The sequence below is a fragment of the Emys orbicularis genome, chromosome 24 (assembly GCF_028017835.1).
Source record: "Emys orbicularis isolate rEmyOrb1 chromosome 24, rEmyOrb1.hap1, whole genome shotgun sequence".
In the NCBI taxonomy this organism is placed as follows: Eukaryota; Metazoa; Chordata; order Testudines; family Emydidae; genus Emys; species Emys orbicularis.
The window spans coordinates 16917338-16989426 of record NC_088706.1 but is presented as its reverse complement, the minus strand read 5'-3'; the positions used below and the strand labels follow the sequence as shown (position 1 = coordinate 16989426).

At 41.7% G+C, this 72089-nt stretch overlaps 2 protein-coding genes and 1 long non-coding RNA gene across 6 annotated transcripts; 2 read left to right on the top strand and 1 right to left on the bottom strand.

The window, feature by feature from the left end:
• Positions 1-12976: 12976 nt before the first annotated feature.
• LOC135894352 (uncharacterized) lies at positions 12977-53218 on the bottom strand. Of its 2 annotated transcripts, none has more exons than XR_010562366.1 (4): positions 53145-53218; positions 51503-51550; positions 14508-14606; positions 12977-13187 (listed from the first exon to the last, which is right to left on the bottom strand). It is a non-coding gene; the product is annotated as an uncharacterized LOC135894352 (long non-coding RNA). The 2 variants fall into 2 exon arrangements; XR_010562365.1 differs by lacking the exon at positions 12977-13187 and adding an exon at positions 13234-14180.
• Positions 17386-43569, top strand: TPM4 (tropomyosin 4). Of its 3 annotated transcripts, none has more exons than XM_065422414.1 (9): positions 17386-17499; positions 27614-27664; positions 32628-32710; positions 35708-35825; positions 36314-36384; positions 38465-38540; positions 40104-40166; positions 40253-40322; positions 43487-43569. In XM_065422414.1, exons 1-9 carry the CDS (start codon positions 17386-17388, stop codon positions 43567-43569), a joined length of 729 nt encoding a protein of 242 aa, XP_065278486.1. The 3 variants fall into 3 exon arrangements, with proteins under 3 accessions (XP_065278486.1, XP_065278485.1, XP_065278484.1); XM_065422413.1 differs by having other exon boundaries at positions 27614-27739; positions 32682-32710; XM_065422412.1 differs by having other exon boundaries at positions 27614-27739; positions 32577-32710.
• A 203-nt stretch (positions 53219-53421) lies between the features above and the next one.
• RAB8A (RAB8A, member RAS oncogene family) lies at positions 53422-68420 on the top strand. The gene is made up of 8 exons (XM_065422417.1): positions 53422-53581; positions 55037-55097; positions 58004-58064; positions 58692-58769; positions 60272-60361; positions 63612-63677; positions 64384-64434; positions 65728-68420. The coding sequence occupies exons 1-8, from the start codon at positions 53422-53424 to the stop codon at positions 65818-65820; spliced, it is 660 nt and encodes a 219-aa protein (XP_065278489.1). The 3' UTR covers positions 65821-68420.
• The last annotated feature ends 3669 nt before the right edge of the window (positions 68421-72089 follow it).

The following is a 72089-nucleotide window of genomic DNA, read 5'->3' as shown; positions in this document are numbered from 1 at the left end:
ATGCTTACCCAGGACCAGAAAAAAGAGGCGAGGAGGAGGAGGCGGCGACTGCAGCACAGCGACAAGCGTGATGAGGACATGGACATGGACCGTGAATTCTCTCAGACCGCGGGCCCCGGTGCTTTGGAGATTATGATGTTAATGGGCCAGGTTATAGGCTTGGAATGCCGATTCTGGGCCCGGGAAACAAGCACAGACTGGTGGGACCGCATAGTGTTGTAGGTGTGGGACGATTCCCAGTGGCTGAGAAACTTTCGCATGCGTAAGGGCACTTTCATGGAACTTTGTGACTTGCTTTCCCCTGCCCTGAAGCGCCAGAATACCAAGATGAGAGCAGCCCTCACAGTTGAGAAGCGAGTGGCGATAGCCCTGTGGAAGCTTGCAACGCCAGACAGCTACCGGTCAGTCGGTAATCAATTTGGAGTGGGCAAATCTACTGTGGGGGCTGCTGTGATGCAAGTAGCCAAAGCAATCACGGAGGTGCTGCTACGAAAGGTAGTGACTCTGGGAAATGTGCAGGTCATAGTGGATGGCTTTGCTGCAATGGGATTCCCTAACTGTGGTGGGGCGATAGATGGAACCCATATTCCTATCTTGGCACCGGAGCACCAGGGTACCCACTACATAAACCGCAAGGGGTACTTTTCAATGGTGCTGCAAGCACTTGTGGATCACAAGGGACGTTTCACCAACATCCATGTGGGCTGGCCGGGAAGGGTTCATGACGCTCGCGTCTTCAGGAACACCAATCTGTTTAAACGGCTGCAGCAAGGGACTTACTTTCCGGACCAGAAAATAACCGTTGGGGATGTTGAAATGCCAATTGTTATTCTTGGGGACCCAGCCTACCCCTTAATGCCATGGCTCATGAAGCCATACACAGGCAGCCTGGACAGGAGTCAGGAGTTGTTCAACTACAGGCTGAGCAAGTGCAGAATGGTGGTAGAATGTGCATTTGGCCGTTTAAAAGGTCGCTGGCGATCCTTACTGACTCGCTCAGACCTCAGCCAAACCAATATCCCCATTGTTATTACTGCTTGCTGTGTGCTTCACAATCTCTGTGAGAGCAAGGGGGAGACCTTTATGGCAGGGTGGGAGGCTGAGGCAAATCGCCTGGCTGCTGATTACGCGCAGCCAGACACCAGGGCGATTAGAAGAGCACACCAGGAAGCGCTGCGCATTAGGGAAGCTTTGAAAACCAGTTTCATGACTGGCCAGGCTACAGTGTGAAATTTCTGTTTGTTTATCCTTCATGAAAACCCGCCCCCTTTATTGACTCATTCTCTGTAAGGAACCCACCCTCCCCCTTCCCCCAGCTTGCTTTCAAAGGAAATAAAGTCACTATTGTTTAAAAATCATTTATTCTTTATTAATTGATTATAAAAAGAGGGAGAGAACCTGAGTGGGGTTTGGGAGGAGGATCAGCGGGAAGGAAAAGCCCACTAAAAAAAGGTTTAAAAAATGGCAGCCTTTTGCTTGGGCTGTCCACTGGGGTGGAATGGGAGGGTGTACGGAGCCTCCCCCCCCGTGTTCTTACACGTCTGGGTGAGGAGGCTATGGAACATGGTGAGGAGGTAGGGGGGTTATACAGGGGATGTAGCGGCACTCTGTTCTCCAGCAGCCGTTCCTGAAGCTCCACCAGACGCCGGAGCATGTCTGTTTGCTCACGCAGCAGCCCCAGCGTTGCATCCTGCCTCCTCTGATCTTCCTGACGCCACCTCTCATCTCGAGCGTCTCTCCTCTCCTCATGTTGGTCCCTTCTGTCCTCACGTTGGTCCCTCATGTCCTCACGTTGGTCCCTCCTGTCCTCACGTTCACTGGCTTCTTTCCTATACTTGCAAACCGTGTCCTTCCACTCATTCAGATGAGCTCTTTCACTCCTGGTGGATTGCATGATTTCTGCAAACATCTCGTCTCGCGTCTTCTTTTTCCGACGCCTTATCTGGGATAGCCTTCGGGAAGGAGGAGGGAGGCTTGAAACATTTGCAGCTGCTGGAGGGAGTGAAAAAAGGAGAGATTTTTTTTAAAAGATACATTTTTCAGAACAATGCTTATACTCTTTCACGGTGACAAATACTATTCATATTACATAGCACATGTGATTTCTGTGCAAGGTCGCATTTTGCCTCTTAATATTGAGTGCCTGTGGCTTTGCTGCTAGAGATCACAGACGCAGGTCCGGGCAACAGAATTCAGCTTGCATGCTGCCATGGTAAGCCACTGTCTTTAGGCTTCTGCGCCCTGCTTTCCCACATACCAAGCAAAGCCCGTTGTGCTGCAGTTTTCCTGTTAACCTTCAGCAGCAGAAAACAAGCTAACACCCCCCCACCATCCAATTGTCTGGGATGAGTGCTTTATCCCTCCCCCCACCGCGTGGCTGGTATCAGGGAAGATCCCTGCAGGAACCAAACTAACACCCCCCCCAACCCGCCATGAATTCTCTGGGATGAGTGCTTTATCCCTCTCCCCACCGCGTGGCTGGTATCAGGGAAGATCCCTGCAGGAACCAAACTAACACCCCCCCCAACCCACCATGAATTCTCTGGGATGAGTGCTTTATCCCTCCCCCCACCGCGTGGCTGGTATCAGGGAAGATCCCTGCTAGCAAAACGCGAAAAGCTCTGGGCCAATCCTTCCCCCCCCCCTTTGCACTTGGCTAAATGCAGGGAAGGATTTCTTTTCAGCCACAGGCAAACAGCCCAGTAGGAACGGCCACCTCTGTCCCCTTAATTAAATTCCCGTATTTCAACCAGGTTACCCTAAGCGATATCACTCTCCTGATGATTACACAGCAAGATAAAGAACGGATGTTGCTTGAATGCCAGCAAACACCGGGACCATACGCTGCCAGGCTTTGTCATGCAATGATACCAGATTACTTGCTACTAGCATGGCGTGGTCAAGTGTCCTACCATGGAGGACGGAATAAGGCTGCACTGCCCAGAAACCTTGTGGCAAGGCTTTTGGAGTACCTCCAGGAGAGCTTCATGGAGATGTCCCTGGAGGATTTCCGCTCCATCCCCAGACATGTTAACAGACTTTTCCAGTAGCTGTACTGGCTGCGAATGCATCCCAAGTGCTCAGGGCAAATTAATCATTAAAAATGCTTGCTTTTAAACCATGTTTTATATTTTAAAGGGTAAACTCACCTGAGGTCCCTTCCATGGGGTCATGGTCTTGGGTACTGGCTTGGGAGGCTTGGGAGGGTACTTCAGTCAGGGTGAGAAACAGATCCTGGCTGTTGGGGAGAACGGAGAGCTGGGTGCTTTCTGCCAGCTCGTCCTCCTGCTCCTCCTCTTCCCCTTCCGCGGAATCATCAGGTATACCTGATGAGATTATCCCCATCTCGGAATCCACGGTCAGAGGTGGGGTAGTGGTGGCGGCCCCCCCTAGAAATGCATTGAGCTCGGCGTAGAAGCGGCATGTCCGCGGCTCTGACCCGGAGCGACCGTTTGCCTCCTTTGTTTTTTGATAGGCTTGTCTGAGCTCCTTGACTTTCACGCGGCACTGATCTGAGTCCCTATTGTGGCCTCTCTCCATCATGCCCTTGGAAATTTTTTCAAAAGTTTTGGCATTTCGTCTTTTCGAACGAAGTTCTGCTAGCACTGAATCCTCTCCCCATATAGCGATCAAATCCAGTACCTCCTGTACGGTCCATGCTGGTACTCTTTTTCGATTATCAGCCTGCATGGTTACCTGTGCTGATGAGCTCTCTGTGGTCACCTGTGCTCTCCACGCTGTGCAAACAGGAAATGAAATTCAAATGTTCCCGGGGCTTTTCCTGTCCACCTGGCCAGCGCATCCGAGTTCAGATTGCTGTCCAGAGCGGTCACAATGGTGCACTGTGGGATAGCTCCTGGAGGCCAATAACATCGAATTGCGGCCACACTAACCTTAATTCGGATTGACAATACCGATTTTGACGCTACTCCTCTCGTCAAGGAGGAGTACAGAAATCGAATTAAAGGGCTCTTTAATTCGAATTAAATGGCTTCGTTGTGTGGACGGGTCCAGCGTTAATTCGATTTAAAGCAGCTAAATCCGAATTAAAGTCGTAGTGTAGACCAGGCCTAAGCCGTGGCACTTGCAGCAGCGATCTCCGCTCCCAGGCAGTGACAGCCCATTGGCTGCCAGCTCGGTCAGAAAACGTCACCTAGCGAAAGCCCATTGGCTGCCAAAAACACCAGCGCGTGCAAGCGGGCGCGACCTGTGAACACCCCCCTGCGGCTTTTCACCAGGCAGGACGGCAGTGCCTGCTGCTGGGGGTCTCCGTTCCTCCGCCCAAGCAGCCGGAATCGGCGCCGCTCGTCCTTGACCTGCTTCTCGCGGGCGTTCTCTGAGCTCTGACTGCACAAGGCCCTGACGGCTCCGCCCAGCATTGCTTTCAGAAAGCGTCACCTGACAGCCCAATAGGAGATTAGCTCTGTCAGAAAACGTCGCTTAGTGAGGGCTCTATTGGAGATCAGCTTTCACAAAAACCTCACCTCACTAGGCCCAATGGGAGATCAGCTCTTTTAGAAAGCGGCACTTCACTAGGCCCAATGGGAGATCAGGTGTCAGAAAACGCCAGGCAGGTCGGCACCGCAGCTCTTCTCAAGTCACCAGACAGCGAGCGCCCCACCCCCGCCATGTAGCCGCTCTTCTCACACTCACCAGCGGGCACTAAGCGGCCCCACGCTGCCTTCCAATCCAGGCACTGCCACGCACCTCAACCGCTCTCCCACACTCTTCCGTCCTGCGATCAGTCACCCAGAGCCGCCGTCACGATAACGCACCTAAGACACGGGCAATAACACCCCTCAACAGCTCATTTAAGACACAGAAGATCAGCACTCTACTATCAAAACCTTCTAGAGACACAATTTTAAATTAGCCCCAGTCTTGCAAAAGCTCTCCCATCCTGTGGAATTGAAGTGCTCAGTGCTCCTTCTCCATGTCGGGCAACAGCTTCCAGGTCAGGGTGACCAGACACCCAGTCAGGGGCAGGCTCTGCCTAGGCAGGCTCCCAATAAGCTATACTAAAAGTATGGGTCCCAACCCCAAAACTTACTCAAATTTTACCCCAATGTCCCCAAATTGCCGACTTTTAATATTCATATAAGATACTGCCGCGCTCAGTCAACTCCCTTTGCTTTCCAGCAGAAGCCTGCCGCCAGAGAACAATGTTGATATTTAAATTAGTTAGTACATCGCTCAGTCAAGACTCTCTGCTCTCCAGCAGGTGACGTCAGAGAGCTCCGAGCTTTCTCACTTACCTTTCTTGCGTCAGCTTAGGCCCCAGGGTTCACAAATGCATAAATCATGTGGGATTCTAGCAGAATATCACTTACTCACTTGGGTTAGCAGTTGAGGAATGTGGTGCTGCTCTGAGGGGACGTACTTGCATACTTGGGATATTATTGCAAAGATACAATTAGAATTTCTGTTAGACAATTTTAAGGGCAATTTATATTTGGTAAAAACCTTATTTAGTGAAAGAAATGCTGTAGTGACAGCATGGTTACTGCGGCTACAAAACACTTTCCCTCCTGGGTGAAACAAGAAGTTAGAATTAGAAAATTACATAGTTTGTTCCAAAGCTGGTACAGGTTTAATTTCGCTTATGTGCAGGTTTGTTTAAGATTGACTGTTTTGGTTTTTTGTTTTGGTTTTTAGTTGAAGTGGAACTTTTAATTGACGTTTGCGGGATTGGAATGTCTGACATGCAATACTGGTTTTGACATAGTTCTGCATATTTTTATACAGATTTGGCCAGTATTCAACTATTCAATTGCTTTATAGGTGGTTTTAATAGTAGGGCTTGTTTATGTTGTTATTTTATCATCCTGCTGTAGCACTCTTTTTTGATACTTTATGGCATTTGTTATTTTTTGTTTTTTAAAAACAAAATCAGCTTTTCTTAATGTTTGGGTTTTAAATTAAGCATTGTTTACAGTTTCAAATTTTGCTTTAGATTTTTGGTTTCTGATGGGCTATTTAAGAGGATTTTGGATTTAATACTAAAATTTGGACAGATTTAGATTATTTAGATGGACTTGGAGTAAATCCTGTTTACTATTTTATTTTAATAAAGGTTATATTGCTGTAAACCCTGGCCGGCGGGAGAGGAGATGAGCTGGCCTTTAACAAGGAGCAGAGGCATGGCCACCATGAGGGGTGGAGCCAGGTCATGAAGAGCTCCCCAAATTTTTTTCTCTAGCCCACCTAACCCCCAACCCACCAAACGGCAAGAGACTGATGCCACACCTGCTGGCCACTCTGCATTACCCTGATTGGCCACTGGGTGCCACGGCTGATGCTCCAAGGGAGACATACTCTCTGCATTACCCTGACTGGCCACCGGGTGCCACTGCTGCTCCAAGGGAGACATACTCTCTGCATTACCCTGACTGGCCACTGGGTGCCACTGCTGCTCCAAGGGAGACATACTCTCTGCATTACCCTAACTGGCCACCGGGTGTCACTGCTGCTTCATGGGCGATACACTCTGTGCATTACCCTGACTGGTTACCAGGTGCCACTGCTGCTCCAAGGCAGACACACACTCTCTGTGTAACCCTGACTGGCCACTGGGTGTCACTGCTGCTCAAAGGAAAACACCTTCTGTGCATTACCCTGACTGGCCACCAGGTGTCACTGCTGTGCCATGGGAAACATGCTCTGTGCATTATCCCAATTGGCCACTAGGTGTCACTGCTCCTCCATGGGAGACACCCCCCGCATTGCCCCACTGAGTGTCACTGCTGTGCCAAGGGAGACACACTCTCTGTGTTACCCTGACTGGCCACCAGGTGTCACTGCTGCGCCATGGGAAACATGCTCTTTGCATTACCCCAATTGGTCACTAGGTGTCACTGCTCCTCCATTGGCACCCCCCCATGCATTACCCCGACTGGCCACTGGGTGTCACTGCTGCTCCAAGGGAGACATACTCTCTGCATTACCCGGACTGGCCACCGGGTGTCACTGCTGCTGCAAGGCAGACACACACTGTCTGTGTAACCCTGACTGGCCACTGGGTGTCACTGCTGCTCAAAGGAAAACACCTTCTGTACATTACCCTGACTGACCACCAGGTGTCACTGCTGCGCCATGGAAAACATGCTCCTTGCATTACTCCAATTGGTCACTAGGTGTCACTGCTCCTCCATTGGTACCCCCCCATGCATTACCCTGACTGGCCACCGGGTGTCACTGCTGCTTCATGGGAGACACCCCCCACATTGCCCCACTGGGTGTCACTGCTCCTCCATTGGCACCCCCCCCCCCCATGCATTACCCCAACTGGCCACTGGGTGTCACTGCTGCTCCAAGGGAGACATACTCTCTGCACTACCCTGACTGGCCGCCGGGTGTCACTGCTCCTCCATGGGAGAGAGACACTTTTCATTAGCCAACCTGGCTAGCTCTCTGGCCGCCCAGCTCTGATGACAGTGCCACCAGCAGCAGCAGCGCAGAAGTCCTCACTTAACTATGCGCTGCCCAGAGCAGGCAGAGGGTTCAGGGTGCCCCACAGCAACCCAACAGACCCACTCTGCCCCAGGCTCCTGGGACTGCCGCCCGTGGTTGATGCTCCCTGAGGGCTCTGCGAGAGCCAGGTTCCCCCACCCAGGTGGCTCTTGGGGGCTGCAAGCAGTTGAAGGGCGGCGGGAAGCTGAGGGGCAGCCGCATCCCCAGGGCCAGGAGCAGCAGCAGGAGAAGGAGACAGGGCCGGCGCAACCAATTAGGCGACCTAGGCGGTCGCCGCGATTTGGGGGGCGGCGACCATGGCAGTATTTCGGCGGCGGGACCTTCCGCCGCCTCTGTGGGGAGGGGCGGCATTTCGGGGCGGGACCTTCCGCCGCCTAGGGCATCAGAAAAGCTGGCGGCGCTCCTGGGCGGGGAAGGGGAATATGCTTTGAAACTTCAGGTCCCAGGATCCCCTTGGCCAGTGGGGATGGGGGAGGTGTGCAGAGGCTCATGAGAGGGAAAGAATCTACATCTCTTTTGATTTGGGGCAGGGGGTGGTGGAAGAAGTGAGGCAGGTCTTGCAACTAAGCTCCTGTGATTCCCTTGGGGTTTTCAAACTACAACTCTCAGATTCTCATCTCTGTCAACTAAGTCAGGGCCCCACCTTCCACATGCTCTGGAGTTTTAAAGCTAGAGTTATGGGCATATAGCCTTGATAAACTACCCTCTGCCTGGGGCTGCTGTAATGTATCTCCACCAGCACAAGAGGCTCTGTTCACATGATCCCAGCCCCCTCCAGAGCCTACTCCATGCAGTATTTCAGGGACTTGTTGCAATGGGGTGGCCCCTTGCTCTGTTGCTGGGAGTAGCAGGGGATTTATTGATGGTCTTTTGCCTCCTTCAGGTGCTGATAGAGGATACCATGGTACACCTCGGTAAGTGCAGACAGGGCTGGTTAAGTGTTGCACATACACCATGTTGCACTAACAAAACCCTAGTTTCTGCATCCCTCAGTCACAGCTAGTGCAGAATGCGTAGCCTTCTTTACTGAAGACCCTTAGGGTATGTCTACACTACGAAATTAGGTCAAATTTATAGAAGCCGGTTTTATAGAAATCGGTTTTATACAGTCGATTGTGTGTGTCCCCACATAAAATGCTCTAAGTGCATTAAGTTGGCGAACCGCGTCCACAGTACCGATGCTAGCGTCGACTTCCGGAGCGTTGCACTGTGGGTAGCTATCCCACAGTTCCCGCAGTCTCCGCCGCCCATTGGAATTCTGGGTTGAGATCCCAATGCCTGATGATGCAAAAACAGTGTCGCGGGGGGTTCTGGGTACATGTCGTCAGGCCCCTCCCCCTCCGTCAGAGCAACGGCAGACAATCGATTCGCGCCTTTTTACCTGGGTTACCTGTGCAGACAACATACCACGGCAAGCATGGAGCCCGCTCAGCTCAGCTCACCGTCACCATATGTCATCTGGGTGCCGGCAGACGTGGTACTGCATTGCTACACAGCAGCAGCTAATTGCCTTTTGGCAGTAGACGGTGCAGTATGACTGGTAGCCGTCATCAGCTATCTGAGTGCTGGCAGACGTGGGACTGCATTGCTACACAGCAGCAGCTCCTTGCCTTTTGGCAGTGGATGGTGTATTATGACTGGGAACCATCGTCGTCATACTCCTCAGTGAGTTCGGTCAGAGGCACCTGGGCAGACATGTTTTGTCTCCTGGAGACTCAGTCCTGCCAGCAGTCCTATTGAACCGTCTTGACGATGATGGCTAGCAGTTGTAGTACAGTATCTTCTGCCAAGCACCCAGAAGATGCCGATGGCTATCAGTCATGCTGCACTGTCTGCTGCCAGCTTAAGATGTAAAAAATAGATGGACCAGATTTGTTCTGTATTCATTTGCTTCCCCCTCCCTCCGTGAAATCAACGGCCTGCTAAACCCAGGGTTTTGAGTTCAATCTTTGGGGGGGCCATTCTGTCTGACAGTTGTTTGTGTTTCTCCCTGATGCACAGCCACCTTTGTTGATTTTAATTCCCTGTACCTGTAAGCCATGTTGTCACTCGCCCCTCCCTCCCTCCGTCAGACAATAGTTTTGCACCTTTTTTCAGCACAGACGCCATAGCACTGGGATCATGGAGCCCGCTCAGATCACCGCGGCAATTATGAGCACTATGAACACCACGCGCATTGTCCTGGAGTATATGCAGAGCCAGAACATGCCAAAGCAAAACCAGGCGAGGAGGCGATTGCGGCGATTGCAGCGCGGCGACGAGAGTGATGAGGAAATTGACATGGACATAGACCTCTCACAAAGTACAGGCCCCAGCAATATGCAAATCATGGTGTTACTGGGGCAGGTTCATGCCGTGGAATGCCAATTCTGGGCCCGGGAAACAAGCACAGACTGGTGGGACCTCATCGTGTTGCAGGTGTGGGACGATTCCCAGTGGCTGCGAAACTTTCGCATGCATAAGGGCACTTTCATGGAACTTTGTGACTTGCTTTCCCCTGCCCTGAAGTGCCGGAATACCAGGATGAGAACAGCCCTCACAGTTGAGAAGCGAGTGGCGATAGCCCTGTGGAAGCTTGCAACGCCAGACAGCTACCGGTCAGTCGGGAATCAATTTGGAGTGGGCAAATCTACTGTGGGGGCTGCTGTGATCCAAGTAGCCAACGCAATCAAAGACCTGCTGATATCAAGGGTAGTGACTCTGGGAAACATGTAGGTCATAGTGGATGGCTTTGCTGCAATGGGATTCCCAAACTGTGGTGGGGCGATAGACGGAACTCATATCCCTATCTTGTCACTGGAGCACCAAGCCACCGAGTACATAAACTGCAAGGGGTACTTTTCAATGCTGCTGCAAGCCCTGGTGGATCACAAGGGACGTTTCACTAACATCAACGTGGGATGGCCAGGAAAGGTACATGATGCTCGCGTCTTCAGGAACTCTGGTCTGTTTCAAAAGCTAGAGGAAGGGACTTTCTTCCCGGACCAGAAAATAACCGTTGGGGATGTTGAAATGCCTATTGTTATCCTTGGGGAGCACTTGAGACTGCTGCCGTGGGGATCACTAACAGGCATAGGCCTCTTACAGTCTGCACATGGCTTGAATCCCAGAGACCGGGGCATGCCCCACCGGGTGCAAAGTCCCCGCTGGTACCCTAACTATTAACAACTAAACACTTAATGGGTACATAACACTAATTACTATAGAACAACTATATACAAGGCCTTAAGGTATGAAGTCCACGACAAAAATCCACTAGCCTTTGCCAAGCAAGGAAAGGCACTCCGACTAACCACCATGGCCGGTAAGAAGGAACTGGAAGGGCATAGGGCCAGCAGCACCTGATATACCGGCGCATGAGCACGGCACTCAAGAGGGCGCCACAGCCAGCCCTACGCATACTACTAAGGCAAAAATCTCCAATGACCTCGCACGTGGGTGTGCGCACACCTAGAATGGAATCGATATGACCAAGCACTCAAAGAAGAAACATATTTATTTTTTAGTGAAAGGAGAAATATTAGGGCTGTCAAGTGGTTAAAAAATTAATCATGATTAATTACACTGTTAATAATAGAATACCATTTATTTAAATATTTGTGGATGTTTTCTACATTTTCAAATATATAGATTTCAAATACAACACAGAATACAAAGTGTACAGTGCTCACTTTATATTTATTTTTGATTACAAGTGTTTGCACTGTAAAAAGACAAAAGAAATAGTATTTTTCAATTCACCTAATACAAGTACTGTAATGCAATCTCTTTATCATGAAAGTTGAACTTACACATATAGAATTATTTACAAAAATACTGCATTCAAAAATAAAACCATGTAAAATTTTAGAGCTTGCAAGTCCGCTCAGTCCTACTTCTTGTTCAGCCAATCGCTCAGACAAACAAGGTTGTTTACATTTGCAGGAGATAATGCTGCCTGCTTCTTGTTTACAATGTCACCTGAAAGTGAGAACAGGCGTTCTCATGGCACTGTTGTAGCCGGTGTTGCAAGATATTTACATGCCAGATGCGCATGCTTCAACTACCATTCCAGGGGACGTGCGTCCATGCTGATGACGTGTTCTGCTCAAAAACCATCCAAAGCAGTGCGGACCGATGCATGTTCATTTTCATCATCATGAGTCAAATGCCACCAGCAGCGGTTGATTTTCTTTTTTGGTGGTTTGGGTTCTGTAGTTTCCGCATTGGAGTGTTGCTCTTTTAAGACTTCTGAAAGCATGCTTTCTACCTCGTCCCTCTCAGATTTTGGAAGGCACTTCAGATTCTTAAATCTTGGGTTGAGTGCTGTAGCTATCTTTACAAATCTCACATTAGTACCTTCTTTGCGTTTTGTCAAATCTGCAGTGAAAGTGTTCTTAAAACAAACAACAACATGTGCTGGGTCATCATCCGAGACTGCCGTAACATGAAATATATGGCAGAAAGTGGGTAAAACAGAGCAGGCGATGTACAATTTTCCCCCAAGGAGTTCAGTCACAAATTTAATTAATGCATTATTTTTTTAACGAGTGTCATCAGCATGAAAGCATGTCCTCTGGAATGGTGGCTGAAGCATGAAGGGGCATACAAATGTTTAGCATATCTGGCACGTAAATACCTTGCAATGCTGGCTACAAAAGTGCCATACAAATGCCTGCTCTCACTTTCTGGTGACATTGTAAAGAAGAAGAGGGCAGCATTATCTCCTGTAAATGTAAACAAACTTGTTTGTCTGAGTGATTGGCTGAACAAGAAGTAGGTTGAGTGGACTTGTAGCCTCTGAAGTTTTACATTGTTTTGTTTTTGAGTGTAGTTACGTAACAACAACAAAAAATCTACATTTATAAGTTGCATTTTCAGGACAAAGATTGCACTACAGTACTTGTAAGAGGTGAATTGAAAAATACTATTTCTTCTATCATTTTTATAGTGAAAATATTTGTAATCAAAATATACACTTTGATTTCAATTACAACACAGAATACAAGATATATATGAAAATGTAGAAAAACATCCAAATTATTTAATAAATATTGGTTGGTAGTCTCGTTTAACAGTGCAATTAAAACTGTGATTAATTGCAATTAATGTTTTTAATCATGATTAATTTTTTTGAGTTAACCGCGTGAGTTAACTGCGATTAATCGACTGCCCTAAGAAATATATAATCTGTGAACAATTTTAGACTGGGTCTGAGTATTTCACTAGCTTCAAAAATACTTCAGACTCAAAACAATTTTGCATAATTTAAGATTATCATAACTTTGCTCATATATATTTTTCATGTCTATCTTGTCCATAGCATTAAGAGATGAAAATATCAAAAATAATTTAAACATTGAGAGATTCTACAGAGCAAAAAACACACTTCTGCAATCCATATTGTTCTTGTCGTACTCTCCAATTCAATGTAAGTGTAGTTAATAAGAGTTTTCATGTGGTAGCTTCCAGCTCCTGTGGTTATATTTTAGGTTCTCTGCTTTGGGATCCAGTTTTATCTGACATAATTCCCTTGATGTTAGTACTGCATCGGGCCAGTTTTTACTGTACAAGGCTTTGCATCAGGATATTGCCTTTTCCTGTGGGATAGATCCAATTTCCAATCTGAGAGAAGTGCTGACTCTGCTTCCCATGCTGCTTCTCTATGTCTGTTTCACGTCATCCAATTAGTCACTATCTCTTGCAATTATTAGAACTGTATAACAGCAGGACAGCATCTGGTACAGGGGACAGAATGTAATCAAATGTGCACAGAATGGAGAAATTTCTTTTAATTATAATAAAAAATTATAATTTAGTCACTGCAGAGATGTCAAAAATCTACAACAATCATTATTTGCAATAAGTTATGCAACCAGTTCTACATTTAATGATAACAAGAAGTGAAAGGTCTGAGGAACTCTTCAAGAACTATTTTGGAGCTTATTTTATAGTAATATCAGTTCATTTTTCTATCAGATGTATCTAAATGCTCCCCAATGAATATATTTACACCTCACTAGGACATACTGCTTACTTTGTGTTACCCCTTACTGTACCTTAGTTACTGTGTAGTGAATGAGGTAGATCTTGTTAATTTAGTTGTAATATATGGGCTAAAGGTTTTAATAAAACCCAGTTACTGTGCAACATTAAACAATGTTTAAAAGCTCCAGGGTTTGATCTATAGAGACCTCAGACTCCTTAATACCATGGCAAATATACTATAAAACTCAGACCAAAACTTAGAAATGTATTACTTGAAACACACAAAAGGAAAGAAGCAAAATGAGATAAAGAACAAATAATAAAAACCTATCAAAGTCTTTTCTAGGGACATGAATAATTAGTTAACATCTCTTATTTAGTCAAATAGCCCTTGGTGTTCTATTATTCAGTTTTGAATTTAGAATGATAGTCACTTTCCTGCATTAGACAAAACAGACACAGGAGAGAGAGAAAAACGAGGATAATAAAGATGGGGAAAATACAGCTTAGGATACAGGGTGGCTGGTCAGTCATGGGACAGATGCTTTGGTCTTGCAGGTCAGCCATGAAAGCTATTGTTCTGGACACTGGCTCTTCTCCCAGGACAGGGACATTATCTAGTTGGTCTGGTCAGGTCCCTCTCCTTCAGTCATCCTTCTCAGGGTGAGCAGAGCTGGATGGGCCATCTCATCTCATTGTACTGGTGCTATGCAATACAGCTGATTTCAGGATCCAGTGAAAAGCTGAGAGAGATAGGACAGGAGGAAGATGGAGGAGGCAGAAAGGAATGCACAAGGGAAGGGAAGACAAAGGAGGACCTTAGATGTATCAGGCTGGGGTCTTCCCTGGTGCAGCGATAATGACCAAGCTCCCCACTGTAGTACCATGGTCTGGTATCATGATAACAATCCTTCCACCACAGCTGCAGTGATGGTAAAAAGCACTGCACTGTGTTTTCACCAAGTCTCTTTTTAAGGACCGCAAAAGGGAGCAATAAGCTAAATAGCCCATCCTCCCATTATTTTGTCCGCCAATTAGGCCTAATTCCCAACACATAAATTTTTGGTTACCTGATTTCTGACTTTCTGCTCATCTTGTTCACCATTCATAATACATAGTCTTTGACTGATATCAGTAAACCCTTTTTATTTAGGGTGACCAGATAGCAACTGTGAAAAAATGGGACAGGGCATGAGGGGTAATAGGCACCTATATAAGAAAAAGTCCCCAAAAACAGGAAATTTGGTCACTCTATTTTTATTTATATTAATTCAGTCTTTGTCTCCTTTGATCCACATCTTTTCTTAAACAGTTTTATATAACAGATCATTGTAACAATTTGTGAACCTTTATCCACTTTTCAGCAGTTAAGCTTACAATTTAGATAAATGTATAGGCCCAGTTATTACAACATATCTCACTCACTGCATACATCCACTATACGCTTTACTCAGGTAAATCTGTCACACAGTCCTTACCCACAGCTTGCCATACCCTGGAGCACTGGTGGAGCACTGTTTAACATATTACTATTATTTTAAAATGTTATGTATATACAGTATGTGATTTTCTAAGCTCATGACTCAGTCAAATTAGAATAAATTTTTCTCCAGAGCACTGAAGTGTCTATTCAGTGAGGATTATTTCTCTACCAAATTACAATTTAATTCTGTTTAACAAAAGGAGAATTCCTTTAGTGAAACGTCTAAATTAACAGAAAATAAAATCTATTTTTTTTAGCTCCCTGTAGTGGGGACAAACTTGTGTGACTCAAATGGTTTAACAAGGATTCCCAAACTGGTTCACAAAGGGTTTACTTGTGATCTGCAGCGTGTTGGCTGGTCACATAATACTGGCTCCTTGTTTCTGGCTGCCACGTAACATTAAAGACCCATTAAATACTTTAATAATATTTTTTCTTGAATAGCAGGGGCCATATTCAATATTTTCATCAATGACTTGGATAATGAAGTGGAGAGTGCTGAATTCAACAAGATGAAATTTAAAAAAAACAAGTGCAAAATACTTCACTTAGGAAAAATCAAATGTACAGCTACAAAATGAGGAATAACTGGTTAGGCAGCAGTACCTCTGAAAAAGCTCTGGGGGTCATAATGGATTTCAAATTAAATATGAATCAATGTGATGCAGTGGCTAAAAAGGCTAATATTCCGGGGTATATTAACAGGAATGTTGTATGTAAGGCATGGGAGGTAATTGTCCCGATCTACTCGGCCTGGGAGGCCTCAGCTGGAGCACTGTTTCCAATTCTAGGTACTGCACTCTAAGAAAGATGTGTACAAATTGGAAAGAGTCCAGAGGAGAGCATCAAAAATGATAAAAGGTTAAAAAACTGGGTATTTTTAGTTTTGAGAAGAGACGACTGAGGTGGGACCTGATAACAGCCCTTAACATATCTGAAGAGTTATCAAGTGGATGGTGATCTGCTGTTCTCCATGTCCACTAAAAGTGGGACAAGTAGTAATAGGCTTAATCTGCAGGAAGGAAGAGAGATTTAGGTTAGATATTAGGGAAAACTTTCTAACTATGAGGGTAGTTAAGCTCTGGAACAAGCTTCCAAGGGAGGTTGTGGAATCCCCTTCACTGGAGGTTTTTATGAACAGGTTGGACAAACACCTGCCAGGGATGTTCTGGTTTACTTGGGCCAACCTCAGTGCAGGCAGGGGGTTCGACTTGATGGTCTCTCAATGTCCCTTCCAGTCTTTCATTTCTGTGATAGTCCAGATGGTCATGAAAACAAAGAGCATGAGATAATTTATTTAGATGTAGTCCCTGCCTGTGGGAGAGTTTGAGAACCCCTCCTGTATGACAAAAATGGAACCAAACATGCTTTTGTCTCCTGAACATTAGATGTTACCATTGGGCAAAAAGCATCTCTGGAAAACACACTTTATTAATATACATAAAATGTAAAAACTAAAACAAACTTTCCCTCAATCATATTACAAGATAATAGTTTATGAATGGAATCAGATTAATTGACAAAATACTTGTGACATTTCAACTTTATAGCATCATCTCCCAAATGAATTAGAAAATATATATTATTCCCCCAAACATTTAGGGGGAGAATTTTCAAAGACCGAAATGGCAGGTAGGTGCAAAATGAAAGCCTATGAACATCCCCATCTTGGGTACCAATCTGCCTTCTGTTACATATATGAAACGTCTATTGCAAGATTATTTATAGGAATTGTACCAGGCTAACTGAAAGCAAAATTTGGGACTCCAAGGGTTTATGATTTTTATACCTATAATTTTGTTATGCATTTCACAACATATCAAACATAGGATATCTGTTTCCCACAGGATACATGTTTTTACTAGTTTCTCTTGCATGTGTAGTCATTGTCTCAAATTTTCTGCGCATGAACATTTTTCAGTTTCTAAATCCATAAGGATCCTTCCACTTCCTCCAGATGTTATTCTGCTTGCTTGCTATGTATGGGAAGCCAGACTATTTCCCATAGCCCTGTGGACTGTTTAACTGCTCTACAAACCAGAGCTGTTAATGAGCTTTGTTTCAAGCATATGTGTTCATATGTCAACACTTTTGCTTATGTCAGAAGGTTAAAAATGGAAACATTTTTTTCCTTTAAGAAAACAGACACCCAAATAAGGAGATGACTGAGTGCTTAAGATTCCCCTAGTGAATCGCTTCCAGCTTGTTCCTTAGAAAGGCTGCACATGAAAGGTCGGGGGGGGTGGGGGGGGCACCAGGGATTTGGGCTGCATCCAAAATATTGAGTAAGGGTCTTTGAGACTTTAAAGCTAACTACAACCATTCAAGGGTTCACTGTGCTGCACGCCTAGAGCAGTGCTCTACTACTTTCACAACCTATTTTTAAGACTGTTTACTACAAGTTTGTTCTTGCAAAGCTTTTCTTCTCTTGTGTGAGAGAGACACAACCCCATCCTCCAGCAAAAATGGAAGCCATCAAGAAAAAGATGCAGATGCTGAAGCTAGATAAGGAGAATGCAATTGATAGAGCTGAACAGGCTGAAGCAGACAAGAAAGCAGCTGAGGACAAGTGCAAACAGGTGAGTAGGAATAAAAACAGTTGTATATCTACATTATGGATAAAATTGTAATAACATATTAAAAATGTAAGTAGCATATCTTTGTGATGGTGAGGAAACAGAATAATATTGTTAGGTCTCCTCTATTTTTCTACATACCCTCCTTTGAAGTATTTTGCATTTTGGTAATATATTTCATGCATGCAGATGGGACAATCTGTTAACTTTTCCTATTTGCTCATCCATTTTGATTTGGGACTCAGTGAGGTCAGCACCATTTCTAGACTACTCAGTGTACTTCAGAGAGTTCCTTTTTTGAATCCTACATGATTCCTAGTTTAATTTCCTTGAGCTTGCACCTTCCTTGAAGAGACCAGAGCTTTATATCTTAAACAAGGATGAAACACAGTGGTAGAGCTGTTAGATTTTTCCTAGGCAATGCCTGATCATGAATTAAACCTAAGCTTGAGGCAAAATTAATGCAGATCACCTACCTATTCCTCAGTGTGAGAAATGTCCCTCATTTGAGAACCAATTGACCGAGACCACCTACTCCAGATAGTATGGTAGGATTTCTGTTATTGGGAATAATCAGAAATATTGAATCCTGAAATTGAGGTAAGTTATTTGTGTGAACTGATCTTATGGAGAACTCCGGGAATGCATTGCTAATGCTGTATTTGGGATTTTTACATTGGCAGAGTAAACAGATCAAACCACAACTGTCTAATGCAGTAGGATTTAGATCTAACTCAAACATTTTGAGTCACTTGGGTGTCCTTTGTTACAAATCACTCCTCTCTAGTGATTAAATATCTCAAAACAAAAAGAGATCATCATAGCACAAAAGTGTTCTAAGTAAAATGTGTTTTATAGTAAAGACTAAGAGGTTTAGACACATTAAAATATTTTCCACAAACATGCAGTCATTGCTAAATGTGATTGGAAGAGGATTACAATATGTTTATTTGTATCCCAATGCACCAATGACTAGTGTTGGAGTGCAGGCACCATACCAATACTAACAGGGATTTTATATTGACCTTCAGATTCAGGTCAAATACAGCACTTCCTGCAGAGCTTCTGAACATAAGAATGGCCATATTGGGTCAGACCAAAGGTCCATCCAGCCCAGTATCCTGTCTACCGACAGTGGCCAATGCCAGGTGCCCCAGAGGGAGTTAAGCTAACAGGTAATGATCAAGTGATCTCTCTCCTGCCATCCATCTCCACCCTCTGACAAACAGAGGCTAGAGACACCAATCCTTACCCATCCTGGCTAATAGCCATTAATGGACTTAACCTCCATGAATTTATCTACTTCTCTTTTAAACCCTGTTATAGTCCTAGCCTTCACAACCTCCTCAGGTAAGGAGTTCCAGAGGTTGACTGTGCGCTGTGTGAAGAAGAACTTCCTTTTATTTGTTTTAAACCTGCTGCCCATTAATTTCATTTGGTGGCCCCTAGTTCTTATATTATGGGAACAAGTAAATAACTTTTCCTTATTCACTTTCTCCACACCACTCATGATTTTATATACCTCTATCATGTCCCCCCTTAGTCTCCTCTTTTCCAAGCTGAAAAGTCCTAGCCTCTTTAATCTCTCCTCATATGGGACCCGTTCCAAACCCCTAATCATTTTAGTTGCCCTTCTCTGAACTTTTTCTAATGCCAGTATATCTTTTTTGAAATGAGGAGAACACCTCTGTATGCAGTATTCAAGATGTGGGCGTACCATGGATTTATATAAGGGCAATAAGATAGTCTCCGTCTTATTTAATCTTTTTTAATGATTCCTAACATCCTGTTTGCTTTTGACTGCCGCTGCACACTGCATGGACGTCTTCAGAGAACTATCCACGATGACTCCAAGATCTTTCCTGATTAGTTGTAGCTAAATTAGCCCCCATCATATTGTATGTATAGTTGGGGTTATTTTTTCCAATGTGCATTACTTTACATTTATCCACATTAAATTTCATTTGCCATTTTGTTGCCCAATCACTTAGTTTTGTGAGATCTTTTTGAAGTTCTTCACAGTCTGCTTTGGTCTTAACTATCTTGAGTAGTTTAGTATCATCTGCAAACTTTGCCACCTCACTTTTGACCCCTTCAAAGAACTCTAATAGATTAGTAAGACATGATTTCCCTTTACAGAAACCATGTTGACTTTTGCCCAACAATTTATATTCTTCTATGTGTCTGACAATTTTATTCTTTACTATTGTTTCAACTAATTTGCCCGGTACTGACATTAGACTTACCGGGTCTGTAATTGCCGGGATCACCTTTAGAGCCCTTTTTAAATATTGGCGTTACATTAGCTATCTTCCACTCATTGAGTACAGAAGCTGATTTAAAGGACAGGTTACAAACCATAGTTAATAGTTCCGCAATTTCACATTTGAGTTCTTTCAGAACTCTTGGGTGAACGCCATCTGGTCCCGGTGACTTGCTACTGTTAAGTTAATTAATTCCAAAACCTCCTCTAGTGACACTTCTATCTGTGACAATTCCTCAGATTTGTCACCTACAAAGGACGGTTCAGGTTTGGGAATCTCCCTAACATCCTCAGCCGTGAAGACTGAAGCAAAGAAGTCATTTAGTTTCTCCGTAATGACTTTATCGTCTTTTAAGTGCTCCTTTTGTATCTTGATCATCCAGGGGCCCCACTGGTTGTTTAGCAGGCTTCCTGCTTCTGATGTACTTAAAAAATATTTTGTTATTACCTTTTGAGTTTTTGGCTAGCTGTTCTTCAAACTCCTTTTTGGCTTTTCTTATTATATTTTTACACTTAATTTGGCAGTGTTTATGCTCCTTTCTATTTACCTCACTAGGATTTGACTTCCACTTTTTAAAAGATGCTTTTTTATGTTATTCCTTTTTATATTCCAGACTATAAGTTCTACATGAGACAAGTTCAGAGGGTCAGTACTACTTAAGGCCCATCAGTTTCACCCCGAAGACCAGGCATAAAAGAATGTAATTCTGAATAAACACAGAATGTTGAACAATAATTGTAGCTGAAATGCTTCACAAAGTCAGTGTTTTTGCACAAGTTTTGATGGAGGAGAGGGAAGGCACCCTTTATCTGAAAAAGACAAGGGAGGCTGCGCAATCCCAGTTGTCTATACAAGGTTGCTTAAAGGAGGGATTTGGTAAAAAAAACAGATATAGTGGATACTGAAGCTTTCACATTTCCGAAGATTTTCTTGGCTCAATAGTTTACAAAATAGCAGCGCTAAATGAAAAAGTAAAAGGATTGATTTGAAAAGGAAAAAGCTGCATCCAAGTGGAAAAAATTTATTGAATTTTAATTGAAGTTATATTTAAGTTTACATTATTTGCTTTAAAAATAATTTTTACCATCTCAGTCCATGTCCCATCAACCTAAAACCAATACTGTATGTAGAGACCCGGTGGGAACAGAATTTAAAAATATAAAGAATCCACTATGATCTCTGCTTTTAAAGAGGTGAAAAAAATTCCAATTATTCCTTATTTATAGTATTAGTGATATAACAGGAGTACTCAAAACGTTCTAAACACTGTATAGCAACCCTTATGCATGCACATTATGATCAAGTAATTAGACTGTATCATGTACTATTTTTTTTCCACACAACCCTACTTCATTCAGTGCACAAGATGTATGGTGCTTAGGGAATGGGTAGTTATTCACTATTTTCTTTTATCTTCATCATTAAGTGTACCCAATTCCTGCAGTGAATACAAAATTATTAACATCCTCACAAGCTTTTCTATGGTGCTCTCCCTATAGTAGCCAGACTACGCATGCTCCATCCCAACACAATGCACAGGTCTGGTCACGCATAAGAATGCTGAGGGGATGAAACACCCTCAGTTTCTCTGTGGGGATGATGCACATGCAGTCTGATCAGCAGTAGGAGCTGTGAGAGGCTTGAGCATGCTCAGTGATGATGCTTTGGAGCTTTTTAGCTGCTAAAATCAGACTCTGAGAATGTGCGTACTGTGATTTTTTTCAAAGACTTATAACGTCGTCAAATTTGGCTAGATTTTCAGTGTGACCGCAAAAGGTACATCCCTGACATAAAGGCCACTTACCCTACCAAATTTCAAGTTCTTGTTCCAAAGCATGGGGCGCTAAAGCTGCTCAAATAAAAGGTTTATCAGCATTTTTAACAGGGGCAAAATGATGTATATTTCCATATTCTCATTCTCTGAAGCAGCTGAACTGTTTTGACTGAAATGTTCCCAAAAAATTCAACCTGCAGGAGACACATGGCATGCAAAATTTCATCCCAAACAGTTAAAATTTGGCAAAGTGATAAGCAACAAAACCAGTTTTATAATGGAAAGTTGTTTGTAGCTGTAAATGAAAAAGAAGCTAACAAATATAAAAGAAAAAGCCTGCCCAATAGTGGCACAATGTGGAAAATCTGAGAACAGGACTCAGATCTAAGCCCCCCACTCTGATGTCAGCAGAGTCTGAGAGCATGGCTTGAGATAGCAAAAATTCTCTTCTCAATTACACCAGTATTAATCCAGAATAACTACCTCTACTTCTGTAGTTACTCTTGAATTACACTGGCCTAGTCTAAGAGAGCAAAATGTATTCCCAGCATGCACAGCACAAAGATGAAATTACCATTGTGTCACTCTAAAGTGACTTATCAAGTGTACTCAAGGAATAATAATGACAAACTTCTGATGGAACACTGTCCAGTGTCCCCCTCTGCTAGAAAAAAGATACCATATTATGGGCCTTTGTGCATAGGAGATCTGAAGGGGAGGAAACAAACAGCTGAATGTAAGAAACCTCCAAAGGAAAAAAATCTTTATACTAGGGCTGTTGATTAATCGCAGATAACTTATTAATTTATAAACTCACGCGTTTAACTCAAAAAAATTAATCATAATTAAAAAAATTAATCATGATCAATTGCAGTTTTAATTGCACTGTTAAATAATAGAATACCAATTGAAATGTATTAAATTTTTTTGGATGTTTCTCTACATTTTCAAATATATTGATTTCAATTACAATACAGAATACAAAGTGTACAGTACTCATTTTATATTATTTTTATTACAAATATCTGCACTGTAAAATAATAAACAAAATAAATAGTATTTTTCAATTCACCTCATACAAGTACCATAGTGCAATCTCTTTATCACAAAAGCGCAACTTACAAATGTAGATTTTTTTGGTTACATAACTGTACTCAAAAACAAAACAGTGTAAAACTTTAGAACCTACAAATCCACTTAGTCCTACTTCTTGTTCAGCCAATCGCTAAGATAAACAAGTTTGTTTACATTTACAGGAGATAATGCTGCCTGCTTCTTATTTACGTCACCTGAAAATGAGAACAGAAGTTCACATGGCAATTTTGCAGTTGGCATTGCAAGGTATTTACATGCTAGATCTGCTAAACATTCATATGCCCCTTCATGTTTCAGCCACCATTCCAGAGGACATGCTTCCATGCTGATGATGCTCGTTACAAAAATAATGTGTTCATTAAATTTGTGACTGAACTCCTTGGGGGAGATTTGTATGTCTCCTGCTCTGTGTTTTACCCACATTCTGCCATATATTTAATGTTATAGCAGTCTCGGATGATGACCCAGCATGTTGTTCGTTTTAAGAACGCTTTCACTGCAGATTTGACAAAACACAAAGAAAGTACCTATGTGAGATTTGTAAAGATAGCTACAGCACTCGACCCAAGATTTAAGAATCTGAAGTGGCTTCCAAACTCTGATCAGGATGGGGTGTGGAACATGCTTTCAGAAGTCTTAAAAGAGCAACACTCCGATGCGGAAACTACAGAACCTGAACCACCAAAAAAGAAAATCAATCTTTGCTGGTGGCATCTGACTCAGATGATGAAAATGAATATGCGTTGGTCTGCACTGCTTTGGATTGTTATCAAGCAGAACCCATCATCAGCATAGACGCATGTCCTCTGGAATGGTGGTTGAACAGACATATGAATTTTTAGCACATCTGGCACGTAAATATCTTGCAACGCCAGCTACAACAGTGCCATGAGAACACCTGTTCTCACTTTTAGGTGACATTGTAAACAAGAAGTGGGCAGCATTATCTCCTCCAAATGAAACAAACTTGATTGGCTGAACAAGAAATAGGACTGAGTGGACTTGTAGGCTCTAAAGTTTTACATTGTTTTATTTTTGAATGCAGTTATTTTTGTACATAATTCTACATTTGTAAGTTCAACTTTCATGATAAAGAGATTGCACTACAGTACTTGTATTAAGTGAATTGAAAAATACTATTTCTTTTATTTTTACAGCGCAAATATTTATAATAAAAATAAATATAAAGTGAGCATTGTTCACTTTGTATTCTGTGTTGTAACTGAAATCAATATATTTGAAAATGTGGAAAAGATCCACAAATATTTATATAAATAGTATTCTATTATTAACAGCGCAATTAATCGTGATTAATATGTTTAATCGTGCGATTAATCGCGATTTTTTATTCGCTTGACCACCCTACTTTATACACAGTATTAAACTTTTGGTTATGATTTTTGGGGATACTTACATGCCCCCCAATCACTATAGTATCTGAGTGCCTAGTTAAATTGTCTTCAATGTATGGGGAACTGAGGATCAGAGAAATTCAATGACTTAGAGGGGTGGTAACTATGGTGTTCATGGAAGGAATTTTTATTTGCTTTGCTTTGTCACTTTTATTAGGGTGTTAATTCAAATTGTTGGATTTGGAATTTTTTAAATTGTAGTTTTTAATATTTTCCAAGGGCATTTAGATTATAACAGAGTATAAGGGCACTAAGGGAGTATTATGATCACCTAGTCTGACCTCATAAAAGACTCAGACTATAGTATTTCATGCTGTCATCCTGCATCTAACCCAATAAATTGAAGTCAACTAGTGTATCATTTTAAAAATTATCCAGTTTTGACTTAAAGATTACCTGTGATGGAGAGTTCACCGCACCCCTCATCTGTTTCAACGGTTAATTACTTTCACTACTAAAAATCTGTATCTCATTTCTAGCTTGAACTTTGCTGACTTCAACTTACAGCCGCTGGATCTTGCTATACTTTTTTCTGCTATATTAAAGAGCCCTCTAGTAGCAAATATCTCCTCCCTACCTAGGTACTTATAGACCATGATTAAATCATTGGTTAACCTTTTCTTTGATAAACTAAATATCTTGCACTTCTTTAGGGATCAACTTAGTATAAACCAGGGGTAGGCAACCTGTGGCACACGTGCCAAAGGCGGCACACGAGCTGATTTTCAGTGGCATTCACACTGCCCGGGTCCTGGCCACCGGTCTGGAGGGCTCTGCATTTTACTTTAATTTTAAATGAAGCTTCTTAAACATTTTAAAAACCTTATTTACTTTACATACAACAATAGTTTAGTTATATATTACAGATTTATAAAAAGAGACCTTCTAAAAACATTCAAATGTATTACTGGCACGCGAAACCTTAAATTAGAGTGAATAAATGAAGACTCGGCAGACCACTTCTGAAAGGTTGCCGACCCCCGGTATAAACCACAAACATTTGTGAACTGTCCAGACTAGTCTTTATAAAGGCATTAACTATGATTAGTCAATTGGCAATAAAAAAGGTAAAAAATGCTAGCAAAGACAGCCCTTAGTCTCTCATTGTAAGGTTCATTTTCCAGACCACAAATCATTGTTGTTGCTCTTCTCTGAATACTCTCAAATTTTGCAACTTTCTGTTTAAAAAGTGTGGAGATAGTATTCCAGTTGTAGTCAGACCAATGCCATATACAGAGGTAATATAACCTTACTCCTGCTCAATATTCCCATTAATATAGCCTAGTATCACATTAGCCCTTTTTTCCACAGCATCAGGCTACTTTGAGCACAAGTACAGAAATGTATAACAATGTACATACACAACATGCTAATCAAAATCATAAAGATATCCTCCAGGGTACAATTAACAAAGTAAAAGGACTGCACTAAAAATTAACATACACATAAAGGTGATTTAAATTAACTGTTTTAATAGACTGAACTTATTCAAGGGATGAGTTAAACCATCATTCTCCCCAATGAATTAACTATTTCCAGGATAGAACAGAACAAAGGTGGTATTACGAGTTCAATGACAGATCAGACAGTCTGCAGGCACACCAGTTATGTTATCAGCAAGAAGTCTCATGATAATAGAAATTCTCCAGGGAGCAATTTGTCATCTGGCAGTCTCCCAGCAGGATATAAATAGCACCTTTTTAGAATACAGTATGGATTTATACGGTATGGTCGAGTGATAATGAGATAAAATGGAACATACCTTGGATGACCCATATGTCCCTCCTTCCATTGGAGAACCATATATGGTTTAAAGCTCTGAATCTTTAGGGAAATAATGTTATGACCATCAAATCTAACAAAATAACTATCTCAGTGAGTGGATGGTACCTCTGTATTTCAGATAACACATTTGCTGTGATCATATTCAACATATTTCAAGCAATGCCTCAACTTACCAAGTGAAGTGTAGCAGTGCTTGCTAAGGAAGATATGGACTCTAAACTCTACTCTACTAATACCTGTACTTCTGTGATTCATTCTCTATCCTCATGCATATGTTAAGGAGACAATAGATCCAGTGTTGTATTTACATATGGACCAAGTGGGCTATAGCCTATAAACAAAGGGCAACACAGTCCAAAGAGTAAAAGACATACACAGAATTTATTGTTCATAATGTTTCAAATGTATGTTTCATTAAGAGTCTCCCTGAACTCAGGGATACTGGGTATAATGCATTTTTCCTATATACATGACATTTTCTTTATTATCAGGATTCAATGACAGCACTGTAGGTAGAATGCCAGTGATGGGGACAAGCTTGTCCCTGCCTTCCCTGAGGAGCACACTGTGCTAGCATAATTTTTTATTTCAGACCTGGGCAACATAGACGGTTACTCTATCCATGGATGTATGGGGTCAGATTCTCAACTTGTGTATGCTGTCATAGCTAAATTGAAGTAAGTGGAGTTATGCCTACTTACAACAGCTGAGTTATAGAATCATAGAAATGTAGCACTGGCAAGGACCTGAAGAAGTCATGTAGTTCAGCCCTCTATGCTGAAGCAGGACCAAGTATACCTAGACCATCCCTGACAGGTGTTTGTCTACCTTTTCTTAAAAGCCTCTAATGACAGGGATTCCACAACCTTCCTTGAAAGCCTATTCCAGTGCTTAACTATCCTTATAGTTAAAGTTTTTCCTAATATCTAACCTAAAGCTCCCTTCCTGCAGATTAAGCCCATTACTTCTTGTGACACTTTTAGTGGACATAGAGAACAGCAGATTACCACCCTCTTTATAACAGCCCTTAACATATTTGACTGTTATCAGGTCCCCACTCAGTCTTTTCTCAAGACTAAAAATGCATATTTTAAAATTTTTTCCTGATAGGTGAGGTTTGCTAAATCGGTTTAGAAACATGGATATAGCATGGTTTCAGAATAGGCAGCAGGTTTAAAACAAATAAAAGGAAGTGTTTCTTCACACAACACACAGGCAACCTGTGGAACTCCTTGCCAGAGGATGTTGTGAAGGCCAAGACCATAACAGGGTTCAAAAAGGAACTAGATAAATTAATGGAGGATAGGTCCATCAATGGCTATTAGCCAGGATGGGCAGGAATGGTGTTCCTAGCCTCTGTTTGACAGAAGCTGGGAATGAGCGACAGGGGATGGATCACTTGATGATTACCTGTTCTGTTCATTCCCTCTGGGGCACCTGGCACTGACCACTGTCGGAAGACAGGATACTGGGCTAGCTGGACCTTTGGTTTGACCCAGTAGGGCGATTCTTATGTTCATTATGTGAATGCCAAACAGCCTGCTCAGCTGCCATGTTAGGTTTATTAGCATAGTGTAAAACTGTGTAGGCTACTTGGCATCTAAACAACTGAAGTTACAGAGTGACTTTGAAAAATCCACAATTAGATATCTCTCCATGGCATCACTTTAAAAACATCTTAACATAATGTAAAATGAATAGTAGGAAGAAGTCTTTGGCTATCCTTATCTATAAGCAGAGCAACCAATGTGTCAGAATGTTCACAACTTATTTTTCTTTCTCAAAAGGTAGAGGATGAGCTGGTGGCACTGCAGAAGAAGTTAAAAGGAACTGAAGATGAACTGGATAAATACTCAGAAGCTCTCAAAGATGCTCAGGAAAAACTGGAACAGACTGATAAGAAGGCAACAGATGTATGTACCTGCACAGAATGCAGATGTGTAACTAACTAGAAATGGTATATTTTACAACACACAGGATATTGGTTGTATATTTGATTTAGTGTTAATTTATTGCAGTAGTTTGCCCAAAGGAAAAAGGCAGAGACAATTATGTCATGGTTGAGGTACGTAACTCCCCACCCCCACAAAAAAATGATATTGGTTGTCTAGGATTACATCTGTTGCTGCATTACGAAGCTTCCTGCTGATCCACCAGCACAAGAGTATCCTAAAACCAGCTTACTTATTCCCAAGAGATGCTCCCCTGTGTAGGACCATCAGATATTTTAGAGCCATTTCCTGTATGGTTACCCCTCCCTGTTACTGGCAGAAGGAACATGGTGGGGGGCTTCCAAGTACCCTAGTAATCCCCAACTGACATAGTGGCCCCTTGGGACTGTTGGCAGTTGATACAAGTAAGAACAGCCTGACAGCTGCTGTAACTTGTGCAGAGGATTGGCCTGACACAGAAAGGCCCTAGAACTGGTGGCTTAAAGACACTTTACACTCCTGTTTTCCTCAGCCATAGATGAGGATCCGGCCCTCTGAGTTAATGCTGGGCAGGTGCAAATTCCACTGACACAATCACTAAGAATCAAGCACATTATCAGTTAAATTTACATTCCCATCTACAGTAGCAGTTTGCTTACCTTACCATCCAGATATTGTACAACCCAAACACGCTGCACAAACCCACAATTATATGAGAGATTTCTCTCTTGGACAGCCTATTTCCAGGGGGAGACTAAACCATTGTGTGCCACAGGCTGAGAATAGGCAGGCCAGGAGAGTTTAATCCAAGTTACTGTGCTCAATACAGGGGTGATTGGGTGGGGTTCAGTGGCCTATGGTGTGTAGGAGATCAAACTAGATGATCTGGTGATCTTTACTTTGAATTCTTACACAGAAACTCTGAGGATACATGCAGCCAATTCCTGTAATTGCACTCCCACACAAACCTTCCCTGGGTCCTCAGCCTGACTAAAGTGCTTTACTGATACCTACAGATGAACCTGAATCATTTACTGAGTGCCTGAAGCAGCCCTGGAGAAATGGCCTGATTTATAGCCCTTTCCACTCCTGAGCTATCCCTCTGCTGCTGGGGCACAGCACTGCCTTGCTGCTGAAACTGTTCTTCCTCCAATAGCTCCATTCAAGCCAGACTCTTCCCTTCCAGCCTCACCACCACCATGTGCTGTCCTGGAGAGCATGGGACAGACTTTCTTTTTCTTCATGCAGAGACTGATGAAGTCCTTCCGTTCACTTTCCTTTGTCATTTATTCCAGCTGGATAACTTGCTGCCTTTAAGTAGCTTTTTGGAAGTAGAAAGCTAAAGTTACAAGCAGAATCTGAATGTGCAGTTTAATAAAATCTCTCTCAAAGGAGAGCTCTAAGCAATTTCCCCCTTCTATTAAACTACATGTTACTTTAACATAGGTCAAAAAAAACTGAACATGCTGGAAAAATAACTTAACTCTTGCTGACTTTAATAGAGCAACCCTCTGCTATTAGGGTGACCAGACAGCAAGTGTGAAAAACTAAGACAAAGCCCCTAATAGTGGGATGTTTGTCACCCTATCCACTATTGTAAGCCTCAGAGCATGTAAAGAATGCTCCCCATGTGCTCCCGATTGAGACTGCTGGTTTCACACACGTGTGTGTGATTAGCCTTCCCGGGATCTTCCTGGTCTTTTACCACATGGATCCAGTGAATTACTTTTACTGTAGATTGTGGCAGGCTTTAACTGAAGAAAGGTTGGGTCAAACGGTCTCCAACTTTCAAGTAGCCACATATCCGTTTTCAGGTATGGTTGCCAACCCTCCCGGAATCGGGCTCTATCTCACAGAGGCTACTGAAGCCAAACTGGGAGATTTTAGGTGCTAAAAGTCTGGCGGCGCAGTGGGGTTAAGGCAGGTAAGCACCTCCTGGCCGGAGTCTGCACCTCACACACACACACCCCACCCCAACCCCCTGCACCCAAACTCCCTCCCAGAGCCCACACCCCTCATCTCCTCCCACACCCGAATCCCCTGCCCCAGCCCTGAGCCCCCTCCAGCACCCAAACTCTCTCCCACAGCTTGCACCCCACACCCCCTCCTGCACTCCAACTCTCTGCCCCAGGCTCAGCCCGGAGCCCTCTCCCACACTCCAAACCTTTGGCCCCAGCCCCAACCTTTAGCCCCAGAGCCTGTACCCCAATCCCCTGCCCCAGGCTGGTGAGAGTGAGTGAGGGTGGGGGACAGCAAGCGACGCGGGGGGGGGGGGGAGGATGGAGTGAAAGGGGCAGGGCCTTGGGGAAAGAGTGAGGCCTTGGAGCAGGGGACAGGGCAAAGGTGTTTGGGTTTGTGTGATTAGACAGTTGGCAACCCTATCTTCAGGAGATGCTTGTTACAGGTTGGAATCCTGTTTCATTAACACTGCATTTTAAAATGAAAGCATCTGGTGAAGGAGGTTACCAGTGCTGGATTGCTATAGATGTCTTTTCTAAGATATCAGTAGCTTTTGTATGCAATCTGCACATTCAATAAATAGTACTTAAGAAGAGAACAAATGAAATGCTGACTGACTTGTGATTAGAAAAATCGAATAACCAAACTGCACTAGGAAAATAGGAGGCACTCTAGCACCTGTCATACAAAAATCCACCAGCCAATAGTTATTTGCTTTTTTCCAAACAGTCTGTGTTTTAATATAATATGGTTCCTTTTACTCAGTATATATAGAAGGGATTAATTTGATCAGCTTGTCTTGATGTATGCATTGCGAGATTGCTGCCTACAACATTTCTTCACTGCCTTGTTTAGTCTAGTTGTGAGTTATTCCAGTGATGGGGCTTTAACTACTTCTCAGACTATTCAACAGTCTTCAAACAGATCTAATTGTTAGGAAATATTTCCCGATATTTTATTGCTCACTTTCAAACCATGTCTGCTAGGTAAACCCTCCCTTGTCTCCTGTTTTCACCTTCCGATTCCCTTAATTATTGTTGGGCCCAAGCTATCCATATTTGGCGTGAGGAAAGATTTTAGGTACTAAACACTCAACCCTGTAATATTTAATTTATCTTTCTCTGAAACCACTCTACATTAATGAGATGTCTCCAGTATGGGACAAGTTGACATCCTAAGAAGTTGGAGATTTAAATCCTAGAACTGCTTCTCTCTGATGGCAATATTGATATACCTCCTAGACCATAGGGGGGTGGGGAGGGAGCGCCACCCAGCTCCGCTCCTGGCCCTAGCTGCCAGCGCCGCCCCCAGGTCCCTGGCTGCCAGCCCCAGCCTTGGCCACCTTACCCCGTCCGTGTCCCCCTCCCCTCCCAGAGCCATGGCCTCACTCCCAGCCCATGGAGGGGCACAGACAGGGTAAAGGGGGATGCAAGGTAAGAAGTTTGGGGACTACTGTCCTAGACCAACAAGACATATAAATATTTAATTAATATAGTATTTTCCTTCCAGATTATTAAAGAAGTTAAGTGATTTAGAAAAACCTGTCCATATAGCAGGAAGTGTATGTGCTTTTTGATAAAACACTTTTAGATTACGGTAAAAATTTTATTGTCTCATTTTATAGCAAAACTTTGTGTTAACTTTTTCTCCCAAGACCATTATATTGTCCAGTATTTTTCACCAAACCTTTATGCTGAAAACAAAAACAGAGGATGGATTAAAGAGCAGTAATTCAAACTGTTTCACATTTAAAAAATACATTTGCACTGTTCTTCATAGACAAAGTGGAATTTCAGAATGTCAGTTTTGGATTCAATGGCCAAAAACTGTAAATTTGACTTTCCACATCCCAATTTAATCAAAGCTAAACCACATTAATCTGCCTTGAATTTCACCAGTGAAACTTTATGCCATTAGAGAATCCTTCTGAAAGATTCTGGCAAGTCACAAGAGGTATCTGGGAGATGTGACGGCTCAGAATTAGTGATCTGTCCCTTTGAACATTCTTGCAGGATTGGGTTATCTTAGATATTAATATAACTCAGTACTGCAAGATGCCTACTACATTTTTTCACTGAAATGGGAATTCCATATTTAAAAAAAAATAATAATCAAGAATTGTATAAATGACAGGAGTCCTAACAACAAGAAGAGTTCATCAGACCAGCCCCCCCAGTTTCCACCATGGGCCCCAGATTGTCTCCCTATCTCCTGTTTTCCCCCCTCTCTGCCCAGTCTCAGAGGGCTATATAGAAGTGGTATAAAACAAAGTGGAATTATTTTTTGAAAGTTTCTTGCTGTGCCACATGCAAGCAGATGAGTAACTTTCCCTGGTGGCTCCCAGACCATCCCCTGGCCAATCCCCATTTATAAACTATGTGAGATTTATAGACAGTGGAGCCCCCACTGTACAAAGAAGTTGCTTTAACTAAATTCCATTAGTATGCCATCCAAAGCTAGGGTTAGGATCTTTGACAAGACCAAAACTATAAGCCAAATGTGGAATTTCTGGACTGAGCCATTTGGGAGTTAGAAGAAAAAAGTTCCAACCAGATTTCTACATGTAGAACCTCCCATCTCCACAGTACAATTAGCTGAAAATGTTTTTCTTGTTAAACAGATTTTTAATGGTTAATTCTGTGTGATGAGGAAGAGAAAGTGTGGGTGTATTTTTAATAAAAACATTCTATATTTTGAAATTCCTATAGTTATATAGCTAAAAAACTAGAAAGCATCTTTTCCTAGAGTTCCATGCATATAAATAGTGAAAATGAAGTAATTAGAGGTGATCATTTTTGAATTATTGGTGTCTAGCTAGTTGAGTTTTATTTAACCAGTGCTGTTTGATTGTTTTGCATAGGCAGAAGGTGAAGTGGCAGCTTTGAATCGGCGTATCCAGCTGGTGGAAGAGGAGCTGGATCGTGCCCAAGAACGTCTGGCGACTGCCCTGCAGAAACTGGAGGAGGCAGAGAAGGCAGCAGATGAAAGTGAGAGGTAGGCATCCAAAAGGAACGATGCAGAGAAGTGACTTACATCGGAAGATCCCAGTAGTAGGCTACTTTAACAGTCTTTGAAGGTTTTAAAGACTTGGTGCACTTAAGTTCCGTTTCCCACTCACTCTTTCAGATGCTACTTTTAGTATTGTGAGAAATAAAGGGCCACAATCATAGAAGTGTTACTGCTCTGGTTAATAAGCTGTTCCCATTGTCTAGACATTTCCCATTTCATCCAAAAAATGACAAAAAACTTGCAGTATATCATATACATCCCAGCTGCCCTTTTGGGGAAGCTAAACTTCCCAAGGGCTATATTCTCCCTTGTCCTGTTCCTCTCCAGCTGTCTAACCTATTTCTTTCCCACCATGATCTATTGTAATTTGTGCCCCTTTTTGCTTTAACAAAGCCTGTTATCTCCACTGGGAAAAACTGTTATCTTTATTTACCTCTTGAGCACTATGCACACTCTTATGATACTATAATAAAAATTAAACATAAAACTGCATGAAGTTACAACTAAGGTTGCTGAGTGCAATTCAGGAGAATACATACCATTGAACGCATCACTAACCCTCATGGAAATCTCAAGCTAAGGCTGCAAAGACATCTGATGCAGCTCTTAACACTCAGTTCATACAGTCAGATAATTAAAATAGAAGAATTCTCAGTTGTTAGCCCCAAACACTATTTACTTTTGCCTCTCAATTTATTTTATAGCTGGATTCAACTTCCATTGAAGTCAATGACTGACTTCAGTGGGAGTTGAACTGAGCCCTTAGCTGTTTTAATACTGCTTGTTACTGCTCCACCTATAATATATACTTATTCAATGTCTAAATTGCATAAATCTTTCTATTAGAACTCTGTTTTCAATTGCCTATAACTTGAACAATTGCTTAGGATTTGGACTGAAAGCTTCCAGGTTGGTCCTTGCCTCAGATTGAAAGTCTGAGCAAAAATGACTCAAGTGTTTCCAAGAATGAGGACAGTGAGAACTAATCATATTAAATAACATTTCTGATGGTTTTAACACTCATGTCTCTCTAAAGTAAAAACTTTAAAGTTGGCAGCAGAGTAGTCCTGAGATTGGAGAGGTGTTTTGTCGTCTCCATGAAATATATTGAAATTTGGCAGTTACAAATACAGAAAAATCATAATTTGCACATAGACAGTATAACTTGTTATATGCTTGCTCTTAATTTTCTGAACATTCCAGCTGCACAGGCTCCCAGACCTTGATGAACTTTCTGTATCACATGCATACAATATGCACAGCATTTGAGCCGTCTCCTGTTTGGAGCTCTGCTTTCCCCCCTTAAAATACTTGTTGATCTAAGGAGAAGGGCATTGGACAGGGAGCCAAGAGACCACACATTCTAGTCTCACCTCTTCCATTGATCAATAATGATTCCATGTACTTACAGTCTTATTATTGAGCAACTCCTCATACACCTACCTTTTGAAGTAGATACATATCGACCACCCTATTTTGCAGAAGAGGTAAGTGAAGATCTGTGATGTTGCACCAGGTCACTGCTGGCAGCTTTGGTAATAGAACCCGATTTTCATGCACTTAGACACAATGCATTTTATAATTAATATGCCAAATCTATGTGTTTGACTACGCTGTTTGTAAAAATACTTGTAACATATTTTTGCCTGTCCACTCAAGTGAAATAGCATCTAATCAGAGTCCTGACTCTGTCCCTTGCTCTAACCACCAACCCATATTTCCCTCCTAGAGAAATAAAATCCAAGATTATACTGCTGTCTAGTAAATACCTGGGCATCCCATTGTCAAAGAATGTTATGTATCCCCTTCTAGTAGCTGTATGTAGGGTGGACATTCCACCATCTGGGCCTATAATCTGTTGTGACTCCACATGTATTCTAAGATGCTAAAGGCCTCCCCCATCAATAGACCATAGAAGAGACTTCCAATGCCTAAGGGCCTTGTTGGTTAATTTATGGCAGAGGGTGCGCTGATCATATATATATCCTTTACCCAAGCATCTCAGGCAGTGGGTATGGGAGTTTGAGACCAGAACACTTACTTCAGAAGAAGGGCTTTTCTTCAACCTGGTGTTTTTTGCTGGATCTGCTATCTGTAAAGGTATTGCAATTTCTAGAACCAAAGCTGTGCTCAGAATTCTATATGCTTATGAGCCTTGGTGGCAGTGGCATTGGAACAATTTTTATGATGGGGGTGCTGAAAGCCATTGAACAAAACTGTAAGCCTTGTATATGATGGAAACCACTTCAAGCTAGGGGGTGCTGCCACACACCCCAGTCCCTGTAGTTCCAGCACCCTGGCTTCAGGGCTCCCTGGCTCTGCAGGCTAGAGTCCAGAAACTATTAGCTGCCGTGAGTTGGGAGGGGAAATGTTGGATCCAACAAATTTTACATTGGCCTTTGATATTATTTTACTCTAACAGTTTACAAACTGCTCCAGATTTGAGCTCTAAGAAACAATTTCTCAGCATTTAAACAAAAACCTGGCCTCAATAGTTTGTCTTGAATGAACTAATATTTGTCCTGGGTAAAGCCACAGAGAAAAGTATTTAGCTATTTTGTTTTTAGCTATTTCCGCTTTACCTAATTATTCTAAGGACTACAAACTTGAGTAAGATTTTAAAAAGAAAAGTTCCCACTAGTATCGCTCAAATATGTTTTAATGATACAAGCAAATAAATGTAATCTACTTAAAGTATATTGGGATCTTGCTAAATGGAAGAAGCACAATAAGCTAATAATCCTGCATCATTCAATAGCTGCAAGCACTGTTAAGTTCAGACAATCTGATAAGTAGAGATTCATTCCAACTAGTATTATCAGCAACTCTGTTAGCCAATAAGAGCATGATAGATTGGTTTGGGTTCAAGTCACAGTAGTTAGATATTAAGAAGTTCACAACAGGGCCTGTTAGGCTAAATGTGCTGACTGGCTTGTAGTAACCCCATCTCTCTGAAACAATCCGCTTTGTTTCCTTCTATAGAGGTATGAAAGTTATTGAAAACAGAGCAATGAAGGATGAAGAAAAAATGGAAATTCAGGAGATGCAGTTGAAAGAGGCTAAGCATATTGCTGAGGAGGCTGACCGTAAATATGAAGAGGTAAAAATGGCGCTGCATGGAAGTAGCAGGTGCTGTTTGCTTTGGTGAGAAAGTGATAAAAGAAAGTATCTGGAAGAACTTCAAACAGTCATATAGTCTGTTTAATACTATTTGTATACTTTCCATAAAGTGGTAGTTCAAGTTTGAAATATATTTTTGGGCACAGCAAGGCCACAAAGATGCAGTTCCTAACAGCCTGAGAATTAACATGAAATGAGCTTGTTACATCTTACACTGCCTAATGCTAGGAACATTGAAAGTCTCTCTGCTTCTGCGGAAGGGATCCTGCATTGAGCTCACTCTCCCTAGCAGCTGATTATAGGGTGTCAAGAGAGCATGGGCCAGATCTCTGTAATGTGTTGTCTATATGTTGCATATCTCCAGACTGGGTATTGCTTCTAGCCTTTATCTGAGAAGAAAGAAACCTGCAGAGATGTGGAGCTTTGTGGAAAACAAATAGAGAAAAAATAATTCTCCTCTCTCTGCAGGTTGCGCGTAAACTGGTCATTTTGGAGGGTGAACTAGAGAGAGCCGAGGAACGTGCTGAGGTGTCAGAACTGTGAGTGGCTGTTCAATGGTTCTGCATGTACATAAATCATTTTGAAATCTCAGACTAGAGGTGGAAAGACCTTATTAGGTCCTATCTGTTCCCTGAATGCAGGGGGGAGGAGAAGGGCCTGCATAGTATGTAGAGCCTTATCTCAGGGTTTTCATAGTAGCATCACTGTAGGATCCAAGTACACCTCTACCTCGATATAACGCTGTCCTCGCGCGCCAAGAAATCTTACCGTGTTATAGGTGAAACTGCGTTATATCGAACTTGCTTTGATCCACCGGAGTGTGCAGCTCCGCCCCCCCCCCGGAGCACTGCTTTACCACGTTATATCCAAATTTGTGTTATATCGGGTCGTGTTATATTGGGGTAGAGGTGTATTGTATCTCATTAATGTAAAGGTTGCCAGTATTTAGAGCTGGTGAGACATGGAATTTCCTGAAGAATGGAAATTTCAAATATTTTTTAAAAGTTTTAGTTCCCTGTCATTCAGGAATCTCTACGAATTGCCTGATGGGAAGCCTATTAGATCTGAGAGCCTGCCATGCTCATGAATGGTGTGGAGAAAGTGAATAAGGAAGTGTAATTTACTCCTTCCCATAACACAAGAACCAGTGGTTACCCAAGAAAATTAATAGGCAGCAGGTTTAAAACATAAGGAAATACTTCTTCACACAATGCAGTCAACCTGTGGACCTCATTGCCAAGGATGTTTTGAAGGCCAAAAGTATAACTGAGTTCAAAAAAGAATTAGATAAGTTCGTGGAGGACAGGACCATTAATGCCTATTAGTCAAGATGGTCAGGGACGCAACCCCTTGCTCTGGGTGTCTTTAAGCCTCTGATAGCCAGAAGATGGGACTGGATGACAGGGAATGGATCACTTGATAAACTGCCCTGTTCCGTTCATTTCCTCTAAAGCATCTGACAACGGCCACTGTTGGAAGACAGGATCATGGGCTAGATCAGGGGAGGGCAAACTACGGTCTGTGGGCCGGATCCAGCCCATCAGGTCTTTCAATCCAGCCCGTGGGATTGCCAGCCCCGTGGCGCAGCAGGACTAAGGCAGACTCCCTGCCTGCCCTGGCCCTGTGCCACTCCTGGAAGCAGCCGGCACCATGTCCCTGTGACCCCTGGGGAAAGGGGGGGCAGAGGGCTCCGTGTGCTGCCCTCGCCTGCAGGCACCGCCCCCCGCAGCTCCTATTGGCCGGGAACGGGGAACCACGGCCAATGGAAGCTTCAGGGTTGGTACCCACAGGTGAGGGCAGCACGCCGAGAGGCCTGCCCTACCCCACCCCCAGGAGCCACTGCTGGACATGCTGGCCACTTCCAGGAGCGGGCCCGGGCCCGGGCCGGGGCCATCAGGGAGCCTGCCTTAGCCCCGCTGCCCACCGCTGCCACCCCAGAGCCCGAACCCTTCCTGCACCCCAACCCCCTTCCCTGAGCCTCCTAACCCTCTGCCTTGAGCCCCCGTCGCACCCCTCCTGAACCCCAACCTCCTGCCCTGAGCCCCCGTCGCACCCCGCACGCCTCCTGCATACCAACCCCCTGCCCTGAACCCCCTCCTGCACCCCACACCCCTCCCCCTGAGTCCCTTCCTGCACACCACACCCCCTCCCACACCCACACTCCCTCCCGCACCCCAACCCCCTGCCCCAGCCCTACATTCATGGCCCTGCGTACAATTTCCCCACCCAGATGTGGCGCTTGAGTCAAAAGTTTGCCCACCCTTGGGCTAGATGGACCATTGATCTGACCCAGTACGGCCATTCTTATGTTCTAATTAAATTCCTGGTACAATTGACAGAAGATACCTGTTCACAGAGGACAGCATGGAGCTCTAAGATTCAAGAAAGGAAATCAAGCGGAACAAATAAGCCTAACAAGCTATATTTTGCTACAAAAATCTATTTGCTACAAAAGTCGGCATAGTATATTTTGGGAAACTGTAAATGCTATGTACACCAACTTAGTGCACTGAGTGTATCTAACAAGTTGGCTCACATTTTACTTGTTTAGCGCATTTGGAAACCAAACAGCATAATATATGGAGAAGAACTGATCTGATCACCTTTGTCTTTGTGTAGAAAATGCAGTGACCTTGAAGAAGAACTAAAAAATGTCACTAACAACCTAAAGTCCCTGGAGGCTCAGTCTGAGAAGGTTGGTTCTTCCTGATTAAGAACACAGAATGTTTAAGGTTCAGCAAGGAGAATGAAGAGTTGGTGATACAAGTTTACAGCAATCACAAAAAAAGAGGAATCTGAAAACTTGTCATGCTTTTTGTATTGATTAACTGAGGAATTATTGGAGGAATTGGTGTGTAAGGTGAATTTGATACCAAAAAGTCTTCTGTAGAAAGCCAGTACATTTGCTTGTAGTAGGGGTCCTAGGACAATCTGACTGGAGATCTAATTGTGTGGAATTAGTCCCTTGTGCTATCAACATATTAGACCCAGGGTATGTTACAAGACACACCAATTTACGTAATACTGTGAGGCTATGTTAACTGATACTGAATGATTTCACAAAGTTGTATGGCTGGGGGAGCAGGGGTCAAGCAATTGAAGAGGGAATGAAGCACGGTATTGTATGGGAAGTGTCATCTTACCTGTGCATTGCCCATTTTTCTAGTGTTTGCAGTTGGGAGAGGGAGGTTGATGTCTTTTGGTGTGTGGGTGTATTTATTAACAGTTAACACCCTTGTAAGGGGGTTTTGGAGTGAACTTTGCATTTCTGGGTTATTCAGTACTTGAGTTTTGGGGAATGAAACATGTTCAGGGAAGGCACACGTAGTACAGGGCATTGTTGTGCTACTACAGTCTTAACTCCAAATTACCCACACTTTTTACTTTTGAATCTGTTTGCTGGCATCACTTACAAAGTTTTTCTAGCACAGAAGACTAACAGGCTAGGAATATATCTCACTCATTACTGAACCTTTTAGAAGTTGTATTATATAGCTGGATAGCTTTATATGGAACTGTACTGAAATTCACAGGATCTCTGCCCTGAGGAGCTCACAAGAGTAGTTCAGACAGAACTTGTCAAATGATGAGCCATGGTGGATGAAGTGTAGAGGAAAAGCAAAGGCAATACAGCTGGTAGGGTGTTTTACAAGAACAACAAAATTGGGGGATGGTAACCAACTTTACATATGCTTCTCTTGTGTCTTCTGACAATTTAATTCAAGTATCTGGGTACCAGAATGGGCACAGATACTGAGTAGAGACTAAAGATAGAATTTTAGTCCAAAGAACTGACTTTTGAGGAGGGGCTTGAAAATAAGTGAAGTCACTTGTTGAAGAATAGCCTTTTCCAGGGAGATGGGATGGTTTGAATTACTTCAAGGACATGAGTTTCTTGAGAGAGAGGTTGTGTGTGTGTGTGTGTGTGTGTGTGTGTGTGTACACACACACGGCTCCACTTTTTATTATATGTAAGTGGAGCCATAGTCCAAGGCAAAGAATATAGCCCCTAAGCAAAAGACAAGGCATTCAGAATTTTATTCAGACAGTGGGCAAACAAGAAACCTCAAGAAATACAGTGACATGGTTGCATCCGGGAAATGGGATGATAGTTAAGGAAAAGCATTTTAGAATGACAGGAGGCTACTACCTGTTATTAGTCAATGGCCCTTAACAGTAGCCTAACAAAAAAGTTAAACTGTCTGATGTTTAGTTTTCCTACTAGTTTCTTAATAGATTGTTCGCCCTGTTTTCACAGTACTCTGAAAAAGAGGATAAATATGAAGAAGAAATCAAGCTTCTCTCTGACAAACTCAAGGAGGTGAGACGATCCATCCCAATGAATTTGCATTTCAGCAGAGATTGTTTCTCGTCCAGTATCTAAGATTCTGCATAATCTTTTTCCAGGCTGAAACACGTGCTGAGTTTGCAGAAAGAACGGTTGCTAAACTGGAAAAGACTATTGATGATCTGGAAGGTATGAAATTACTTTTGAAATTTTTACAAATCCCATCAATTTCAAACTGAGAAACAATAAATTCTAGCACTATGTAGTCTCTGTAGATTATGGGGGAAATCTTTATACTACTATAATTACCTGTAGCGAGACCATTAAACACAGTTATATTATAATATTTACTTTTTTCTCTCAGCATTTTCCCCTAAAAATTCATCCATTTGGTAGTACTATAGAATCATCTGAATCTGTGGATGGCCTATTCTCTTGATTAAGAAATGAACACTTAAAATATGTCTGAATTCTTAATAGGACAGAATACTCTACTGAACATAACACGCTATTACAGATTCTATACTTATTAAACACCATTTAATCCCTTGGTATGGGGTGAACGTGTCCCCTGCCTCCATGTAGCTGAATTTATGTTCATTTTGTCCTGATTAAGCCAGTCAGTTGGACTATCAGACTAAATCAGTTTTCTCGGAGGAGTTCCAAAAAAGTTGTCCCTTATAAACTGAAAGCTATGCATATGAGATTCATACATGTAGACATATTGTTCATTAATGTGCTTTGTTCCTGTAAATTGCTTGAAGAAGAATATAAGAGCATAAGAACAGCCATACAGTGTCAGACCAAAGGTCCATCTTGCCCACTATCCTGTTTTCTGACAGAGGCCAATGCTAGGTACCCCAGAGGCTAGAGACACCATCCCTGCCCATCCTGACTAATAGTCATTGATGGACCTACATTCTTCAAAACTTAGCTCTCAGTAGAAAAATAGTGATAGTTAATCTGGAGGTGTGAGGGCCACACACTAGTCTACAGACAGATGGTTGGGTCCAAAAGCAAACTAGATCCCAAATTTCAGGATGATTGAGCTTGTGTTCCAATAAAAAGGACAGGGTATCAATCCCAGAAGCTGTGCTAGCATCTCTTCTGAATGGAATAGCTACCACTCCTTCCCAGAGATCACATGCAACAAGTAATAGCAAAGGAATGTAAGCAGCAGAAACCATGACTATAGGTGAAAATTAGTGTGGTCAAGTGATTTAAAAAAAATCACGATTAATCGCGCTGTTAAACAATAATAGAATACTATTTATATGCTCACTTTATATTTATTTTTATTATAAAAAATTCACACTGTAAAAAATAAAAAATACTATTTTTTAATTCACTTAATACAAGTACTGTAGTGCAATCTCTTTATAATGAAAGTTGAACTTACAAATGTAGAATTATGTACAAAAATAACTGCATTCAAAAATAAAACAATGTAAAACTTTAGAGCGTACAAGTCCACTCAATCCTACTTCTTGTTCAGCCAATCGCTCAGACCAGGGGTCGGCAACGTTTGGCATGCGGCTCGCCAGGGTAAGCACCCTGGCGGGCCGGGCCAGTTTATTTACCTGTTGACGCGGCAGGTTCGGCCGATTGTGGCCCCCACTGGCCGCGGTTCGCCGTCCTGGGCCAATGGGGGCGGCGAGAAGCGGCGTGGGCGAGGGATGTGCTGGCCACGGCTTCCCCTGGCTCAGACAAACAAGTTTGTTTACATTTGCAGGAGATAATGCTGCCCACTTCTTGTTTACAATGTCACCTGAAAGTGAGAACAGGCGTTCTCATGGCACTGTTGTAGCCGGAGTCGCAAGATATTTACGTGCCAGATGCGCTAAAGATTCATAGGTCCCTTCATCTTCCACCACCATTCCAGAGGACATGCGTCCATGCTGATGATGGGTTCTGCTTGATAACAATCCAAAGCAGTGCAGACCAACACATGTTCATTTTCATCATCTGAGTCAGATGCCACCAGCAGAAAGTTGATTTTCTTTTCTGGTGGTTTGGGTTCTGTAGTTTCTGCATCAGAGTGTTGCTCTTTTAAGACTTCTGAAAGCATGCTCAACACCCCATCCTGATCAGATTTTGGAAGGCACTTCAGATTCTTAAATCTTAAGTCGAGTGTTGTAGCTATCTTTAGAAATCTCACACTGGTACCTTCGTTGTGTTTTGTCAAATCTGCAGTGAAAGTATCAGGGGATAGCCGTGTTAGTCTGTATCTATAAGATGCATCTGAAGAAGTGAGGTTTTTACCCACGAAAGCTTATGCCCAAATAAATCTGTTAGTCTTTAAGGTGCCACCAGACTCCTTGTTGTTTCTGCAGTGAAAGTGTTCTTAAAATGAACAACATGCTGGGTCATCATCCGAGACTGCTATAACATGAAATATATGGCAGAATGCGGGTAAAACACAGAGCAGGAGACATACTGAACTCCTTTGGGGAGAATTGTAACAAATTTAATTAATGCATTTTTTTTTTTTAACAAGTCTCATCAGCATGGAAGCAAGTCCTCTGAATTTTGGCCAAAGCATGAAGGGGCATACGAATGTTTAGCAGATCTGGCATGTAAATACCTTTCAATCCCAGCTACAGAAGTGCCATGTGAATGTCTGTTCTCACTTTCAGGTGCCATTATAAATAAGAAGCGGGCAGCATTATCTCCCGTAAATGTAAACAATCTTGTTTGTCTTAGCGATTGGCTGAACAAGAAGTAGGACTGAGTGGACTTGTAGGTTCTAAAGTTTTACGTTGTTTTGAGTGCAGTTACATAACAAACAAACAAAAAACCTACTCTTGATGACGCTGCTTCTTGGCAGTATTTCGGCGGCGACGCCTCTTGATGTTGCCGTTTCTCGGTGGCATTTCGGCGGATGCTTCTCCATCGGCCAGTACGCGGGCGCACATAGATGCCCTGGTGGGCACCATGGCACCCATGAGCACCGCATTGGGGACCACTGCTGTATACCAACTGCACCTAATCAAGGGGCCATTTTATTTTATTTATAGGAATAGAATTTATTTTAAGGTTTGTTATCTGACTCAGTTGTGACCAGTAGGAAGATCTGGCTTCTAAATCTTTTCTAAAACTCTACTGAAATTTTTTTTATAAGAAATTGAAACTCCTGACATTTTGGCAGTTAGTACATGTGTATAGCTTTTGCCTTATATTTTAATGTTCTCTAATCTTGTTTACATGTTTTCTTCTCATCTTTATTTTCCACCGTTTATCCTCACTTGCTGCATTCCAATTGTTCTCCATATTCTCTACCATGCATCTCTTGCTGTGGACTGTTTTACTACATTTCTTGTTGAACATCTTGCCTTGGGCCCTTGGATCTGTAGACGAGCTGTATGCTCAGAAGCTGAAGTACAAAGCTATCAGTGAGGAGCTTGACCATGCACTCAATGATATGACCTCTTTGTAAATGCATTTCCTCTTTTGGCTTTGCCTTGGTGCACTAAGATTCTGCCTTTAATACTAGTCTCTGAGTAATTCCTAGTACTAGTCCGTCAGTCTTTTTCTGTAAAAACTGAATTAAATAAAAACAAGCTACCTTGATACCTGTACATTCTCTGCTTTTTTTCCTTTTCCATGATTAATGACATAACTAATGTCCTTCTTTTAATTTGTTCTTTTATAACATGTCTGGTCAGATTTTAGCAGAGCCCTGTAATTCTCACTAGGATACTTTTAGGAGAATTAGTTTAATTGTACTCAGATTGCTTCTTTAAAAACCAAAACCTATCCAGTTGTTAAGTTAAAATGTAAGTGACGGGTCACATAACAAAACTGGAAGAAAGTTCAAATAAAGTGGCATGTAGGACAAAATAAAAAATGAATATAAATCCCACCTGCAGCACTCATATTACTTCAGTGGTTATTTATTTCCTGGACAGCCGTGACTATAATGAACGCGCAAACAGGAATTGTGCAAAGACCCAACTTGAGCCAGCAAAAACAGATCCAGAGATACACTTGCTATGCTGTTGATGCCCCTTTGTGTGCTGCATCAAAATAAAACCACTCACAACTGGGATGTAAACTGATGAATGCTGTCATAACTAGTATCTTAAATCAATCAACTACTCCTTGAACAGAAGGATTTTAGGTAGTTTATTCCTGTCCAAGCAGATTTGAATTTGATTACAACTTTGAGAGACATTAAATCAAAAGCTTAATTACAATCTGAATATGACACCCATTCATTTAATAGTGTCCAATCATTTATAGATATTTCTATTGATACTTGCATGTTGATTAAGGACAATGTTATGTGGATTGTAAATTGTCTGGAGGATCCCTAAATAACTATTATAAATGACAAAGTGTCCTGTGAAAAACTACAGGGACCTGCTAGGTCTGATCTTATTCAAGAGGAAGTAACATCATTGCATTCAGAGGAGTTGCAGACACCAGTGAAAAGGGAGAAGTAATCCAAAGGAACTTAAAGAAATACCTGTTAACAGCAAGCTAATGCCTCTGATCAGAAAAATCCAAATACTTTTCAGTTTTCAGCTGTATGCATATGACGCCATGGGAGAGGTAATAATCCTTCTGCATACAACACTTTAGTAACCACACCTAGAATATTTTGTTTAGTTCTGCGCACTTCATTAAATTGACAAATGGGAGGGACCTCAGCAAGGAAGCTCAGAAAAGATAACTAGAATGGCCAGGAGGCTGAAAAGTAACCTATAAAGAAGTTGAACTATGCATATTTAGGGCTCTTAATCTAAATGACAACAATGACCATAGTAGAAGATGGAGATAAGTCTACAGAGTGTATGAGTGTGAAAACAGGGGATGAAGTGTGAGGGTGAAAATGGGATGAAGAACTATTTAGCATACTAAAAAGGGATGAAATTGAGAAATTGAAATTGAGAAGGGTTTTATCTTGAGTAAGGAACTGTGCCAAATTAAATCTAGTAACTCTAAAATTTCAGTGTATTAGAACACCCTTGTTAAGACTTTAAATGTGCATATCTTGGATTTCTGTTTCAAGAAAAGAAACAAACATTCAACATATATGTATGACCTTGAATCTGACTCTGCTGGTTTGGCCAAATGCATACTTCCTATTTTAGATTTGAAGCCAAAAATAAACAAACAGTGCTTTTCTGTAAGACAACTGGCATATTTGAACTATTATTTTGTGCTATAGTTTAAAAAAAAATTATAAATTCTACTCTGTTTTCCTGCATGAAGTCTTTATGCCCGATGTCAACAAATAGGGGAAGAAAGAATTATTCAAATAATACATTAGGAAACTATCATCATGAATACAAAAAAATTTAATGCAATATTGTGGTTGAGTTTTGAAAGGCACAATAGTCAGGAAAGCCTTAGAATTCCTGATGCAAATATAACTCACCCCCCCTCACACTTTGTAGCTGCTTAAATTTCACACATTGAAATGAGCAACCTGGCCCTAACTTGAGGTGCAGACCATTCCTGGTCATCCAGTCCCAGCTTCTGGCAGTCAGTCAACCTGATTGGCAGAAGCTGGGACTGGATGACCAGGGATGGATCATTCAATAATTGCCCTGGTCTGTTCGCTCCCTCTGAAGCATCTGGCAGTGGCCATTGTCAGAGAAAAGATACAGAGCTAAGTGAACTATTGGTCTAACCCAGTATGGCCATTATTATTTCTAACCCACATTTCAAACTAAAAGCAACAGGAGTTGCAGATATATCAAATATATATACTTGGACTGACGCTGAGATGGAAATAGGAGAGACTTGTTGAAAGTTTCTAGGTAACGATAAAAGGGGTAAAAAACGAGGTTGATGTCATGATAGGGGTCTATTACAGATCATCTAACCAGGAACAAGAGATGGATGAGGCTTTTTTTAAAACAACTAACAAAATCATCCAAAGCACAGGACTTGGTGGTTATGGGGGACTTGAACTATCCAGACATCTGTTGGGAAAATAACACGGCAGGGCACAGATTATCCAACAAGTTCCTGGAAGGTACTGGAGACAAATTTTTATTTCAGAAGGTGGAAAAAGCTACTAGGGGAGAGGCTGTTCTAGATTTCATTTTGCTAAATAGGAAGGAACTGGTTAAGAATATGAAAGTGGAAGGCAGCTTGGGTGAAAGTGATCATGAAATGACAGAGTTCATGATTCTAAGAAATGGTCGGAGGGAAATCAGCACAATAAAGATAATGGATTTCAAGAAGGCAGACTTTAGCAAACTCAGGGAGTTGGTAGGTAAGATCCTATAGGAAGCAAGTCTAAGAGAAAAAACATTTCAAGAGAGTTGGCAGTTTTTCCAAGAGACATTGTTAAGGGCACAAGAGCAAACTATTCCAATGCATAGGAAAGATAGGAAGTATAACAAGAGACACACACACACACACCGGCTTAACCAAGAGATCTTCAATAATCTGAAACTCAAAAAAGAAGAGTCCTACAAAAAGTGAAAATTAGGTCAAATTACAAAGGATGAATATAAACAAATAACACAAGTATGTAGAGACAAAATTAGAAAGGCCAAGGCACAAAATGAGATTAAATTAGCTAGAGACAAGAAAACATTCTACAAATACATTAAAAGCAAGAGGAAGACCAAGGACAGGGTAGTCCTGTTATGTGGTATACCTTGAATTTAGTAAGGCTTTTGATACTGTCTTGCATGACTTTCTCATAAACAAACTAGGGAAGTACAAACTAGATGGAGCTACTATAAGGTGGATGCATAACTGATTGGAAAACCATTCCCAGAGAGTAGTTATCAGTGGTTCACAGTCAAGCTGGAAGGGCATATTAAATGGGGGGCCTCAGGGATCAATTCTGGATCTGGTTCTGTTCAATATTTTCATCAATGATTTAGATAATAGCATAGAATACGATGATTTAGATAATGGCATAAAGTTTTCAGACAATACCAAGCCGGGAGGGGTTGCAAGTGCTTTGGAGAACAGGATTAAAATTCAAAATGATCTGGACAAACTGGAGAAATGGTCTGAAGAAAATAGTATGAAATTCAATAAGGACAAATGCAAAGTACTCCATTTAGGAAGGAACAATCAGTTGCACACATACCAAATGGGAAGCGACTGCCTAGGAAAGAATACTGTGAAAAGGGATCTGGGGGTCATAGTGGAACACAAGCTAAATACGAGTCAACAGTGTAACACTGTTGCACACACACACACACACACACACACACACACAAAAAAAAGCAAACATCATTCTGGGATGTATTAGCAGGTGTGTTGTAAGCAAGACACGAGAAGTAATTCTTCTGCTCTACTCTGCGCTGATTAGGCCTCAACTGAAATATTGTGTCCAGTTCTGGGGACCACATTTCAGGAAACGTGGACAAATTGGAGAAAGTCCAGAGAAGAGCAACAAAAATTATTAAAATTCTAGAAAACATGACCCATGAGGGAAGACTGAAAAAATTGGGTTTGTTCAGTCTGGAGAAGAGAAGACTGAGTGGGAACACAAGTATATAAAAGGTTGTTACAATGAAGAGGGAGGAAAATTGTTCTCATTAACCTCTGAAAATAGGACAAGAAGCAATGGGCTTAAATTGCAGCAAAGGCGATTTAGGTTGGACATTAGAAAAGATTCTTAACTGTCACAGTAGTTAAGCACTGGAATAAATTACCTAAGGAGGCTGTAGAATCTCTGTCATTGGAGATTTTTAAGAGTAGGTTAGACAAACACCTGTCAGGGATGGTCTAGATAATATTTAGTCCTGCCTTGAGTGCAGGGGACTGGACTAGAAGACCTCTCGAGGTCCTTTCCAGTCCTACGATTCTATGATGCTATGTCTAGTGCACTTCTGAAAATTAGGCCCTCTGCTTCTCAGTGTCTAGTTGTAACTGCCTGGTTTGGAACCTTTAGAACTCAATCAGAACTCTGAAGGAACTGTTTTATAAATAAATAATAAATTAGAAAGGGAATCTCTAGCATTATATGTGTGTGATCCATACTCCATTTTTCTTTTGCTGGACTTTTGTAATTGGTGCAATCAAATCCATCAATGCTTGTGATGGCTCTCCCACTAGTACCAATCCCATGAGTCATATTGGTAAATATATGCCAATGGAAGCAGTTGCGATTTTTGTCAGTTCTACATCTAGTGCTAACAATACCTCTAAGGAGTGGTCTACATGGGGGTCAATCAGGAAAGGTGAATCAACTAAAGTCATGCAGTCAATGTGTATAACTTAGTGTGTTTACCTCCGTCCCCAGGTAGATGTTTTAATTCAGGAGCAATGTAACCTTAGGAGGACTAAGTTACAGGAAATGTAGACCGCTTTACTCCTGAACGAAAGCATCCACAGGGGTTAAATGTACGTTATGTGCATTCATAGATTCATAGATTCTAGGACTGGAAGGGACCTCGAGAGGTCATCAAGTCCAGTCCCCTGCCCGCATGGCAGGACCAAATACTGTCTAGACCATCCCTGATAGACATTTAACTAACCTACTCTTAAATATCTCCAGAGATGGAGATTCCACAACCTCCCTAGGCAATTTATTCCAGTGTTTAACCACCCTGACAGTTACGAACTTTTTCCTAATGTCCAACCTAGACCTCCCTTGCTGCAGTTTAAGCCCATTGCTTCTTGTTCTATCCTCAGAGGCTAAGGTGAACAAGTTTTCTCCCTCCTCCTTATGACACCCTTTTAGATACCTGAAAACTGCTATCATGTCCCCTCTCAGTCTTCTCTTTTCCAAACTAAACAAACCCAATTCTTTCAGCCTTCCTTCATAGGTCATGTTCTCAAGACCTTTAATCATTCTTGTTGCTCTTCTCTGGACCCTTTCCAATTTCTCCACATCTTTCTTGAAATGCGGTGCCCAGAACTGGACACAATACTCCAGCTGAGGCCTAACCAGAGCAGAGTAGAGCGGAAGAATGACTTCTCGTGTCTTGCTCACAACACACCTGTTAATACATCCCAGAATCACGTTTGCTTTTTTTGCAACAGCATCGCACTGTTGACTCATATTTAGCTTGTGGTCCACTATAACCCCTAGATCCCTTTCTGCCGTACTCCTTCCTAGACAGTCTCTTCCCATTCTGTATGTGTGAAACTGATTTTTTCTTCCTAAGTGGAGCACTTTGCATTTGTCTTTGTTAAACTTCATCCTGTTTAACTCAGACCATTTCTCCAATTTGTCCAGATCATTTTGAATGATGACCCTGTCCTCCAAAGCAGTTGCAATCCCTCCCAGTTTGGTATCATCCGCAAACTTAATAAGCGTACTTTCTATGCCAATATCTAAGTCGTTAATGAAGATATTGAACAGAGCCGGTCCCAAAACAGACCCCTGCGGAACCCCACTCGTTATGCCTTTCCAGCAGGATTGGGAACCATTAATAACTCTCTGAGTACGGTTTTCCAGCCAGTTATGCACCCACCTTATAGTAGCCCCATCTAAACTGTATTTGCCCAGAATGTGTGACTGTTTCCTCAGCCCTGGAGCAGAAGAGGTCTCCAAGTGAAAGCATCGGGAGAAGTGAAGAGCCATCTGAAGTAAGAGGACACAAAATCCACTTTTTCTCCCATTGATTTTAAATCATTCTGTTTCAAAGGGACAGATACTATTACTGGCCCAGTGAAAAAACACTGTAGCCTGCAGCCAATAATAAATTTGACTCAGACAAGTAATACAGAACAGTGTATTACAGTACATTTTCTAAACTTTTGGCTGTCATTTGTAGCTCTCTTCCAGAAAAAAAGACTGAACCACTAGAATGGAAAGTTTATTAAATTGTTTACTGCTCAAATCGTAGTTTAGTGACAGAATAATATCATGAAGCTAATGTGTGATAAACCAGAGGTGATCCTGAATTCATCCCTAGGCCAGCATGGGCTGAGAACGATGGTAGTGAATTAAGCACTTAGAGGTGGGGAGGACAGAACCAAATGTGCTCCACACAGGTATCCATATCCATCCCATCTATCTCAGAGGGAGCATATCCATAATGTGATAAGTTCAAAGGATGTGCAGTGAAAGTGTAAGAAAAGACAAAATGGGGAATGCTGAAAGTCCTGTATCCAAAAAGGAGAAAACTGAGCAAATAGAAAATTGTCAGAATCACCATTTTCATTAAATCCAGAATAACTGTTGTACTTAATGAAATTTTCATGGCCAAAATTTCTTCTTCACACCTTTAGTTGACTTGCCTTAATTTTGATAAATGGCCTGGTAGAGACATGTAATTTAGTGTTTAGGAGGAGGAGGGGTGTTTCACACTAACTTATGGGGTTTTTAGTTAAAATGCCTATTGTCCACATGATACAATTCTTCTTTCAATTTAAATGTCCAGTTTTTTACCAAGAGGATAATCCCTTTTGAAGGTGCATTAAGTTAACTAAGGAATGAGTTAGTGCAAAATAAGATGTGTGTGGATGCATCTATTTCACATTGACTTGGCAGTCCTCCCACTGTTATCTCATACTGCAATGCATGATGGCAGGCCCGACCTGTCTGTTTACCTGTGCGTCTTCTACTGTTATGGCATCTTGATCAGATTTTTGCTGTGAGGCCACCACCAAATCTCATTTGTCATGGGTCTGCAGTGTCATCCCTTTTGGCACTGTCCAACATTGACTAGGACTCTAAGTAGGTGAAGGAAGGGAGCTCCTCTGAAAGCCAAGATCTCTTCCTCACACAAAAGTCTGAGGCAGAGTCAAATGAACATGCAGCTCCTGAAAGCCAGGTGGACACCCAGCCTGATAGACCTGGGGAGGGGACTTCTGCGAGTAAGTTTGGTGCTATATTAAATAACTGTATAGAAGGGTTGAATATTTTTTTGTTGTGGATGCCTGCTAGATGCTGCCATTGTGGGCAGATGTGATCTAGGAGCCTCTCTGGGCCTGCTAGCTTGGAAATATCCCCCGGGGCTTTAAACGGCATCTGCACTGGGGAAGTTTAGTTCCATGACTATTTGCTGCCCATATATATTAATAGCCCACTGGGCTGCCCCCCCTCCCTATACCACTATGGTCTCCTTTCTCATTCCAGATTCCTCAACCACTATGCCCTAGCCCTCCCCCTAGTCAAGTAGGATTTAAATAAAGAAACACTATAATGTAACCATGTTCATTGAAACACTAGATGCTGTGAAAATAAAGCAATATTAAAAAAAAAAAAAAAAGACACTGGTTTATAATTTGTGCAATGCCCTGAGATTTCAGCTATCTTAGCATTTTATGAGATACATTTCCCCAAAGTGGGACAGAACAGAGATAAGGCAAGTCAGCCTTCCAGCTAAGTTAACCCTGTAAGTTCTGAACTATTGCAGAACTCTTCATTTTGCAATGCATTTGGTGCATGTTGGAGATGCGATAAAGCAGAATTGAAGGCAAACAAAACATCTTACCATCTTCAGAGTCACTCCAGACTGGCAAAAGGCTACGGAAATGGCATTCTAAAAGAGAGGAAAAAGCAACATTTTATCATTGGTGACATGAAAACTGAAATTAGTACAATAACTACTTGTTCTGTTTTCAGTTCCCCCAGCTCTTGCACCCGAAGCCCTGTGACCACAACAGACTGGACTATTATCTACTGTGGATCACGTGGCCAATCTCCAGGGCAAGAAAAGAAATACAAAGCAGGAAATGTGGGGTGAGCTGCAGTCAGAGTCCAGAACAGGACCAAGAAGACAGAGGACTGGAGAGGAGTTTTCATTGCAGAGAAGGAGGCCAGAGAAATCCCTAGAAGACCATTGAACTGATGAGGCAAACTCTAGGAAACCTCTAGGATGTGCAAAACCAGCTCCTTGAACTGATGACAAAGCAGTTTTGCTAGAGACCCTTAGAGTGCCATCTTCCCACCCAACACTACAGTCACATCCCAGACATATCCTGCAGCCTGTGGACAATACTGCTTCCTGAGAGCAGCACCTGCACGTCCCAGAATTCCATCAGGCACTTTCCTGGGATGTGGTGTGTGGAGGAGAGTGAAAACACCGAATTCTGGGAACCCACCTTCATCCCCACAACTACAAACAATGGCTTCTGCTCTCACCATTCCACATATGAAGGAAAAGGAGCACCCAGAAATCCTGTACAATATGTTTACTCTGCACTTACAGGCAGGCTGTCCATGTATCTGCAGAGTTTAAAAATGAGCATTTTTTTCAAAACTCAACATATTTTATTGAGTTGAAATTTGCACTGTATTATTGTTTGTTACCAGGGTTACAAATTGGGACAGACTTATTCAATTTCTTGTTTTCATTATTTGATGTTTGTTAAAGTTTTGCTTGACAAAAGCTCAAAGTTTAATAAAATTTCAAATCTCAAACACAAAATCAACTTTCAGCAAATTGTCACACTAAGCGACTACAAAACACCAAATCCGCACTCTCAAAACAATGAACCCTGGCCAGAGAGCATAATATGATTAAAATATTTCAAAAACCTCCCAGTATAAACAAGACCATGCCAAGGCACTGCATTTTAAAGAACAAAATCTCTATTACTTTCCCGGCAAAAGCGAGAATGAAAAGGACTTGCTGCACATAGAGATAGAAAATTAAAGCTCTAGCAGTCATTTTCAGTCCGCGATCTCATCTAGTTGGGGATTGGTCCTGCTTTGAGCAGGGGGTCGGACTAGATGACCTCCTGAGGTCCCTTCCAACCCTGAGATTCTATGATCCCTCATCCTGAAGGTTTGGCAGCGGCTGCCAGTGTGAAAAGCCCATTTACTAGACACAGCCCGTGGCCCTGCCTGTCCCCGACTGGCGCGGGCGGTAACAGCGCAACGACTCAGCAATGGGTTAGCCGCAGTTCTACGTTTCTTTCAACGTGGCCAACGAGACTCGATTAAGCCCGTTTCGCTACGAAACTCCTACCGGGGCCGCGCGCTAGCAACGGGGGCCGCCGCTCTCCCCACAGGGCGCGCTGGCTTGTAAAAACCTGGGCTCAGCTCACCCGACCCCAGACACCCCCGGGGCGGGCGAGCGAGCGAGCGGGCGGCCCCAGGGAGGTACGTGGGCCCAGGACTATGAAGCTCACCGAGCTATTCTGGCTTTAGCCAGCGCCTCGCCCTGCTACAGCCACCGCCAGCGAAGGACCTCAGGAACGGCAACACACAGCAGGGCAGCCAACCAATCAGGGAGCAGGTTACACACTCGGCAAGGTGCCCTACCAATGGGGCTTTGGCTCTGTGCTCTTCCTGCTTGGGAGCTGGCAGGGCGGGATGTGAGGTGACGCATGCCTCAGCTAGCCAATAAGAGCATGAAGCGGGTGTGAGGGGCAATCGTCTCATCCTGTGAGGCTGCGCGAGAGGCGGATGCTTCCTGAGGGGCGGGGCCCAGCCCGGTGGAACATGGCGAAGACCTACGATTATCTCTTCAAGCTGCTGCTGATCGGCGACTCGGGTGTGGGCAAGACCTGTGCGCTCTTCCGCTTCTCCGAGGATGCGTTCAATGCCACCTTCATCTCCACCATCGGTGAGCGCCGCCCCCTCAGCCGCGCCGGGCCCTTCGGGGGCGGCAGCGGGCGAGCGAGCGAGCGAGACGCGGGGGGCGTGTGTTGCTAGGGGCAGGGCGGCCCGTGTGGCTGCGGGATAAGGGGGTGCCGGGGGGCAGGGGCGCTGCGTGTTCGGGTCTGGCGAGGGCAGCTCCGTGTGTCTGTCCATGGCGTGTGCAGGCTTACGGATACAGATAGCCGGTAGAGCCCGAGCTGCCGTGTGCGGGGTGGGGCACGGGGCCGTTCGCCGTCAGGAGGGGGCCGCACGCGGGATGAGGGGAATGATCTGAAACTGAAGGGTTTTGTATTGGCACTACGATGTATTGTTGTTTGCCACTGTAAATTAAATCTAAATAGGGCACGCTCAGTCCGCAATAAGAGTCTCCACGCTGATGTGCACCGAAATAACTGCCAACTCCAACCCGGTCTACGCTACACTACGCACGTTTGCTGGTGTTGGTTAAGGACATGCGGTTTGTTTGCAACATTTACATTTCCAAAAAAGCCCTACCGTAGGCGAATATATACCAGGATAAAAGTGCTTTTACCAGTATAGCTTATTTTGGTTGGAGAACTGGTATAAGCTACACCACTAAAAGCATTTTCCTGCCAATATAAGCTGTGTCTGCAGTAGGAGGCTTTGCTGGTATAGCTGTACCAGTAAATTTATTCTAATGTAGACTATGCCTTAGTTATTTCAGTTCCAGTTTGTGTGCAGACAGGTCCTTAGCTAGATAGTGTACTTCTATACTTAAATTTTCTTTTTGCATAGCAGTTGAGGTTTCATACACTAGCAAATGGGGGGGAGTAATGTTACATCTGTAGAATTACATGTGGAATTAAAAAATAAACAGTGTTGCTCTGAAATCTGACTTATTTTTTAGTCGTACTAAAATAAGACTATTTTAAAATGTTAATTTTTCTTTGCCAGTTTTTGACATGTTGTCTTAGTAAGAAGAGACTACCCCACTGCTAAAACAAATTCTCTAATAGTCTATTAGAATTGAGAAAAGAGAAATCTAATAGATTGTAATTAGATGATACTTTCAGCAACCCTGTGTGGCATAATGCTCTGTTGACCTTGATACAGCTTTTCTGAAGTTATATTGAACTGTACATTCTGGTTCAGCTGTAGCTAGAGTAGGTCAGGCTTTGGATGTGACTGTACTTAAAGGGTTTTTATTTATTTGGTGTAACAATGTTACAATTTCCCTGCTGGTTTACAACAGGTCTGCTTTCAACAGAGGCTTTGTGAATGTCTTTGTTCAGAATGAGCTAAATGTTGTTAAGAACTCCATGGGCATTCAGAATTCACTTTGCATCTAATCTATTAACTAAATGGAATGGGTGCCTTTGTTTTGGAAAGTTAAAGGGGAAAAAGTGTTAATTTGGTCTTTACTGGAAATCTTAATTAATGTAGGTTTTTTTCCCCCCAGGTATTGACTTTAAGATTAGAACCATAGAGCTAGATGGCAAGAGAATTAAACTGCAGATATGGTAAGCATTTTCTTTTAAAGCTATATGAATTAAGATAAAATGTTTAGTTCATGCCAAGTATCTCTCTTTGCTTCACAATTCACGTACTGAGTGGTGGTGATATCAATAGGATTTTTGCTCTAATCCTGCTCTTTGGGAGATTATAGTATCTGAGTTTATTGAAGATGGGGTTTATGGAAAATAGATCCTGTCAAACTAACTTGATATCTTTTTTTCTATGAGATTACAAGTTTGGTAGATAAAGGTAATAAAGTTGGTATAATACACTTCTGTAAAGGTGTTTGATTTAGTACCACATGAGATTTTGATTTAAAAAAAAAATAGAACAATATGAAATTTAACATGGCATCCATTAAATGGATTAAAAACTGGCTAAGTGATAGGTCTTGAAAATGTAATTGTAAATGGGGAAATCATTGAGCAAGTATGTTTCCACTGGAAACAGTGGAGTCTTGCATGGATAACACTAGAACTAGGGGTCAGCAAATGAAATGAATAGGCAGCAGGTTTAAAACAAACAAAAGGAAGTATTTCTTCACACTACACAGTCAACCTGTGGAACTGTTTGCCAGAGAATGTTGTGAAGACCAGGATTAACAGGGTTCGAAAAAGAATTAGATACGTTCATCGAGGATAGGTGCATCAGTGGCTATTAGCCAGGATGGGCAGGGACGCAAAACCATGCACTGAAGTGTCCCTAGCTTCTGTTTGCCAGAAGCTGGGAATGGGCAACAGAGGACGGATCACTTGATGATTACCTGTTCTGTTCGTTCTCTCGGAAGCACCTGGCATTGGCCACTGTCAAGACAGGATACTGGGTTAAATGGACCATTGATCTGACCTAGCATGGCTGTTCTTATGGATCAATTCTTGGCCCTATGCTATTTAACATTTTTATCAGTGACCCAAAGAAAAACATAAACACTGAAAGATTTTAGGTGACACAAAAACTCGGGGAGTGGTAAATAACGATTCAGAGATGCCTGGTAAACTGGATGCAAGCAAATAATATGCATTTTAATACGGCTACAAGTAAATATACATCTAGGAACAAAAAATGTAGGCCAGACTCTATCTAGGGAAGCATTGACTCTCTGAAAAAGATTCGGGGGTTGTGGTGGATAATCATCTGAACACTAGGAGCTTGTGTGATGCTGTGGCCAAAAGAGCTAATGCGATCTTGGAATGCATATACAGAGGAATCCTAGAGATCAGAAGGGACCGCCAGGGTCATCTAGTCCAACCCCCTGCCAAGATGCAAGATTTGTTGGGTCTAAATCATCCAAGACAGATGGCTATCCAGCCTTCTTTGGAAAACCTCCAGTGAAGAAGCTTCCACAATCTCCTGAAGCAGTTTGTTCCATTGTCTTACTGTTCTTACAGTTAGGAAGTTTTTCTTGAAATTTAATCTAAATCTGCTGTGCTGTGGTTTGAACCCATTGCCTCTTGTCCTGCCCTCTGTGACAAAAGAGAACAATTTTTCCATCCTTTTATGACAGCCTTTCAAGTATCTGAAGACCGCTATCAGATCCCCCACCTTAATCTCTTCCAAACTAAACATACCCAGGTCCTTCAGTCTTTGCTCATATGGCTTGCATTCCATCCCTTTAATCATCTTTGTTGCTCGCCTCTGGATGCTTTCCAGTTTCTCTACCTCCTTTCTATACATTGGTGACCAAAATTGGACACAGTACTCAAGCTGAGGCCTAACCAACGCCAAGTAGAGCGGTACTATCACCTCCTGTGAACTGCATGCTATGCCTCTATTAATGCAACCTAAAATTGTATTTGCTTTTTCTGCAATAGCGTCGCATTGCTGACTCACATTGAGGTTGTGATCCGTCACAACTCCCAGATCCTTCGCAGCCGTGCTGCAGTCAAGCCAGTTTCCCCCCATTCCGTATTTGTGTGTATGATTTTTCTTCCCAAAGTGTAGCACCTTGCATTTGTTTTTGAATTTCATTTTGTCTATAGCCCAGTTCCCCAATTTATCAAGATCCCTCTAAATTTTTGCTCTATCCTCCAAAGTATTGGCAACTTCCCCTAGCTTTTTGTCATCTGCAAACTTGATCAGTATGCTCTCTATACCTACATCCAGGTCATTAATGAAGATGTTAAACAGCATCGGATCCCAAACAGATCCTTGTGGAACCCCACTTGAGACCTTCCTCCAATCCAAGATCATTCCATTAATCCTGGAATCTCAAGTAGGAGTAGAGAGGTTATTTTATCTCTGTCTTTGGCACTGGTGCAACTGCTGCTGGAATACTGTGTTCAGTTCTGGTGCCAACAATTCAAGAAGGATGTTGATAAATTGAGAGTTCAGACACCAGCCATGAGAGTGATTAAAAGATTAGAAAACTTGCCTTTTTAGTGATAGACTCAAGGTGATCGGTCTATTTAGCTTAACAAAAAGAAGGTTAGGGGGTGACTTGATAACAGTCTAAAAGTATCTACATGGGGAACAAATGTTTAATAATGGGCTCTTCAGTATTGCAGAGAAAGGTATAACACAATCCAATGGCTGGAAGTTGAAACTAGACAAATTCAGACTGGAAATAGCTATACATTTTTTTTGCAGAGAGTAATTAACCATTGGAACAATTTACCAAGGGTTGTGGTGGAGTCTCCATCACTGATAAATTTAAAATCAAGATTGGATATTTTTCCAAAAGATGTGCTCGAGGAATTATTTTGGGAAAGTTCCCTGGCCTGTATTATTCAAGAGGTCAGACTAGATCATAATGGTTCCTTCTGGCCTTGGAATCTGTGAAGATAAAGCTGTAGTTTTGGTGTGTTTAAAGAATGTCCCTGTAAAGTTTAATGAAACTCTCTCTAGTGACCTTAATTTCAGAATGTGTTCAAGTAGTTTGCATGTACTAATTGGATTTGCTTAATTATTTTAGGGACACAGCTGGGCAGGAACGGTTTAGAACAATCACAACTGCATATTACAGAGGAGCAATGGTAGGCATGATGTAGCTGAAATTTTTTTTTTATCTATTTATAATTTGCAGAAAGTGAAGCCATTCAAGTTTTACTATGAAGCATAAGCATTTATAACTGTAATGAGCTTCAGAACTTGAACTCCACTTGGTGAAGTATTTGATAAGACCAGTGCTCCCATCTCTATGTTCAAATTACACTGGTGTGGGAGTCCCACAAAGTCAGACTTCCAGTGTGACTTGCATGTGCATGTTGGTGGCAGATAAATAATGTGTGGCTTGCTAGGACATAGGTTGTAGAACATCTCAAAGATTCTTGTACTCTAATGATATGTAATAAATTTAACTCAAGCTACATAGTAGAATGCTGTTTGGTTTTTTGTTTCCTTTCAGCAGTTGCTTCTCTATGCAAGTGGCTTTGTATCAAAGGTTGATGTGGTGTTTGTTTGGTTTTTTGGGGGGGGGGGGGAGGGAGGAGGGTTGTGGGTTGTTTTGTTTTGTTTTGTTTTTAAATTCTAGCCTTTCAGAATTTATTTTTCTTTCTGTCTTGGACATGTCTGTAATCCTTACAAAAACAATTGTTAGTTGAAATTAAGTTGCCATGTCTTTTGTTGTTGTTGTTGTTTTGTTTTGTTTTTTTAATCTTTAGGGCATCATGTTGGTATATGACATAACCAATGAGAAATCTTTTGAAAACATTCGGAATTGGGTCAGGAATATTGAAGAGGTAACTTCCCATTTTATTTACAGGAATCTTTAATATTAAATATACTGTCCCTATGCAACCTTTAGAAAAATAGTTAAAGTCAAAATGGTTCAGAACTGTGAAATTTGTCACTAAGTTGTGTATGTTAAAATAAATAAATATATAATTTTTTTTTGTGTGGAGTGGGTTGGAGAGACGGTGTTCGTCTGAAGCTCCAAATTGGTAATATCTTCTGGAATTTATTAGTCAGTAGTAATTCAGTATGCCCGCATGTAAGAGCAGACTACATGAACTGGAGTCTTTCCTGCAATTAAGAAATCCAACAGTTGACTGATTCTACCCTGACAGCATTCTAATTATTTCTAAACAGAGCACTTTCTGGGCATTGAGTGGCACCAGTATATTGCAGGCATGAGGTATTGTCCTAGTTGGAGCCGTAAATCCCTGGAAAATGTTCAGCATCAAAGTTGTCCAATGCTTTCAGCACAACACCTAGTTCATCTTGTTGATGGCATTCTGCATTTATTGAGCACTTCTAGAGTTAACTTAGTACTTAGGCAGAATTCAGAAATTATTTGTTAATCTTGCAATGTGCAGTTATGAAGCTTTAAACTTTATGGACGTAGAAAAAACAATGAAGGATAAAGAGAAGTGATTGTGATATAGACTTAAATGTGTGTATTTCATTATGTGAAGTAAAAAATGTTGTAGAACTTGTACAGCTCAGTTATCACATTACTTTGTCCTACAATTACCATTATACCTCTCTTCACTTGACTCCCGTTGTCATAATAAAGAAAAGTTTCCTAGTCAGCTGAGCTGCTTCCTTTATATTTTTCCTTCACTGGGAGCATGCCTAAAAAGGGTGAGGTGACATGGCCTCTTGGACCAAAAGCGATTTGTTAACCCCTGCGTTGCCAGTGTGGTGTTGATACACCCTGCCACATAGGTACACGAGACAAGATACAGAAAGCACCATAATTACTTCAGATGAGTGTGAAGCAGTAGTCTGGATAACTTTCTCTAAGACTAATGGTGAACTGAAAGTTAACATCTTACCTGCTTCTAATTAAAAAGCCAATTTCCCCTTCTTTTTGTTGTTGTTGTGTAAGTGGCATTCTGGGCATCTGAGGTGCAGTGACATTTTTGCTGTTCATCAAATGCATCGTACCAGTTCTTTACGTACGTGTGTGTGTGTGTGTGGAGAGAGGGAGTGTACATATTAATAAACATTGCAGTTCTGAAATGGCAGCAATGGATATTATGGTATGAAAAACTAACTTTTCCTGTAATTATTGTGAATTCACTGCCTTAGTTACACTATAAGTCTGTAGCTTTTGGGGGATGGGTGGAAGAGAAGAGTATGAGGTAAGTTGTATGTTCCTGGCATGCTGTCAGAACTCAGTGCAGAGTATAATGGTCTCTTGTAAGAGAGAATACGTATTAAAAGTAAACGTCATGAACACAAAGACAACAAATGTTCTGCAAATAATTTCTTACCTTTGTGCCCATTTTCATCTTAGCACGCATCCCCAGATGTCGAAAAGATGATTCTTGGAAACAAATGTGATGTGAATGATAAAAGACAAGTTTCTAGAGAGCAAGGGGAGAAGGTGAGTGCCCCAATTCCACTCTCTGGATAGACACTAGTCTGTTGTGATTGAATCCCATGTTCTTCTAAGCCCCTTTGGTATGGACAATGACCAGTTCTGAGCTCTGGGTCTCTCAGGCACACTCAGTTGCAGACCTATTGTCTGACATCCTTCTTGGGCAGTGAGAGCCACAGTCGTGCCACCTTAGATGCTGGAACTGGTGCTACAGACTTCCTCAGTCCCCAGTTGTTTATATATATATATATTCCTCCCAGAGTTCATCTCCCTGTGGGAGCTCTGGTTTCTTAAGTCCTTCAGAGAGAACATGGCAGTAAAGCAAGGAACATAGACTTAGCACAGGAGTTTCTTAATCACAAGCACTTATACATGAGTTACAGATCTATGGAAAACAACAGACTCCTGAATGCAATCCCCCTAGTCCAGTGGTCCCCAACGGCGGCATTTCAGCGGTGACGCCTCTTGACGTTGCTGCTTCTCGGCGGCATTTCGGCGGATGCTTCTCTGTCCTCGGTGGCTCGTCGTCTGGTGCCCGCCATACCGAAAAGGTTGGGGACCACTGCCCTAGTCTGACCTCCCTGCCCCTGTGAGTTTTGGGTTTGGTATTAGTCCTTAAACCAGGCAGCCTGTCCAGGCTTCTTGGCCTGGTCATCTTGCAACTGGCAGTGTAATGGAGTCACCTGTTTAGAAGCACCTTTTTAAAATAGGCTTGGGGTATGTCTACGTTGCAATCACTAGGTGTGATTGCAGTTCAAAAAGACATACCTGAACTAACTTTAATCTCACTAGCTCAGCTCTCAAAACAGGAACGCTGTGGCTATACAAGCATCAGTGCAGACTATAGAAACCCACCTGAAATCCTGGGTAATTACTTGCAGGGCTAGTCCGCACTGAAGCTTGTGCTGCCACAGCTTGACTGTTCAAGGACCCAAGCTAGCTAGATTGGGTATGTCTGCTCAAGCTGCAGTTACACCCAGCAATTACAGTCAACACATATTCTCAGTCCCTCTTGTTGCCCATGTGTTTCCTCTGGGGAAATTCCAGGGTCCAAAGTCAGTTGCCCTGTTAGTAGAAAACCCATTGTTCCAGTAGGGAAGAGTCGTTCAATGTTGATGGCCTTTGATTGCTCTGTGTCAGGTTTTCAGACAGTTTGTCCACTCCCTGTCCAGCCTCTGCTGTGAAATGGATACTCTAATCTACTGTTTACAATGCTAAATGACATTCACAAAACTGAATTCATTAATTTGACATCGACATATCCCCCAAATTCTCACAGTGAGAACAGCATTGTATTGTGTGTCATTGATCTTTATTGCAAGAGTTAAAATTTTAACAATTCTGGAATGCTTCAGGAAACTCATCAGCTGGTGTGTTTCATTTAGGAGTACAGGTACTAAATGTGAGCATAGAATAATTCTATCAATGTGTGCAGTATTTCATGTAGACTGAAAATTAGTCTGTTTTTTTTCAAAAGCAAGATTTGTCACCCTTTCTCTAAAATGTTCCCAATGTGGCACATTAGGCTGTGTATCCTAAAAGTCTTATTGCTTACATTCATTTATTTTTAATTAGACTTTTAAATACAAAAATGCACCTATCCAATCTCTAGACACCTTTTTGACACTTAATGTATTTTTAAATTATAATCATAGAATATCAGGGTTGGAAGGGACCTCAGGAGGTCATCTAGTCCAACCCCCTGCTCAAAGCAGGACCTAATCCCAACTAAATCATCCCAGCCAGGGCTTTGTCAAGCCTGACCTTAAAAACCTCTAAGGAAGGAGATTACACCACCTCCCTAGGTAACCCATTCCAGTGCTTCACCACCCTCCAAGTGAAAAAGTTTTTCCTAATATCCAATTTAAACCTCCCCCACTGCAACTTGAGACCATTACTCCTTGTTCTGTCATCTGCTACCACTGAGAACAGTCTAGATCCATCCTCTTTGGAACCCCCTTTCAGGTAGCTGAAAGCAGCTATCAAATCGCCCCTCATTCTTCTCTTCTGCAGACTAAACAATCCCAGTTCCCTCAGCCTCTCCTCATGTGCTCCAGCCCCCTAATCATTTTTGTTACCCTCCGCTGGACTCTTTCCAATTTTTCCACATCCTTCTTGTAGTGTGGGGCTCAAAACTGGACACAGTACTCCAGGTGAGGCCTCACCAATGTCGAATAGAGGGGAACGATCACATCCCTCGATCTGCTGGCAATGCCCCTACTTATACAGCCCAAAATGCTGTTAGCCTTCTTGGCAACAAGGGCACACTGTTGACTCATACCCAGCATCTCGTCCACGGTAACCCCTAGGTCCTTTTCTGCAGAACTGCTGCCTAGCCACTCGGTCCCTAGTCTGTAACTAGGGATTCTGAATGGGATTCTTCCGTCCTAAGTGCAGTACTCTGCACTTGTCCTTGTTGAACCTCATCAGGTTTCTTTTGGCCCAATCCTCTAATTTTGTCTAATGTAAGAACATACCACAAATTCTCTTCCTTTTTGAAATTCCCCTCCACCCTTCCATATTTTCAAATATATGAGAGGGAGGAGATAATCCTATATAATGAAGTGTTATTCCCCAACCATTGGGACAAGAGTTTCTAGGTGTGTAATGACAAACTTTTTGAGCAAAAGGAGGAAAATTTACATGCTTTGGAAGTCCTGCTTTTCCCTGAAAGCCAGTGGAATGGGGCACATTGACACCTAAAGCTGGAAGAGACAATCCTGCTAATTCCTCATAAATGATAGTAGAGGTCCATAAAGGTACAGGGAGCCACCAGAGCAGAACAGCTTGCGGGCACTTAGTTTTATAATTTGTAAAAAACTTCATTCTCATCATCACCTATTCTTGCTGTTTTGTTGTTGTTCTTCTAATTTGTGTTTCTTATGCAAAAATATCAAATCTCGCCTATCCTCTTTGTGTAGGTTTCTTGTCGGGATTGTTATGAGTGCTTTGAAAAAATATGCATATTTTTACCTGAAATACGATGCTTTTAATTTTATTTTTAAACAAGACTGCAAGTTAAATCAGTGTAATATAACTAGGATACTAAAAAAACAATTTGGGTAAAGAGAAATATTTTTTTTTAACTTTTAAAAGATTCTGTGGTATCTGAATTTCAATTTAATGCTGCCACTTTGCAAAGTTCTCTGTTCAGTACCATGGCAGGTCTTGCACAGTGAGAATGAATTCTTATTCAGGGCTTATATCTGATATAAGAAATCCTTTTTTTTGTTTTTTTTTTGTTTTTTTTGTTCAGCTAGCTATTGGTTTTGGAATTAAATTCATGGAAACCAGTGCAAAAGCGAATATTAATATAGAGAACGTGAGTATTGATTTTTTTTTCTCCTAGTACAGACTGTTGTATATAGATTTGTACATAAAAGCAATAGGAGCACCTATCTATTTTGACTACATGATGTTAAATCCTATCCGTTATTGGCAATGGGTTTTTAGTTAACTTAGACGGGCTCATGGAAGTATTTTGCAAAGAGCACGTTCCACTATGTAAATTAAGTTAAAATAATTTTGTACAATCTTATCTGTATTAAGAACATTTCTTCTGTCCATCCTGATGAATGGTTTTGTTATGAACCCCTCTGTGCTGGGCCATTGTGAATGTGTGTGACATCTCTCACTGTGCCCTCCAAAGGTGCCACGGTTGGGGGTGTCTGGCATCCTGCTGCAGATTCTTCAGCTACTGATGGATTGACTTGAGCTGGTATATCCTTTCATGAGTAATCTGCACTAAATCAGCTTGTAGTAACTTTCAATGACTCTTGCACATCAAACCAAAGTTCTGTGGTTCAACAGTGGTCCTGGAGAGAGACACTTTCTCTCTGAAATCAAGAGTCCATTTTTTAACTGTTAAAGGTTTCCAAATGGTAGGTCACAAAAATATTCCTGGCTGAAAAGTTGACATTCACCAGTACTTCTTGGTTTTGGAGTTATGAAAGCAGCTTTTATTAAACAAACTTCCACATGTATAGGTAGCTAATAAAACACAAGTTTTAAATATGCTCTTACTTTAGGCATTTTTCACTCTTGCGAGAGATATCAAAGCAAAAATGGACAAGAAATTGGTGAGTAACTGTTACTGAGTCCAAGCCACTTGTGGTGTTTTGTTTTTTGTTTTGTTTTGTTTTTTTAAAATCCCACTACAGTATTAAATTGACGAGAATATTTGTGTTTTGAGGCCTATTCCACTTAGGCACATTGGTGATGGCAGAAATGTTTTGTCAGTCCTCCAATCAACTCTCTGGGTGCTTTTTGAATACAAACAGATGGCTAATTCCTATAGCGTAAAGTCATAATTGAGATTAGTTTTTAAATAGAGATTCTCTACAGTTGCTAATAAATCCTATTTTGCTTTACTGAAATTGTGGTGGGAGCTATAGCAAAGAAACTAATCAAGGAAATTCCTCACTTAGAGGCCTTGTCTACACTATGGGGGGAGATCGATCTAAATTATGCAACTTCAGCTACGTAAATAACATAGCTGAAGTCAGCATACATAGATCTACTTACCGTGGGGTCCACACTATACTATGTCAACGGGAGACGCTCTCCCGTCGACTCCCCTTGTGCTTCTCGTTCAGGTGGAGTACAGGAGTCGACAGGAGAGTGATCTGCAGTCGATTTAGCGGGTCTCCACTCGAGCCGCTAAATCAACTGCCGATGCATCGATCGCCACATGTTGATCCCCCGGTAAGTGTAGACAAACCCTTAGATTCTGATTGAATCATAGAAATTAGAAATGGGTGGAGGCCGATCAGGTTGTTCTGTACTGGACCCAGTGTTCTCCAAAATATTATCATGTAACCAGTTCTAGTTATGGGACTAGCTTCTGGGATTTTTATCCCCAAATCATGTTTCACCTGGTGCATTTCTAAAAATTTCCTTCACGCAACAGATGAGACTGCATGAATTTTGGTCTTATTTATTAACAAGTTTAACAAAGAAGCATTGTGTGACTTTTACTGAAACAAATTCCTATATAGGTTTGTTTTTTATAACGACCACCATGTGACATAGAAGTGGGTGCAGATATAACTGCTGTATTTGGGTCTTGCTGATGACTCAGATGTTTTAACGAGACCAATATAATAGTCGTGGATGCTTTCACCTCAATAGGTATTTGAATCCAGTAGGCGCATAAAGAATATGCACAGTCCATGTTTGATTGAGCCCGGTTTAGCAGAATTCATTTTTTGTTGTTTTGTTTTGATTTTGGGGGGGAGGGGGGAGGGAGCTGGGGGTTTTGTTTTTTGACCTGCTATAGGGAGCGTTTTGAATCCAGCTCAAAAGTAAAGTAATCTTGCAATCACTCTAGTTAAATATAAATAAATAACCTTTTAAATTCTTTGCATCTTTAGGAAGGCAATAGCCCACAAGGCAGCAACCAGGGAGTCAAAATCACACCAGACCAGCAAAAGAAAAGCAGCTTTTTCCGATGTGTTCTTCTGTGAGGGACACTGCCTTAACCTGAGCATCTGCTCAATCGAACTGGACTGTGCCTGTTCTGAGTGAGATTTCCTCTGTGTGTGGATTTAACACTTTCAATATGTCGTGTCACACTGTGGCCATCAGAATAAGATTAAGAAATTGTTTATTTTAATAACTGTCTGACTCTTCAATTTTGGAGATGAAATTTTTTTAAATATTTTTCTGTCACACCTTCCGCTTGGCATATGCATTGTTTAGGGAAGGCATACAGATCAAAAGTGACCTCCAATAGCACCTTTACTGACAAGCTTCACTCTCTGGGCGGGGGTTTATATCTAATGTGTCTAAAGTAGAAAAATTAAATGACTTTACACTGAAATGCCAACATTAATAAACTAATGATATGTGTACATGATACACGCATATAAATGTCTATAGATACATAGAGCACAATCACTTCAAAACAACAAAAATGCACTTATTTTAAACAGTTACTTATAGCTTTCAAATGGTGGGTAGAAGCTTTCTGCATATCTATCCTTTTGGCTATCACAGGACAAAATCATTTTTGTCTGTACGTCACTAGTTCAGTTCCACCGTTCTAGACAATCCACCAGTAAAAAATTAAATGAAACACAATGCCTCATCAGAAAGAAAGAAAATATCTATTTTTTTAGAGAACCAAAGTGTGCTGTAAATATAATAAATCCTTGATATGAGAAGTTTTGGAGGAAAAAACTTTATTTTCCCCATGTTAGGGAGGACCATCCATAATATATTTGTTGAATATCTAGGCATCTTTTAAATTGAGATAATTTTATTCTATACTCTTGTGCAAATGATCTGTGTTTCTAATCTGTTATCTATAGTTATAGACCATGGTTCAAATATATAGACCACCTTATTCAAAAGTAACGATATAACTGAATAACACTATCATGGGCCGTATAAGTTTTTTTAATTTCATAGTTGAGAATGACTTCAAACAAACCTTTCATGACTTAGTGGTTATGTCTAACTTGTGAAAACAAAAATGTATTGCATTGCTCCCGCAAGAAAATGCACACTCCATATATTGACACTTTCTGAAAACTGGCTTTTTGGCTGAGATTTCTCTTGCTCCCATGCCATGATTGCTTAAGATTTAAAGTGGCAGTGAACTGTTTTAACTATGTATGGCAATGCAAACGATGAGGTACAGGAAAATTGTGGTGACCCTTAAAGAAAATATACTTCTGTGTATGTACACTTTATACACATAGACACAACACATTCCAATATATAAAACTTAACAGCCAAGCAATTTTAAGCTCTTTTTATGCAGCTTTCAGGTTAATGGTTGTAAAACTGATTTTAGTTAACTAGATTTGAAAAGAAGCCAACAAGTGTAAGCTATTTAGAAGCTGCTCTTTCTGTCCGGTAACTGGCATAATGGTAAAAGAGCACATTTGGAGAGAATGAACGTATCAGCAATGTCCTGCAACTCACTGGAATTGTTAACATGTTTTGTTTACATTGACAACTGCACTTAAGGGAAAAATAAATTAAAGCTCATTTTAAAATTGAGTTTTTACTCCCTACCTCTGTTTCCTTGAAGTTTGCGTGAATATGTTCCAACCTCTTTTCTTGCAGTATCTTTCACTAGTGTCACTAGAGTTAAAGGTCAAATACTAAAATATTTTATAATAATGTAACTAATTCTCCTGCAGGCAAATATGAGCTCAGCCTTTTGGCTCAAACTGAATACCAAACGGAAACTAAAGCTTTACTCTCTTGCACACTTACCATGTAACTTTTTTAAATGGCTTTTTTTCTATGCTGTCAGCTACCCTTTATCCAGTGTTGAAATGTTAAACTGAGCTAATTTTGTTCATTAAGCCATCTGCATGTAACATGCATATTCCAACAAGAATCAAGTAAGGATTGTATAGTATGAGGAGTTGGTAAGCGTGCTGAATGATAGACTTCTCTAGAGTAAAATAATTCAGTTAATCATGACTACATACTCAAACTAAAAAGATCCTTTGTATGTTTGCGTACAGCTAATACAGAGGTATAGGATGGACATGCAATGCTACGATGGTAGGATAAAGAAGCATTTTAAAAACATTCTAGGTAGTCATGAGCAGTTGGGGGTGGTTTAAGGGCGAGATGGTGGAACAGTGTTGACAAACGAGAGTCTCTAACATACATTTAAATATGTTAAAATGTTTAGTTTCTGTTTCAAAGCAGTGAATGAGGAATGTTCAGCCTCCATCCTTATACCCTGTGGTAGCTGGGTGTTGCAGTCCATGTTATCCTTTGATTCGTGACTGTAAAATAATGGGCAGTCTGATACGCTATGCGGCCTACAGTTACATGGCATCCCATGCTACAGAGTTATCAGGCTTGATTTGGGAGGGAGGAGGGGAGTATTCACTTCCAAACAGAGGTTGAAGGATGGAGTTGTGATCTTCACTTTTCATTTTTCTAGATCTTAATGGCTTGTACATTAGTCCTTTTTAATGTAAGTTAACATTTTTGTATGTGAATGTCCCATGTATATGCAGGTGGTTGTACCTGTTTATATACCTACCTTACAGCATCATGATTTTTCTTTACAATGATTCTATTTTACTTAATTAACAATTATATTTTTGCTCAAACTCAGGAAGTTTCATGCAGTTAACTGTGATTTGCTGTCACCACGGTACATCTAAGATATATAGACTTGACATAAAAGTTAAATCAATTTTAAGCAACATGAAGGCTGACATTCTAACATAGCAAATATATATAGTGAATTAATGTATACAGTTGGATACATGCTTTCCCTAAGTGCCGCTAAACACTGACAATGCTACATACAACTTGTAGCACTTTCATAGATCTTGGATAAATTCAGCATGTAGCTGGACACTTTCACTAGCACTTTCATAATTAAATTGGTATTCTAGAAAAAAGATGGTTTTATATCAACATGGCCAGAAGAAGCAACAAAAGAACAATAGCATATTCATTCATCACATATGTTCAACAGCTACTATTTGTACCACGCTTTTGTTTATACATGGAGGGCAAATCTCCATTTTTGGTGTATCAAGTTTTGTAAAACTTCGAAGAACTCATTAGTTACTTGAACGTATTTAACGCACTTGCTGCAAAGCTTTAGGTGTTTTTAAAAACAACTAAAATCCAGCAGTTACTCTAACAAGTGACACTTGGCTTGCACAGAAACAAACCTACTTTTCGAGCACAAACTCAAAGACGTTATCTCAATTGTCTTCATTTAATGACCATCACAAGATCTTGTGGTTAACTTGATCTTTGACGGTGGTTGGAATATTTTCAGATTGGCCCACCCAAACAGAGGTCTCAGACTTTCCATACCCTATCTTTCAGTAATGAGTGAGGGTGCTTTTTAACGTGTTGTCACCTGGATGTGCACTAAATGTGGTCACCTGAGTGCACTCAATGTTTAGCAACATCAGAGCCTTATGCCAGCACCAGGCTTTCAGCCTCAGATTTATGAATCCTATGGATTATTTTAGTCTCCTTACCGCTGCTGAGAAACATTTGGTCCCTCCCTTTAGGTGGGATGTTACTAACAACTTCTGTTTGCTGTTAGGGTGTTCTTTCCTCTTACTTTCTCTGGCTGATACTAGTGCCCAGAGGCCACCATGGCCTAAAGGTGTTCTCTAGGACTTGAAACAGTTGAGTGGTACACTGAAGAAGAGACTGGCAAAGAGCTGCTTGGAATATGATCTTCATTTGTACAGGATGTTTATAGGGGGATATGGAAGAACTGACCAAGGCACACAAAAATTTGTGATCATTCCTAGACATTGCAAAGACTCATCCAAATAAATGCTGTTGGGTAGCGTGCAGTCTGATTACTGCAGGGTGACTTGCTCCATGACTAATTTTTTCAGATCATGGTGAATAAGGTAGATTGGCAGGCTGGTCTCTCTCCAGCCCTTGCTGCAAGAATTATATACTCCCAATAGAGTGTCGGTCAGGGGTTTAGTGTGACTTGGTCACTAAGGAAAATCTAACCTCATTCACACCAACTTCTAAAAACCTGTAAACATTTTTCTTTCGGTGTTTTTTAGGATGACCACTGTTGGCTGCTCCCTCTGTGACAATGCCTTTCTTAAAATGCACTCATTGGTTTTCATGTTTGTATTTTTAAAAGCTGTTATGTTTATTATGTGGTATTTGTTTTTACTCTGTTGTACAGGACCCTGAACATTGCATAAATAAATTTCTTACGAAAAGAGCAGAACTTTTTTCTTTGGTTTCTGCCAGTTCTGTTCATCTTCCATGTATAGCTTCGTAAGTAGAAAATAGGGTATTTCTTCCATTAGAGAGAAGGGGCAAGAACTTGGTAAGTTCTGGTTTGGTCTCAACTCATTTTTTTTTTTCCCCTTAATTTCCAGTCGTCTGTTGAAAAAACACCCAATGTTGCTCTTCTGAGATAACAGTATCTAGCATAAAGATGCTTAGCAACAAGGCTCATTTTACTGCAGAATCGAGTTGACTACTTTCAGTTTTATTGGACCAACATCTGTTGGTGGAAGGTTACAAACTTTCAAGTTACTCAGAGCTCTTCTTCAGGACTGTGTAGCTTGAAAGCTTGTACCTTCCACCATGTTGGTCTAATAAAAGATACTATCTCACCTACCTTGTCTCATATCTTGGGGACCCACAAGACTACAACAACACTGCAATTCAATTTTTTTATTCTGTGTATTCCCCTACTCTAGCACCCACTCTTGCATTTATTTGGGAAACTGCCATAAGTGGTGATTACTTAATTTTGTTGAAACTACCACACAATTAAAAAGTTACATTGTTTCACAGACCGATGTGGGGATTGAACCTGTGAATCTTGGAGTGTAAGTGATTTCAGTGTTAAATGTATATGTAGCAAAATTAATCATTTTTATGATATACAAATTCTTAACATAAGTCTCAGCTATAAGCTGTAGAATTGTAGACATAAGGCCAGTAATGTACAAAGCATAGGTTTAGAAAATTGCTGCAGTAATGTGTGGAAACTGGTCACTGGTGTAGGAGATGGACCATCGTAAGCATATACAAAAAGTAGCAGTGATAAATTGGATTATTTTATATAACCACACATAGAGCTTTCCCCCAACTTCCTTATCTAACTACATGTAATGAAGCAGTTGTGTGCCTTCAGTTTTCTGACGTACCATTAAGTATCCCATTGGTGCCTGTATGATAGCTTAGCAAGCTTACAACCTAATCAATTAAATTTACTGTGATATAACTTACATATCATATGAAATGCAATGAAAATAATATACTCCATTGTCACTTCATAGAAAATTTATAACACAGACAGCTGCTAGTGAAAGACAGATTCTAGTAACCAAAAATTAACAAATGTTGGGTATATAAGTAAAATGCATTTGTATTCTGCAATATACATAATAGATGACAAATTCTGAAGTGTGTTCATGTGATGTGCATGGTCTACTTTCTTGTACAGCTGCCTGATTGTTCATGAAGGTAACAACTGTTGTCTTTTTAACTTGAAATTGTTTACAAGTCAAAATTGTTGCTAGTAAACCTATCTTCTTTGGATATTTTTAACCCACCTCTTGACTGTAGCCAGTTAGTAGCTTGCTTCCACACCCCACACACATACCCTTGGGATGTTAGAACCTTCCAAAAGGCAGTTCATCACCTTCTAATGAAGACCATGGAAAAGTTCATAACTACAACAAGCCAAATCTTGTGACGATCAAAAACTTTGAGCAATAAATACAGTTTCCCTAGCCATCTGGAAGTTGGGCAGTGACAGCAGCATGTTACCAAGGCAGCTGGGGCCCTTGATTCAAGGTTGCCACCTTGAGTAAAACTTTAGAATCTCTCAGATGCAGTAGGGTTGATTTCTAAAGAGGGATGCTAACTGCTTATATGGCATTGTACCAATGGCCTAAGTTAGATGCACATTCCTGATGCAGTACAAGGTGCTAGTGGAGAGCTGTGAGGAAATGTCCAATTAACTCTAATACAGAGGGACCACTCCACTGGCTGCTGAATTAGATACACATCTGCTGTGTATCCATGTCAGCTGTACTTAACTGTCAGCACTCACGCTGAATGGTGTAGTTGTAGCTGTGTCAGTCCCAGGATATTAGAGAAGCAAGGTGGGAGAAGTCATATCTTTTATTGGACCAACTTCTGTTTGGTGATAAGGACAAGTTTTCAAGCCACACAGAGCTCTTCTTGAGCTCTGGGAAAGATACCTCAAGTATCACATAAATGCCAGGTGGAACAG

Excerpts from the sequence above, each read along its gene's own strand:
- RAB8A (XM_065422417.1), top strand. The coding sequence starts at position 53,422 with ATGCTTCCTGAGGGGCGGGGCCCAGCCCGGTGGAACATGGCGAAGACC. Across the intron at positions 60,362-63,611 it reads CTAGAGAGCAAGGGGAGAAG|CTAGCTATTGGTTTTGGAAT; the intron begins GTGAGTGCCCCA and ends TTTTTTGTTCAG. Across the intron at positions 63,678-64,383 it reads CGAATATTAATATAGAGAAC|GCATTTTTCACTCTTGCGAG; the intron begins GTGAGTATTGAT and ends CTCTTACTTTAG.
- TPM4 (XM_065422412.1), top strand. The coding sequence starts at position 17,386 with ATGGAAGCCATCAAGAAAAAGATGCAGATGCTGAAGCTAGATAAGGAG. Across the intron at positions 17,500-27,613 it reads CTGAGGACAAGTGCAAACAG|GTAGAGGATGAGCTGGTGGC; the intron begins GTGAGTAGGAAT and ends CTTTCTCAAAAG. Across the intron at positions 40,167-40,252 it reads TCTCTGACAAACTCAAGGAG|GCTGAAACACGTGCTGAGTT; the intron begins GTGAGACGATCC and ends ATCTTTTTCCAG.